The 72,089-nt window shown below is 45.9% G+C and overlaps 3 protein-coding genes across 5 annotated transcripts; 2 read left to right on the top strand and 1 right to left on the bottom strand.

Annotated features, from left to right (window-relative positions):
* Positions 1 to 32,181: 32,181 nt before the first annotated feature.
* On the top strand, positions 32,182 to 34,045 carry LOC109780066 (WAT1-related protein At5g07050). The gene is made up of 4 exons (XM_020338654.4): positions 32,182 to 32,916; positions 33,006 to 33,164; positions 33,263 to 33,414; positions 33,510 to 34,045. The coding sequence occupies exons 1-4, from the start codon at positions 32,269 to 32,271 to the stop codon at positions 33,769 to 33,771; spliced, it is 1,221 nt and encodes a 406-aa protein (XP_020194243.1). The 5' UTR covers positions 32,182 to 32,268; the 3' UTR covers positions 33,772 to 34,045.
* Positions 34,046 to 37,389: 3,344 nt separating this feature from the next.
* Positions 37,390 to 43,596, bottom strand: LOC109780070 (65-kDa microtubule-associated protein 5). Its single transcript, XM_020338659.4, has 11 exons — positions 43,294 to 43,596; positions 42,414 to 42,617; positions 42,036 to 42,290; positions 41,741 to 41,956; positions 40,892 to 41,047; positions 40,623 to 40,782; positions 39,272 to 39,423; positions 39,040 to 39,127; positions 38,517 to 38,590; positions 38,348 to 38,422; positions 37,390 to 37,815 (listed from the first exon to the last, which is right to left on the bottom strand). The coding sequence occupies exons 1-11, from the start codon at positions 43,363 to 43,365 to the stop codon at positions 37,534 to 37,536; spliced, it is 1,734 nt and encodes a 577-aa protein (XP_020194248.1). The 5' UTR covers positions 43,366 to 43,596; the 3' UTR covers positions 37,390 to 37,533.
* Positions 43,597 to 55,179: 11,583 nt separating this feature from the next.
* On the top strand, positions 55,180 to 61,353 carry LOC141022156 (uncharacterized). 3 transcript variants are annotated; one of them, XM_073498231.1, is made up of 6 exons: positions 55,180 to 58,721; positions 58,807 to 59,291; positions 59,373 to 59,437; positions 59,509 to 59,929; positions 60,178 to 60,454; positions 60,545 to 61,353. In XM_073498231.1, the coding sequence occupies exons 1-2, from the start codon at positions 57,819 to 57,821 to the stop codon at positions 59,080 to 59,082; spliced, it is 1,179 nt and encodes a 392-aa protein (XP_073354332.1). In that variant the 5' UTR covers positions 55,180 to 57,818; the 3' UTR covers positions 59,083 to 59,291; positions 59,373 to 59,437; positions 59,509 to 59,929; positions 60,178 to 60,454; positions 60,545 to 61,353. The 3 variants fall into 3 exon arrangements, with proteins under 3 accessions (XP_073354332.1, XP_073354333.1, XP_073354335.1); XM_073498234.1 differs by having other exon boundaries at positions 55,197 to 58,721; XM_073498232.1 differs by lacking the exons at positions 59,373 to 59,437; positions 59,509 to 59,929; positions 60,178 to 60,454; positions 60,545 to 61,353 and having other exon boundaries at positions 58,807 to 59,325.
* The last annotated feature ends 10,736 nt before the right edge of the window (positions 61,354 to 72,089 follow it).

Genomic DNA, 72,089 nt, shown 5'->3' with positions numbered 1-72,089 from the left:
CATTATGCATGTTTCATCATGAATGATTCTTGTCTTTGCAAATTTCTCAATGCTGAACTACCCCTGTTATATATTAGCAGGATGGTTAGACCAGGTGGTCGTGGTCGTGGTGGCAATGCCCCACCACCACCTGAGTACATGGCTGGTATGATCCAACAGTTCGAACTGAACCGCCAATTCATGGAAAATATGATGGCTCAGTTTCCTCGCCCCAATATGGACCAGCAACCAACCCCAGTAACTCTGCAGGATTTCATGCGCCTGAACCCAACTGTGTACCGCAGCTCAACTCAGCCTCTGGATGCTGATGACTGGCTCCGTGACATCACCTATGAGATGGAGTCTGCCGATGTAGCCCCTGCCAGCTATGTCAACTTTGCTTCCTTCTTTCTGAAGGGACCCGCAGCTCAATGGTGGGACAGCCACAGGCGTACTCTGCCAGCTGGAACAATCATCACCTGGCCAGACTTCCAAGCTGCTTTCCGTGCCCGCTTCATTCCTCAAGGAGTCATGGACCGGAAGAAGCGTGAGTTCCGCAACCTCACCCAAGGCAACAAAACTGTTGAAGCTTATCAACGGGAGTTTCTGGACTTGTCTCGCTATGCTGAAGAGGACATTGCAACTGATGCATGCAGACAGGAGAAGTTCCGTGATGGCCTTCAAGCTGACATCAAGCTCGCACTTCTAGTGCATGACTTTGCTGATTTCGCCACCTTGGTTAACAAGGCCATCAATGTCGAAACTGGTATGCAAGAATACCAGAGCTCTCACAGGCGCAACCGTGACACGGGCTCATCTTCGGGCTCGCCCTCACAGAAGCGTAAGATATGGATCCCGAACAGCATGTACCGTCCAAATGCATCTACCCCAAGGCAGACCTATGCTGCACCTCGTCTGCCTCCACCACCATCTAGGCAGTCAAGACTTCCAACTCCACCATCCCAAGCCCCTGTTCCCACTCCCAATAATGGCTTGTGCTTCAGGTGTGGTCAACCAGGACAGCGTGCTAGAGAATGCAACCAGAACCAGAATCAACTGGCCCTTCCAGCAACTGGCCGTGGTAACAACCAGCCCCGCAACAACAATGCTAAGTCTTATGGTCGTGCTCATGCCAACCACGTTGATCTCAACGAAGCTCAAGACCAGCCTGCTACTGTGATGGGTACACTCCTCGTAAATTCAGTATCAGCATCCGTTTTATTTGATACAGGTGCATCGCATTCATTCATGTCAGAAGATTTTGCATACAAGCACGACGTTAAATGTGAGGAGATGAACACCTCAGTATTGGTCAAAACCCCCGTGGGACAGTGTCAAACCTCCTTGGTTGGCATCGATGTCCCCGTGGAAATCGAAGGGCTGGAATTCTATGCCTCTCCCATTATCCTGAAGTCGTCTAACATCGACCTCATTTTGGGTATGGATTGGTTGAAAGCGCATACTGCTTCTATAGTTTGCGCCACTAAGACCGTCCATCTGCTACACCCTTCAGATGAAATAGTTGCTTACCAAGCTCATCTGGTGCAAAATGCCGAGGCCAGGCTCTATGCATTGAATGCATTGAACGCGGCACCACTCGAGGGCATTGAAAACATTCCCGTCGTGCGTGAATTCCTCGACGTGTTTCCTGAAGAACTTCCAGGGATTCCCCCTGCTAGAGCTGTCGAATTCATCATCGACTTGAAACCAGGCACCACTCCTATAGCCAAGCGACCTACAAAATGCCGCCACATGAACTCCTTGATCTTAAGGAGGAAATCGACAAATCTCTTCGCAAAGGATTCATTCGCCCAAGTTGCTCTCCTTGGGGAGCACCTTCTCTCTTTGTCAAGAAGAAGGATGGGACAAACCGATTAGTTCAAGACTACCGTCCTATAAACCAAGCTACCATTCAGAATAAATACCCTCTTCCTCGGATCAATGATCTGTATGATCAACTGGCGGGTTCGTCAGTGTTCTCTAAGCTCGACTTGAGGTTGGGTTACCACCAGATCCGTGTTCGCGAAGAGGATATCCCAAAGACCGCCTTCGTGACTCGCTATGGTTCATACGAGTACACCGTCATGTCTTTCGGTTTAACCAATGCTCCAGCCACCTTCTCTCGTCTGATGAACTATATATTCATGGATTACCTCGACAAGTTCGTCATGGTTTATCTGGATGATATCCTGGTATTTTCCAAGAACGAAGAAGAACATGCTGAACATCTTCGACTTGTGCTGGAAAAGCTACGGGAGCATCAACTATATGCTAAGTTCTCCAAATGTGAATTCTGGCTACCGGAAGTAACCTATCTTGGGCATGTCATCTCTAAGGATGGTATTGCCGTCAACCCTGAACGAGTCCAGGCTATCCTTGATTGGACTCCTCCCAATAACGTTAAGCAAGTCAGAAGTTTTCTCGGTCTCGCCAGCTATTGCCGTCGATTCGTCGAGAACTTCTCCAAGATCGCCAGGCCTCTGACTAACCTGTTGCATAAGGGCGTCAAGTTCCAATGGACAGACAAATGTCAAGAAAGTTTCCAGGCACTCAAAGACAAGTTGACTTCTGCCCCAGTTCTAGCTCCACCTGATACTAAGAAGGACTTCGTCATTTACTGCGACGCTTCCCGTCAAGGATTAGGCTGTGTCCTAATGCAAGACCGCAAAGTGATTGCTTATGCCTCTCGGCAATTGCGCCCTCACGAAGAGAACTACCCAGTTCACGACCTCGAACTTGCTGCTGTCATTCATGCGCTGAAGCAGTGGCGCCATTACCTTCTCGGTAATCGTTGCGAGATCTTCACTGACCACCAAAGTCTGAAGTATCTGTTTACTCAGCCAGACCTGAACCTCCGTCAGCAGAGATGGATGGAGCTTGTTGCAGACTTTGACTTGGGCATTTCCTATACGCCAGGCAAGGCTAATGTAATGGCTGATGCCTTGAGCCGCAAGTCTTACTGCAACCACCTCCAGGTTCACAAAGTTCAGCCCTCGCTTGTTGAAGAATTCAGGAAGCTGAACCTCCATATTGTTCCTCCGGGTGCACTCGCTCCCCCTCCTAAGGAGTTTGGCAGGTGAACCTCCACGTTGTTACCCAGGGTTCCCTCAATACCCTAGTCGCTAAACCAGATCTCGTGGATAGCATCAAAAGGCTACAGAAGTATGACTCTGAAGCCCACAAGATTAAGCGCTACCTCGCAGAAGGAAAGCCCTCATTCTTCACTATTGCTGAAGATGGCACCTTATACTTCAAGGGCCGCCTAGTGGTACCATGTGCAGAGAAAAACCTGGATATGACACAGGAAGTTATGAAAGAAGCTCATGATACCCCCCTGTGTATCCATCCTGGTAGTACAAAGATGTACCAAGACATCCGTCAGAGATTCTGGTGGTCTAATATGAAACAAGACATTGCTTGTTATGTTGCTGAGTGTGACGTTTGCCGTCGTATCAAAGCAGAACATCAAAGACCTGCTGGAACTCTGCAACCTATCTCTATTCCTGAATGGAAATGGGACCATGTTGAGATGGACTTCGTCGCTGGATTTCCCAAATCACAGAAAGGTAATGATGCTATTATTGTCGTCATTGACCGGCTTTCCAAAGTTGCACATTTTCTAGCGGTCAAGGAAACGATCACTGCTAGTCAGCTGGCAACGCTCTATATGTCCAGGATTGTTTCACTCCACGGTATTCCATTGGTTATCAGTTCAGACCGTGGCAGCTTATTCACTTCAAGATTCTGGGCAAGTTTCCAAGAAGCCATGGGAACTCATCTGTCATTCAGTACTGCGTTTCATCCTCACTCGCAAGGGCAAGTTGAACGCGTCAACCAAGTTCTCGAAGACATGCTTCGAGCTTGTGTTATTTCCTTCGGCAAGAAATGGGAGTAATCTCTCCCGTATGCTGAGTTCTCTTATAATAATAGCTATCAAGCTAGTCTGAAGATGGCCCCCTTCGAAGTGTTATATGGACGAAAGTGCCGAACCCCTCTGAACTGGTCAGAAACTGGGGAACGTCCACTCTTCGGTCCGGATATTATCCAACATGCCGAAGAACAAGTCCGCATTATTCGTGAGAATCTCAAGACTGCTCAGTCACGTCAGAAGAGTCAGTATGACCGTCATCATAAAGACATGGTCTATCAACCTGGCGAAAAGGCTTATCTTCGAGTCACACCTATGAAGGGTGCTCACCGCTTTGGGATCAAGGGCAAACTAGCTCCTCGCTATATTGGCCCATTCACTATTCTCGAAAGGCGTGGAAAAGTGGCATACCAACTGGAGCTACCGCCGAACCTTTCTCAGGTTCACGATGTGTTCCATGTGTCACAGCTCCGCCGTTGCTTCAAGGACCCAATCCGAGCTGTGGATCATGAAGTGCTCGAATTGCAGCAGGACCTCTCCTATAAGGAGCATCCGGTCCGCATTCTCGACCAAGCTGAACGCCGCACACGTCAGAAGGCGATCAAGTTTCTCAAGGTCCAGTGGTCGCACCATTCTGAAGATGAGGCCACTTGGGAACGCGAGGATCGTCTGCGCGAAGAATACCCCGCACTGTTTCCTTCTACCTCCTAAATCTCGGGACGAGATTTCTTGTAGTGGAGGAGATTTGTAACGCCCGGATAATCATGCTACAGTAATCTCACGTTAATGATGGCACGTCACCTCTGTCACTGTAATTAATCTCGGGTTAATTCAAAATTTCAAATTTAAATTCAAATTAATGTCAACGATAAAAGTTTTTCAAAATTTAAAACAAAAATGTTCGGGAGATGCCAAATAAGGCATAGTTAATTATGGTGAAGTAAACACATTTTTAGAGAATGCCTAAATATTTTAAATTGAAATGAAACAGAAAAGAAAATAAATAAAAGAAAGAAATTACAAAAAAAAACAAAAGGAGGAAGAAGCCCCCCTGCTGGACCACAGCCCAGCTGGCCATCGGGCCAACCAGGCCGGCCCCCACTCCTCTCCCTTATCCACTCCTCCCCCCCACTCCCCACCGACAGCCCCCCACTCCCCCCGAAATATCCCCCCTCTCCCCCGATCTGGATCGGGAGGAGACCACCATCGCCGACCGCCCCGTTGCCGTCGCCGTTGGACGCCGTCGCCGGAGCACTCCCCCGCCGGACTGCTTCCCCTCCGGCGCCGTCGTCCCCGACCCCCCTCCATGAGCCCCGCTGCCTAGACCCCACCGCCCCGTGGTGAGGCCCCGGCATCCCCTCCTCCTCCCCTGCTCCGGCCACTTCGGCCAGGGCCTCGCTCACCGGCGCCCGCACGCGCGCGCATGTCCCTGACCGCGCTCGCCCACTTCCCCTCGCGCGCGCTCACCGCGGTCAGGCCGCGCGCTGCTCCGTCTGGCCGCGCCCGTCGCCCCGCGCCAACGCGCCTCGCCTGCGCCGCTCGCTCGCCGCGCCACCGCCCCGTTCCCCTCCCCCCCCCCCCCGCATCGCTGCGCCTCGCCTCCCCTGCATCCCGCTGCCTCGCCTGTGTCGCCCAGCCGCGCCGCCAGCCTTTGCCCCGTCGCGCCGTTGCCGTGCCGGCTCCGCCCTTCACTGTCACGGCATGGCCGCACGCCTGCGCCCCTGCTCACTGCCCCACGCGGCCTCGCCGCCACCGCTCCGCCGTACTGCCCCGCCACTAGCCCCACGGGCCACTGCCGCGCCGGCGGCCACTTCCGGCGCCCGTGGCCACTCGGGCTTCACCCGGGTCGGGCGCCCGCACACCCATGTGCCCGCTTAGGCCCCAGGTGCCACTGACCCCTAGGCCCGAACCCCCCTGGCCCAATGACAGCCGGGGCCCACGCACAGAACGAATAAAATAAATAATAAAAACAATAAAATAATAGTAATAATAATAATAAATAAATTAATAAAAATAAATAAATAAAGAAAGAAAATAAAAATACTTTTAATTAATTAATTAACTAAATTAATTAAGTTAATTAATCTTGTTTAAACTAATCTAATTAGTTAATTAATTTAACTAAACAGTAGTTAATTAGCTAACAGTCACTCACAGGTGGGACCCACCTGTCGGGTTGACCAGGTCAACGTTGACTGCTGACGTCAGCATGACATCATGCTGATGTCATAAATCCATTTTTGAATTAAATTAAATAATTAATTAAATTCCAGAAATTAATAAAATATTTAGAAAATCATATCTTTTAATCCATAACTCGGATTAAAATATTTTCAACATGAAAGTTGCTCAGAACGACGAGACGAATCCGGATACGCAGTCCGTTCGTCCACCACACCTCCCTAACCTATCGAACTCGCAACTTTCCCCCTCCGGTCCATCCGTCCGAAAACGCAAAACATCGGGAATACTTTTCCGGATGTTCCCCCCTTCGCCGGTACCACCTACTGTCGCGTTAGGACACACCTCGCACTGCTCATTGTCATGTCACGCATCGTCATGTTTATGTTTGCATTGTATTTACTGTTTCTTCCCCCCTCTTCTCTCCGGTAGACTACGAGACCGACACTGCTGCTGCCCAGTTCGACTATGGAGTTGACGACCCCTCCTACTTGCCAGAGCAACCAGGCAAGCCCCCCCCCCTTGATCACCAGATATCGCCTATTCTTCTCTATACTGCTTGCATTAGAGTAGTATAGCATGTTACTGCTTTCCGTTAATCCTATACTGATGCATAGCCTGCCCTTGCTACTACTGTTGTTACCTTTACCGGCAATCCTACATGCTTAGTATAGGATGCTAGTTTTCCATCAGTGGCCCTACATTCTTGTCCGTCTGCTGTGCTATACTATCGGGCCGTGATCACCTGGGCGGTGATCACGGGTATATACTTATATAATATATACATGACACATGTGATGACTAAAGTCGGGTCGGCTCGTAGGAGTACCCGCAAGTGGATCTTTGTGGCGGAGCGACAGGGTAGGTTGAGCGCCTAGGTGAGAGGTGGGCCTGGCCCTGGACGGCGTCCGCGGTTACTTCGACATAACACGCTTAACGAGTTCTTGGTATTTGATATGAGTCTGGCCATTTGATCTATACGCACTAACCATCTACGCGGGAGTAGTTATGGGTATCCCGGCGTCGTGGTATCAGCCGAAGCCTTCGTGACGTCAGCGACTGAGTGGCGCGCGCCGGATTGGACTGGAACGCCACTAGGCTAGGTCTGCTTCCGGCCGCGTACGCAACGTGCAGGTGTGCATAGGGCGATGGGCCCAGACCCCTGCGCGCATAGGGTTAGACCGGCGTGCTGACCTCTCTGTTGTGCCTAGGTGGGGCTGCGACGCGTTGATCTTACGAGGCCGGGCATGACCCAGAAAAGTGTGTCCGGCCAAATGGGATCGAGCGTGTTGGGTTATGTGGTGCACCCCTGCAGGGAAGTTTATCTATTCGAATAACCGTGTCCCTCGGTAAAAGGACGACCCGGAGTTGTACCTTGACCTTATGACAACTAGAACCGGATACTGAATAAAATACACCCTTCCAAGTGCCAGATACAACCCGGTGATCGCTCTCTAACAGGGCGACGAGGAGGGGATCGCCGGGTAGGATTATGCTATGCGATGCTACTTGGAGGACTTCAATCTACTCTCTTCTACATGCTGCAAGATGGAGATGGCCAGAAGTGTAGTCTTCGATAGGACTAGCTATCCCCCTTTTATTCTGGCATTCTGCAGTTCAGTCCACTGATATGCCCCTTTACACTTATACCCATGCATATGTAGTGTAGCTCCTTGCTTGCGAGTACTTTGGATGAGTAGTCACGGTTGCTTCTCTCCCTCTTTTCCCCCTTTCCTTTCTATCTGGTTGTCGCAACCAGATGTTGGAGTCCAGGAGCCAGACGCCACCGTCGACGACGACACCTACGACACTGGAGGTGCCTACTACTACATGCAGCCCGCTGACGACGATCAGGAGTAGTTAGGAGGATCCCAGGCAGGAGGCCTGCGTCTCGTTCGATCTGTATCCCAGTTTGTGCTAGCCTTCTTAAGGCAAACTTGTTTAACTTATGTCTGTACTCAGATATTGTTGCTTCCGTTGACTCGTCTATGATCGAGCACTTGTATTCGAGCCCTCGAGGCCCCTGGCTTGTATTATGATGCTTGTATGACTTATTTATGTTTTAGAGTTGTGTTGTGATATCTTCCCGTGAGTCCCTGACCTTGATCGTACACATTTGCGTGCATGATTAGTGTACGGTCAAATCGGGGGCGTCACATGTTGGGGAACGTAGCATGCAATTTCAAAAAAAATCCTACGATCACGCAAGATCTATCTAGGAGATGCATAGCAACGAGACGGGGAGAGTGTGTCCACATACCCTCGTAGACCGAAAGCGGAAGCGTTATGTTAATGCGGTTGATTTAATCGAACGTCTTCATGATCCAACTGATCCAAGTACCGAACGTACGGCACCTCCGTGTTCAGCACACGTTCAGCTCGATGACGTCCATCGAGCTCTTGATCCAGTAGAGGGTCGAGGGAGAGTTCCGTCAGCACGACGGCGTGGCGACGGTGTTGGTGATGTGATCCGCACAGGGCTTCACCTAAGCACTACGGCGCTATGACCGGAGGAGTAAACTGTGGAGGGGGGCACCGCACACGGCTAAGAAACAACTGTTGTCCCTTTGGGGTGCCCCCTGCCCACGTATATAAAGGAGGGGGAAGGAGGAGGCTGGCCCAAGGGGGGCGCGCCAAGGGGGAGGAGTCCTACTAGGACTCCATTCATAGTAGGATTCGCCCCCCCCCTTTCCTTCCAACGGAGAGGGGGAAAGGGGAAAGGAGGGAGAAGGAGAAGGAAAGAGGGGGGCCGCGCCCGCTCCCCTTGTACAATTCGAATTGGGCAAGGGGGGCGTGTGCCACCTCCCGTGGCCTGCCTCCTCTCCTCCACTATGGCCCAATAGGCCCATTAACTTTCACGGGGGGTTCCGGTAGCCTCCCGGTACTCCGATAAATCCCCGAACCTTATCGGAACCATTCCGATGTCCGTATATAACCTTCCAATATACCAATATTTACCTATCGACCATTTCGAGACTCCTCATCATGTCCGTGATCTCGTCCGGGACTCTGAACAACCTTCGATCACCAAAACACATAACTCATAATACAAATCGTCATCGAACGTTAAGCATGCGGACCCTACGGGTTCGAGAAATATGTAGACATGACCAAGATACATCTCCAGTCAATAACCAATAGCGGAACCTGGATGCTCATATTGGCTCCTACATATTCTACGAAGATCTTTATCGGTCAAACCGCATAATAACATACGTTATTCCTTTGTCATCGGTATGTTACTTGCCCGAGATTCGATCGTCGGTATCCTCATACCTAGTTCAATCTCGTTACCGGCAAGTCTCTATACTCGTTCCGTAATGCATCATCCCGTAACTAACTCATTGGTTACATTGCTTGCAAGGCTTATAGTGATGCGCTTTACCGAGAGGGCCCAGAGATACCTCTCCGATACACGGAGTGACAAATCCTAATCTTGACCTATTACAACTCAACAAACACCTTCGAAGACACCTGTAGAGCATCTTTATAATCACCCAGTTATGTTGTGACGTTTGATAGCACACAAAGTGTTCCTTCGGTATTCGGGAGTTGCATAATCTCATAGTCAGAGGAATATGTATAAGTCATGAAGAAAGCAATAGCAATTAAACTTAACGATCATTATGCTAAGCTAACGGATGGGTCTTGTCCATCACATCATTCTCTAATTATGTGATCCCGTTCATCAAATGACAACACATGTCTATCGTTAGGAAACTTAACCATCTTTGATTAACGAGCTAGTCAAGTAGAGGCACACTAGGGACACTCCATTTGTCTATATATTCACACATTACTAAGTTTCCGGTTAATAGAATTCTAGCATGAATAATAAACACTTATCATGATATAAGGAAATATAAATAACAACTTTATTATTGCCTCTAGGGCATGTTTCCTTCAGTCTCCCACTTGCACTAGAGTCAATAATCTAGATTGCATTGTAATGATTCTAACACCCATGGAGTCTTGGTGTTGATCATGTTTTGCTTGTGGAAGAGACTTAGTCAACGGGTCTGTAACATTCAGATCCGTATGTATTTTGCAAATCTCTATGTCTCCCTCCTTGACTTGATCGCGGATGGAATTGAAGCGTCTCTTGATGTGTTTGGTTCTCTTGTGAAATCTAGATTCTTTCGCCAAGGCAATTGCTCCAGTATTGTCACAAAATATTTTCACTGGACCTGATGCACTAGGTATTACACCTAGATCAGATATGAACTCCTTCATCTGCTGCTTCCGAAGCAGCTATGTACTCCGCTTCACACATAGATCCCGCCACGACGCTCTGCTTGGAACTGCACCAACTTACAACTCCACCATTCAATATAAATACGTATCCGATTTGCGACTTAGAGTCATTCGAATCAGTGTCAAAGATTGCATCGATGTAACCATTTACGACAAGCTCTTTGTCACCTCCATAAACGAGAAACATATCCTTAGTCCTTTTCAGGTATTTCAGGATGTTCTTGACCGTTGTCCAGTGATCCACTCCTGGATTACTTTGGTACCTCCCTGCTAAACTTATAGCAAGGCACACATCAGGTCTGGTACACAGCATTGCATACATGATAGAACCTATGGCTGAGGCATAGGGAATGACCTTCATTTTCTCTCTATCTTCTGCAGTGGTCGGGCATTGAGTCTGACTCAACTTCACACCTTGTAACACAGGCAAGAACCCTTTCTTTGACTGGTCCATTTTGAACTTCTTCAAAACTTTATCAAGGTATGTGCTTTTGAAAGTCCAATTAAGCTTCTTGATCTATCTCTATAGATCTTGATGCCCAATATATAAGCAGCTTTACCAAGGTCTTTCATTGAAAAATTCTTATTCAAGTATCCTTTTATGCTATCAAGAAATTCTGTATTATTTCCAATCAACAATATGTCATCCACATATAATATTAGAAATGCTACAGAGCTCCCACTCACTTTCTTGTAAATACAGGCTTCTCCAAAAGTCTGTATAAAACCATATGCTTTGATTGCACTATCAAAGCGTATATTCCAACTCCGAGAGGCTTGTACCAGTCCATAAATGGATCGCTGGAGCTTGCACACTTTGTTAGCACCTTTAGGATCAACAAAACCTTCTGGTTGCATCATATACAACTCTTCTTAAAGATATCCATTAAGGAATGCAGTTTTGACATCCATTTGCCAAATTTCATAATCATAAAATGCGGCAATTGCTAACATGATTTGGACAGACTTAGGCATCGCTACGGGTGAGAAGGGCTCATCGTAGTCAACTCCTTGAACTTGTCGAAAACCGTTCGCAACAAGTCGAGCTTTGTAGACAGTAACATTACCGTCAGCGTCAGTCTTCTTCTTGAAGATCCATTTATTCTCTATGGCTTGCCGATCATCGGGCAAGTCAACCAAAGTCCACACTTTGTTCTCATACATGGATCCCATCTCAGATTTCATGGCCTCAAGCCATTTCGCAGAATCTGGGCTCATCATCGCTTCCTCATAGTTAGTAGGTTCGTCATGGTCAAGTAACATGACCTCCAGAATAGGATTACCATACCATTCTGGTGCAGACCATACTCTGGTTGACCTACAAGGTTCGGTAGTAACTTGATCTGAAGTTTCATGATCATCATCATGAACTTCCTCACTAATTGGTGTAGGAATCACTGGAACTGATTTCTGTGATGAACTACATTCCAATTCGGGAGAAGGTACAATTACCTCATCAAGTTCTACTTTCCTCCCACTCACTTCTTTCGAGAGCAACTCCTTATCTAGAAAAATCCATTCTTAGCAACGAATATCTTGCCTTCGGATCTGTGATAGAAGGTGTACCCAACAGTCTCCTTTGGGTGTCCTATGAAGACACATTTCTCCGATTTGGATTCGAGCTTATCAGGTTGAAGCTTTTTCACATAAGCATCGCAACCCCAAACTTTAAGAAACGATAGCTTAGGTTTCTTGCTAAATGACAGTTCATATGGTGTCGTCTCAACAGATTTAGATGGTGCCCTATTTAACGTGAATGCAGCCGTCTCTAAAGCATAACCCAAAACGATAGCGGTAAATCGGTAAGAGACATCATAGATCGCACCATATCTAATAAAGTACGGTTACGACGTTCGGACACACCATTACGATGTGGTGTTCCAGGTGGCGTGAGTTGCGAAACTATTCCTCATTGTTTCAAATGAAGATCAAACTCATAACTCAAATATTCACCTCCACAATCAGATCGTAGAAACTTTATTTTCTTGTTACGATGATTTTCTACTTCACTCTGAAATTCTTTGAACTTTTCAAATGTTTCAGAGTTATGCTTCATTAAGTAGATATACCCATATCTGCTCGAATCATCTGTGAAGGTCAGAAAATAATGATACGCACCGCGAGCCTCCACACTCATTGAACCGCATACATCAGTATGTATTATTTCCAATAAGTCTATTGCTTGCTTCATTGTTCTGGAGAACGGAGTCTTTGTCATCTTGTGTTGGGGAACGTAGTATTTCAAAAAAATTCCTACGATCACGCAAGATCTATCTAGGAGAAGCATAGCAACGAGCGGGGAGAGTGTGTCCACGTACCCTCGTAGACCGAAAGCGGGAGCGTTTAGTAACGGAGTTGATGTAGTCGAACGTCTTCGCGATCCAACCGATCAAGTACCGAACGTACGGCACCTCCGTGATCTGCACACGTTCAGCTCGGTGACGTCCCTCGTACTCTTGATCTAGTTGAGGCCGAGAGAGAGTTCCGTCAGCACGACGGCATGGTGACGGTGATGATGAAGTTACCGGCGCAGGGCTTCGCCTAAGCACTACGACGATATGACCGAGGTGTAAAACTGTGGAGGGGGCACCGTACACGGCTAAGAGATTGTCTCTTGTGCTATGGGGTGCCCCTCTGCCCCTGTATTTAATGGAGGGGAGGAGGAGGAGGAGGCCGGCCCTACGGCGCGCCCCAGGGGGGAGTCCTACTAGGACTCCAAGTCCAATTCGGACCCCCCCTTCCTTTTACCGGAGAGGGAAAGGGGGAGGAGAGGGAGAAGGAGAAGGAAAGGGGGGCGCCACCCCCTTCCCTACTCCAATTCCGCCTCCTCCCTTGTGGGGGGGCGCACCAGCCCCTTGTGGGCTGGTTAGCCTCCCTCTTATGGCCCATATGGCCCATATCTTTCACCGGGGGGTTCCGGTAACCCCTCCGGTACTCCGGTATGTACCTGATACACTTCGGAACCCTTCCGGTGTCCGAATACTACCTTCCAATATATCAATCTTTACCTCTCGACCATTTCGAGACTCCTCGTCATGTTCGTGGTCTCATCCGAGACTCCGAACAAACTTTGGTTCATCAAATCACATAACTCATAATACAAATCGTCATCGAACGTTAAGCGTGCGGACCCTACGGGTTCGAGAACTATGTAGACTTGACCGAGACATATCTCCAGTCAATAACCAATAGCGGAACCTGGATGCTCATATTGGTTCCTACATATTCTATGAAGATCTTTATCGGTCAAACCGCATAACAACATACGTTGTTCCCTTTGTCATCGGTATGTTACTTGCCCGAGATTCGATCGTCGGTATCATCATACCTAGTTCAATCTCATTACCGGCAAGTCTCTTTACTCGTTCCATAATGCATCATCCCGCAACTAACTCACTAGTCACATTGCTTGCAAGGCTTATAGTGATGTGCATTACCGAGAGGGCCCGGAGATACCTCTCCGATACACAGACTGACAAATCCTAATCTCGATCTATGCTAACCCAACAAACACCTTCGGAGACACCTGTAGAGCATCTTTATAATCACCCAGTTACGTTGTGACATTTGATAGCACATAAGGTGTTCCTTCGGTATTCGGGAGTTGCGTAATCTCATAGTCAGAGGAACATGTATAAGTCATGAAGAAAGCAATAGCAATAAAACTCAACAATCATAATGCTAAGCTAACGGATGGGTCTTGTCCATCACATCATTCTCTAATGATGTGATCCCGTTCATCAAATGACAACACATGTCTATTGTCAGGAAACATAACCATCTTTTATTAACGAGCTAGTCAAGTAGAGGCATACTAGGGACATTCTGTTTTGTCTATGTATTCACACATGTACTAAGTTTCCGGTTAATACAATTCTAGCATGAATAATAAACATTTATCATGATATAAGGAAATATAAATAACAACTTTATTATTACCTCTAGGGAATATTTCCTTCAGTCTCCCACTTGCACTAGAGTTAATAATCTAGTTCACATCGTCATGTGATTTAACACCAATAGTTCACATCGCCATGTGACTAATACCAAAGGGTTTTACTAGAGTCAATAATTTAGTTCACATCGCTATGTGATTAACACCCAAAGAGTACTAAGGTGTGATCATGTTTTGTTTGTGAGAGAAGCTTAGTCAATGGGTCTGTTACATTCAGAGCCGTATGTATTTTGCAAATTTTCTATGTCTACAATGCTCTGCATGGAGCTACTCTAGCTAATTGCTCCCACTTTCAATATGTATCTAGATCGAGACTTAGGGCCAGTTCTTTTGGCGGCTTAAAAAATAAGTTGCATCCTCCCCAACTTTTTCCATAAGCTACCTTCCTCATTCATTGGGGCTTCTGGACTAGTTATGGGGTAACTAATATAAGCCTCAACAAATTTTGGGAGCGGCTTATTTTTTAAGCTGGGGAGAGGTAGCTTATTTTTTAAGCCACCCAAAAGAACTGGCCCTTATAGTCATCCAGATCAGTGTCAAAGTTTGCATTGACATAACTTTTTACGACGAACTCTTTGTCACCTCCATAACCGAGAAACATTTCCTTATTCCACTAAGGATAATTTTGACCGTTGTTCAGTGATCCACTCCTGGATCACTATTGTACCCTCTTGCCAAACTCATGGTGAGGTACACAATAGGTCTGGTACACAGCATAGCATACTTTATAGAACCTATGACTAAGGCATAGGGAATGACTTTTCATTCTCTTTCTATTTTCTGCCGTGGTCGGGTTTTGAGTCTTACTCAACTTCACACCTTGCGACACAGTTAAGAACTCCTTCTTTGATTGTTCCATTTTGAACTATTTCAAAATCTTTTCAAGGTATGTACTCATTGAAAAAACTTATCAAGCGTCTTGATCTTACCTCTATAGATCTTGATGCTCAATGTGTAAGCAGCTTTACCGAGGTCTTCTTTTGAAAAACTCCTTTCAAACACTCCTTTATGCTTTCCAGAAAATTCTACATCATTTCCGATCAACAATATGTCACTCACATATACTTATCAGAAAGGCTGTAGTGCTCCCACTCACTTTCTTGTAAATACAGGCTTCACCGCAAGTCTGTATAAATCTATATGCTTTGATCAACTCATCAAAGCGTATATTCCAACTCCGAGATGCTTGCACCAGTCCAGAGATGGATTGCTGGAGCTTGCACATTTTGTTAGCACCTTTAAGATTGACAAAATCTTTCTGGTTGCATCATATACAACTCTTCTTTAAGAAATCCATTAAGTAATGCCGGTTTTTTGACTTCCGTTTGCCAGATTTCATAAAACGTGGCAATTGCTAACTTGATTCGGACAGACTTAAGCATCGATACGAGTGATAAAATCTCATTGTAGTCAACACCTTGAACTTGTCAAAAACCTTTTGCGACAATTCGAGCTTTGTAGATGATGACCCACAAGTATAGGGGATCTATCGTAGTCCTTTCGATAAGTAAGAGTGTCGAACCCAACGAGAAGCAGAAGGAAATGATAAGCGGTTTTCAGTAAGGTATTCTCTGCAAGCACTGAAATTATCGGTAACAGATAGTTTTCTGATAGAGTAATTTGTGACGGGTAACAAGTAATGAAAGTAAATAAGGTGCAGCAAGATGGCCCAATCCTTTTTGTAGCAAAGGACAAGCCTGGACAAACTCTTATATAGAGAAAAGCGCTCCCGAGGACACATGGGAATATCGTCAAGCTAGTTTTCATCACGTTCATATGATTCGCGTTCGTTACTTTGATAATTTGGTATGTGGGTGGACCGGTGCTTGGGTGATGTCCTTTCTTGGACAAGAATCCCACTTATGATTAACCCCTATTGCAAGCATTTGCAACTACAAAAGAAGTATTAAGGTAAACCTAACCATAGCATGAAACACATGGATCCAAATCAGCCCCTTACGAAGCAACGCATAAACTAGGGTTCAAGCTTCTGTCACTCTAGCAACCCATCATCTACTTATTACTTCCCAATGCCTTCCTCTAGGCCCAAATAATGGTGAAGTGTCATGTAGTCGACGTTCACATAACACCACTAGAGGAAAGACAACATACATCTCATCAAAATATCGAACGAATACCAAATTCACATGACTACTTATAGCAAGACTTCTCCCATGTCCTCAGGAACAAACATAACTACTCACAAATCATATTCATGTTCATAATCAGAGGGGTATTAATATGCATAATGGATCTGAACATATGATCTTCCACCAAATAAACCAACTAGCATCAACTACAAGGAGTAATCAACACTACTAGCAACCCACAGGTACCAATCTGAGGCTTTGGGACAAAGATTGGATACAAGAGATGAACTAGGGTTTGAGAGGAGATGGTGCTGGTGAAGATGTTGATGGAGATTGACCCCCTCCCAATGAGAGGATCGTTGGTGATGACGATGGCGATGATTTCCCCGGTAGAACAGCTCCGCCGGAGCCCTAGATTGGTTTCGCCAAGGTTCCGCCTCGTGGCGGCGGAGTTTCTTCCCGAAAGCTTGCTTATGATTTTTTTCTCGGACGAAAGACTTCATATAGCAGAAGATGGGCACCGGAGGCCTGCCAGGGGGCCCACGAGGTAGGGGGCGCGCCCAGGGGGTAGGGCGCGCGCCCCCCACCCTCGTGGCCAGGGTGTGGGCCCCCTCTGATATTTTCTTCGCTCAGTATTTTTTATTAATTCCAAAAATGACTTCCGTGAAGTTTCAGGACTTTTGGAGCTGTGCAGAATAGGTCTCTAATATTTGCTCCTTTTCCAGCCCAGAATTCCAGCTGCCGGCATTCTCCCTCTTCATGTAAACCTTGTAAAATAAGAGAGAATAGGCATAAGTATTGTGACATAACGTGTAATAACAGCCCATAATGCGATAAATATCGATATATAAGCATGATGCAAAATGGACGTATCAGTAGATAGTAACACTACTATCATCGTCCATCTTCCTCTTGAAGATCCATTTATTCTCAATGGCTTGCTGATCATCGAGCAAGTCAACCAAAGTCCATACTTTGTTCTCATACATGGATCCCATCTCAGATTTCATGGCCTCAAGCCATCTGTCAGAATGTGAGCTCATCATCGCTTCCTCATAGTTCATAGGTTCATCAAGGTCTAGTAACATGACTTCCAGAACAGGATTACCGTACCACTCTGGTGCGGATCGTACTCTGTTTGACCTACGAGATTCGGTAGTAACTTGATCTGAAGTTTCATGATCATCATCATTAACTTCCTCACTAATTGGTGTAGGCATCACTGGAACTAATCTCAGTGATGAGCTACTTTCCAATTCGAGAGAAGGTACGATTACCTTATCAAGTTCTACTTTCCTCCCACCCACTTCTTTCGAGAGAAACTCCTTCTCTAGAAAGGATCCATTCTTAGCAACAAAGATCTTGCCTTCGGATCTGTGATAGAAGGTGTACCCAACAGTTCCTCTTGGGTATCCTATGAACACGCACTTCTCCGATTTGGTTTTGAGCTTATCAGGCTAAAACTTTTTCACATAAGCATCGCAACCCCAAACTTTAAGAAACGACAACTTAGGTTTCTTGCTAAACCATAGTTCATACGGTGTCGTCTCAATGGATTTTTAGACGGTGCCCTATTTAACGTGAATGCAGCTATCTCTAATGCATAACCCCAAAACGATAGTGGTAAATCGGTAAGAGACATCATAGATCGCACCATATCTAATAAAGTACGGTTACGATGTTCCGACACACCATTACGCTGTGGTGTTCCAGGTGGCGTGAGTTGTGAAACTATTCCACATTGTTTTAAATGTAGGCCAAACTCGTAACTCAAATATTCGCCTCCGCGATCAGATCATAGAAACTTTATTTTCCTGTTACAATGATTTTCTACTTCACTCTGAAATTCTTTGAACTTTTCAAATGTTTCAGACTTATGCTTCATTAAGTAGATATACCCATATCTGCTCAAATCATCTGTGAAGGTCAGAAAATAACGATACGCACCGCGAGCGTCCACACTCATCGGACCGCATACATCAGTATGTATTATTTCTAATAAGTCAGTTGCTCGCTCCATTGTTCCAGAGAATGGAGTCTTAGTCATCTTGCCCATGAGGCATGGTTCGCAAGCATCAAGTGATTCCAAAAGCCCATTAGCATGGAGTTTCTTCATGCGCTTTACACCAATATGACCTAAACGGCAGTGCCACAAATATGTTGCGCTATCATTATCAACTTTGCATCTTTTGGCATCAATATTATGAATATGTGTATCACTACGATCGAGATTCAATAAACCATTCACCTTGGGTGTATGACCACAGAAGGTTTTATTCATGTAAACAGAATAACAATTATTCTTTGACTTAAATGAATAACCGTATTGCAATAAACATGATCCAATCATATTATGCTTAACGCAAACACCAAATAACATTTATTTTATGTTCAACACTAATCCCGAAGGTAAAGGGAGTGTGCGATGGTGATCTTATCAACCTTGGAATCACTTCCAACTCACATCATCACCTCGCCCTTAACTAGTCTCTGTTTATTTTGCAACTCCCGTTTCGAGTTACTACTCTTAGCAACTGAACCAGTATAAAATACTGAGTGGTTGCTATAAACACTAGTAAAGTACACATCAATAACATGTATATCAAATATACTTTTGTTCACATTGCCATCCTTCTTTTCCGCAAAGTATCTAGGGCAATTCCACTTCTAGTGACCATTTCCTTTGCAGTAGAAGCACTCAGTTTCAGGATTGGGTCTAGCTTTGGGCTTCTTCATGGGAGTGGCAATTGGATTGCCATTCTTCTTGAAGTTCTCTTTCTTTCCCTTGCCCTTTTACTTGAAACTAGTGTTCTTGTCAACCATCAACACTTGATGCTTTTCTTGATTTCTACCTTCGTCAATTTCAGCATCGCGAAGAGCTCGGGGAATCGTTTCCATCATCCCTTGCATATTGTAGTTCATCACGAAGTTCCAGTAACTTTGGTGATAGTGACTAGAGAACTCTGTCAATCACTATCTTATCTGGAAGATTAACTCCCACTTGATTCAAGCGACTGTAGTACTCAGACATTCTGAGCACATGCTCACTGGTTGAGCTATTCTCCTCCATCTTGTATGCAAAAATACTTGTCAGAGATCTCATACCTCTCTACTCGGGCATGAGTCTGAAATACCAATTTCAATTCTTGGAACATCTCATATGCTCCATGGATCAAAACATTTTTGAAGTCCCGGTTCTAAGCCGTAAATCATGGTGCACTAAACTATCAAGTAGTCTTCATACCGAGCTTGTCAAACGTTCATAATGTCTGCATTTGCTCCTGCAATAGTTCTGTCACCTATCGGTGCATCAAGGACATAATTCTTCTGTGCAGCAATGAGGATAATCCTCATATCACAGACCCAGTCCGCATCGTTGCTACTATCATCTTTCAACTTATTTTTCTCTAGGAACATATCAAAAATAAAACAGCGGAGCTATACGCGAGCTATTGATCTACAACATAGATATGCAAAAACTATCAGGACTAAGTTCATGATAAATTAAAGTTCAATTAATCATATTACTTAAGAACTCCCACTTAGATAGACATCCCTCTAATCATCTAAGTGATCACGTGATCCATATCAACTAAACCATGTCCGATCATCACGTGAGATGGAGTACTTTTCAATGGTGAACATCACTATGTTGATCATATCTATTATATGATTCACGCTCGACCTTTCGGTCTCAGTGTTCCGAGGCCATATCTGCATATGCTAGGCTTGTCAAGTTTAACCCAAGTATTCTGCGTGTGCAAAACTGGCTTGCACCCGTTGTATGTGAACGTAGAGCTTATCACACCCGATCATCACGTGGTGTCTCGGCACGACAAACTGTAGCAACGGTGCATACTCAGGGAGAACACTTATACCTTGAAATTTAGTGAGAGATCATCTTATAATGCTACCGCTGTACTAAGCAAAATAAGATGCATAAAGGATAAACATCACATGCAATCAATATAAGTGATATGATATGGCCATCATCATCTTGTGCCTTTGATCTCCATCTCCAAAGCACTGTCATGATCACCATCGTCATCGGCTTGACACCTTGATCTCCATCGAAGCATCGTTGTCGTCTCGCCAACTATTGCTTCTACGACTATCGCTGCCGCTTAGTGATAAAGTAAAGCAATTACATGGCGAATGCATTTCATACAATAAAGCGACAGCCATATGGCTCCTGCCAGTTGCCCATAACTGTTACAAAACATGATCATCTCATAGAACAATTTATATATCATCACGTCTTGACCATATCACATCACAGCAAGCCCTGCAAAAACAAGTTAGACGTCCTCTACTTTGTTGTTGCAAGTTTTACGTGGCTGCTACGGGCTTAGCAAGAACCGTTCTTACCTATGCATCAAAAACCACAACGATATTTCGTCAAGTGTGCTATTTTAACCTTCAACAAGGTCCAGGCGTAGTCACACTCGATTCAACTAAAGTTGGAGAAACAGACACCCACTAGCCACCTGTGTGTAAAGCACGGCGGAAGAACCAGTCTCATGAACACGGTCATGTAATGTCGTTCTGGGCCGCTTCATCCAACAATACCGCCGAATCAAAGTATGACATGCTGGTAAGCAGTATGACTATTATCGCCCACAACTCTTTGTGTTCTACTCGTGCATATAACATCTACGCATAGACCTGGCTCGGATGCCACTGTTGGGGAACGTAGTATTTCAAAAAAAATCCTACGACCACGCAAGATCTATCTAGGAGAAGCATAGCAATGAGCGGGGAGAGTGTGTCCACGTACCCTCGTAGACCGAAAGCAGAAGCATTTAGTAACGCGGTTGATGTAGTCGAACGTCTTCACGATCCAACCGATCAAGTACCGAACGCACGACACCTCCGCTATCTGCACACGTTCAACTCGGTGACGTCCCTCGTACTCTTGATCCAGTTGAGGCCGAGGGAGAGTTTCGTCAGCACGACGGCGTGGTGACGGTGATGATGAAGTTACCGGCGCAGGGCTTCGCCTAAGCACTACGGCGATATGACCGAGGTGTAAAACTGTGGAGGGGGGCACCGCACACGGCTAAGAGATTGTCTGTTGTGCTATGGGGTGCCCCTCTGCCCCTGTATATAAAGGAGGGGAGGAGGAGGAGGCTGGCCCTAGGACGCGCCCCATGGGGGGAGTCCTACTAGGACTCCAAGTCCAATTCGGACCCCCCCCTCTTTTTACTGGAGAGGAAAAGGGGGAAGGAGAGGGAGAATGAGAAGGAAAGGGGGGCGCCACCCCCTTCCCTACTCCAATTCGGCCTCCTCCCTTGTGGGGGGCGCACCAGCACCTTGTGGGCTGGTTAGCCTCCCTCTTATAGCCCATATGGCCCATATCTTTCACCGGGGGGTTCTGGTAACCCCTGCGGTACTCCGGTATGTACCTGATACACTTCGGAACACTTCCATTGTCCGAATACTACCTTCCAATATATCAATCTTTACCTCTCGACCATTTCGAGACTCCTCGTCATGTCCGTGATCTCATCCGGGACTCCGAACAAACTTCGGTTCATCAAATCACATAACTCATAATACAAATCGTCATCGAACGTTAAGCATGCGGACCCTACGGGTTCGAGAACTATGTAGACATGACCGAGACATATCTCCGGTCAATAACCAATAGCGGAACCTGGATGCTCATATTGGTTCCTACATATTCTACGAAGATCTTTATCGGTCAAACCGCATAACAACATATGTTGTTCCCTTTGTCATCGGTATGTTACTTGCCCAAGATTCGATCATCGGTATCATCATACCTAGTTCAATGTCGTTACCGGCAAGTCTCTTTACTTGTTCCGTAATGCATCATCCCGCAACTAACTCATTAGTCACATTGCTTGCAAGGCTTATAGTGATGTGCATTACCGAGAGGGCCCAGAGATACCTCTCCGATACACGGAGTGACAAATCCTAATCTCTATCTATGCCAACCCAACAAACACCTTCGGAGACACCTGTAGAGCATCTTTATAATCATCCAGTTATGTTGTGACGTTTGATAGCACACAAGGTGTTCCTCTGGTATTCGGGAGTTGCATAATCTCATAGTCAGAGGAACATGTATAAGTCATGAAGAAAGCAATAGCAATAAAACTCAACGATCATAATGCTAAGCTAACAGATGGGTCTTGTCCATCACATCATTCTCTAATGATGTGATCCCATCCATCAAATGACAACACATGTCTATGGTCAGGAAACATAACCATCTTTGATTAACGAGCTAGTCAAGTAGAGGCATACTAGGGACATTATGTTTTGTCTATGTATTCACACATGTAGTAAATTTCCGGTTAATAAAATTTTAGCATGAATAATAAACATTTATCATGATATAAGGAAATATAAATAACAAATTTATTATTGCTTCTAGGGCATATTTCCTTCATCTTGCCCATGAGGCATGGTTTGCAAGCATCAAGTGATTCATAATCAAGTGATTTCAAAAGCCCATCAGCATGGAGTTTCTTCATGCGCTTTACACCAATATGACCTAAACGGCAGTGCCACAAATAAGTTGCACTATCATTATTAACTTTGCATCTTTTGGCTTCAATATTATGAATATGTGTATCACTACAATCGAGATTCAACAAAAATAGACCACTCATCAAGGGTGCATGACCATAAAAGATATTACTCATATAAATAGAACAACCATTATTCTCGGATTTAAATGAATAACCGTCTCGCATTAAACAAGATCCAGATATAATGTTCGTGCTCAACGCTGGCACCAAATACAATTATTCAGGTCTAAAACTAATCCCGACAGTAGATGTAGAGGTAGCGTGCCGATGACGATCACATCGACTTTGGAACCATTTCCCACGCGCATCGTCACCTCGTCCTTAGTCAATCTTCGTTTAATCCGTAGCCCCTGTTTCGAGTTGCAAATATGAGCAACAGAACCAGTATCAAATACCCAGGAGCTACTAGGAGAATTAGTAAGGTACACATCAATAACATGTATATCAAATATACCTTTCACTTTGCCATCCTTCTTATCTGCCAAATACTTGGGGCAGTTCCGCTTCCAGTGACCAGTCCCTTTGCAGTAGAAGCACTCAGTCTCAGGCTTAGGTCCAGACTTGGGCTTCTTCCCTTGAGGAGCAACTTTCTTGTTGTTCTTCTTGAAGTTCCTCTTCTTCCCTTTGCCCTTTTTCTTGAAACTAATGGTCTTGTTAACCATCAACACTTGATACTCCTTCTTGATTTCTACCTCCGCGGCCTTTAGCATCGCGAAGAGCTCGGGAATTGTCTTTTCCATCCCTTGCATATTATAGTTCATCATGAAGCCTTTATAGCTTGGTGGCAGTGATTGAAGAACTCTGTCAATAACACTATCATCAGGAAGATTAACTCCCAGCTGAGTCAAGTGGTTATGGTACCCAGACATTCTGAGTATGTGTTCACTGACAGAACTATTATCCTCCATCTTGCAGCTATAGAACTTGTTGGAGACTTCATATCTCTCAACTCGGGCATTTGCTTGAAATATTAACTTCTATTCCTGGAATATCTCATATGCTCCATGACGTTCAAAACGTCTTTGAAGTCCCGATTCTAAGCCGTAAAGCACGGCACACCGAACTATTGAGTAGTCATCAGCTTTTCTCTACCAGACGTTCATAGCGTCCGGAGTTGCTCCTGCAGCGGGTCTTGCACCTAGCGGTGCTTCCAAGACATAATTCTTCTGTGCAGCAACGAGGATAATCCTCAAGTTATGGACCCAGTCCGTGTAGTTGCTACCATAATCTTTCAACTTAGCTTTCTCTAGGAATGCATTAAAATTCAAGGGAACGGTAGCACGGGCCATTGATCTACAACAACATAGATATGCAAAAACTATCAGGTACTAAGTTCATGATAAATTAAAGTTCAATTAATCATATTACTTAAGAACTCCCACTTAGATAGACATCCCTCTAGTCATCTAAATGATTACGCGATCCATATCAACTAAACCATGTCCGATCATCACGTGAGATGGAGTAGTTTTCAATGGTGAACATCACTATGTTGATCATATCTACTATATGATTCACGTTCGACCTTTCGGTCTCGGTGTTCCGAGGCCATATCTGCATATGCTAGGCTCATCAAGTTTAACCCGAGTATTCTGCACGTGCAAAACTGGCTTGCACCCGTTGTATGTGAACGTAGAGCTTATCACACCCGATCATCATGTGGTGTCTCGGCACGACGAACTGTAGCAACGGTGCATACTCAGGGAGAACACTTATACCTTGAAATTTAGTGAGGGATCATCTTATAATTCTACCGCCGTACTAAGCAAAATAAGATGCATAAAGGATAAACATCACATGCAATCAAAATATGTGACATGATATGGCCATCATCATCTTGTGCCTTTGATCTCCATATCCAAAGCACCGTCATGATCTCCATCGTCACCGGATTAACACCTTGATCTCCATCGTAGCATCGTTGTCGTCTCGCCAACTATTGCTTCCACAACTATCGCTACCGCTTAGTGATAAATTAAAGCAATTACATGGCGATTGCATTTCGTACAATAAAGCGACAACCATAAGGCTCCTGCCAGTTGCCGATAAGTTTTACAAAACATGATCATCTCATACAACAATTTATATCTCATCACGTCTTGACCATATCACATCACAACATGCCCTGCAAAAACAAGTTAGACGTCCTCTACTTTGTTGTTGCAAGTTTTACGTGGCTGCTGCGGGCTTCTAGCAAGAACCGTTCTTACCTACGCATCAAAACCACAACGATTTTTCGTCAAGTGTGTTTTTTTAACCTTCAACAAGGACCGGCCGTACTCAAACTCGATTCAACTAAAGTTGGAGAAACAGACACCGGCTAGCCACCTGTGTGCGAAGCACGTCGGTAGAACCAGTCTCATGAATGCGGTCATGTAATGTCGGTCCGGGCCGCTTCATCCAACAATACCGCCGAATCAAAGTAAAACGTTGGTGGTAAGAAGTATGACTATTATTGCCCACAACTCTTTGTGTTCTACTCGTGCAAATCATCTACGCATAGACCTGGCTCGGATGCCACTGTTGGGTAACGTAGCATGCAATTTCAAAAAAAAACCTACGATCACGCAAGATCTATCTAGGAGATGCATAGCAACGAGACGGGGAGACTGTGTCCATGTACCCTCGTAGACCGAAAGCGTAAGCGTTATGTTAACGCGGTTGATGTAGTCGAACGTCTTCACGATCCAACCGATCCAAGTACCGAACGTACGGCACCTCCTTGTTCAGCACATGTTTAGCTCGATGATGTCCCTCGAGCTCTTGATCTAGTAGAGGGTCGAAGGAGAGTTCCGTCGGCACGACGGAGTGGCGACGGTGTTGCTGATGTGATCCGCGCAGGGCTTCGCCTAAGCACTACGACGCTATGACCGGAGGAGTAAACTGTGGAGGGGGCACCGCACACGGTTAAGAAACAACTGTTGTCCCTTTGGGGTGCCCCCTGCCCACGTATATAAAGGTGGGGGGAAGGAGGAGGCCGGCCCAAGGGGGGCACCAAGGGGGGAGGGGTCCTACTAGGACTCCGCTCCTAGTAGGATTCGCCCCCCCCCCTTTCCTTCCAACGGAGAGGGGGAAAGGGGAAACGAGGGAGAAGGAGAAGGAAAGAGGGGGGCCGTGCCCCCTCCCCTGGTCCAGGTCGGATTTGGCAAGGGGGGGCGCCACCTCCCGTGTCCTACCTCCTCTCCTCCACTATGGCCCAATAGGCCCATTAACTTTCCCGGGGGCTTTCGGTAGCCTCCCGGTACTCCGATAAATCCCCGAACCTTATCAGAACCATTCCGATGTCCGTATATAACCTTCCAATATATCAATCTTTACCTCTCGACCATTTCGAGACTCCTCGTCATGTCCGTGATCTCATCCGGGACTCCGAACAACCTTCGGTCACCAAAACACATAACTCATAATACAAATCGTCATCGAACGTTAAGCGTGCGGACCCTACGGATTCGAGAACTATGTAGACATGACCGAGACACATCTCCGATCAATAAGCAATAGCGAAACCTGGATGCCCATATTGGCTCCTACATATTCTATGAAGATCTTTATCGGTCAAACCACATAACAACATACGTTATTCCCTTTGTCATCGGTATGTTACTTGCCCGAGATTCGATCGTCGGTATCCTCATACCTAGTTCAATCTCGTTACCGGCAAGTATCTTTACTCGTTCCGTAATGCATCATCCCGTAACTAACTCATTAGTTACATTGCTTGCAAGGCTTATAGTGATGTGCATTACCGAGAGGGCCCAGAGATACCTCTCCGATACAGAGAGTGACAGATCCTAATCTTGATCTATGCCAACTCAAAAAACACCTTCGGAGACACCTGTAGAGCATCTTTATAATCACCCAGTTACGTTGTGACGTTTGATAGCACACAAAGTGTTCCTCCGGTATTCGGGAGTTGCATAAGCTCATAGTCAGAGGAATATGTATAAGTCATGAAGAAAGCAATAGCAATAAAACTTAATGATCATTATGCTAAGCTAACGGATGGGTCTTGCCCATCACATCATTCTCTAATGATGTGATCACGTTCATCAAATGACAACACATGTCTATGGTTAGGAAACTTAACCATCTTTGATTAACGAGCTAGTCAAGTAGAGGCACACTAGGGACACTCTGTTTGTCTATGTATTCATACATGTACTAAGTTTCCGGTTAATACAATTCTAGCTCTAATAATAAACATTTATCATGATATAAGGAAATATAAATAACAACTTTATTATTGCCTCTAGGGCATATTTCCTTCAACTTCCACTGCCAAACTTCACTCACATCTCTCCTAAGCGGGGAGCTTAATTTGGACCGTCATCTAAAAATGCAAGAACTGGATAATTGTACACGACGACAAGCGAACGCAAAGATCCCTTAACCATCCCGGGCTTGCGCCACCACACTCGATCCAACTGCCCTTGTCTTGATCATCTTGAGCACACATGCACAATATACTTAACGACCATGCCCCCAATTCAGGTTTCTTGATAAAAAAAAGCATAGACTCTCCACCCTTTAATGTGATCTTAGCTGAGGCCTCAAACATGGCCAATACCTAGTCAAGCACCGCTTGATTTTCTCTCACCCTCGAAAGGCCTGAGTTCATTCTAGAGGCTCACAACCACTTTATATGCAAGGCATCGTTAAGAGCTTTGAGATTCTAAATCCTAAGACTCCCACATTCCACCGTTGCGCATACCATCTTCCAAGCGTCCAGGCCTTGCCGCCTCTAGCATGATCCAAGCCCGCCCAAAGGAATCCACTCTGAAGTTTGTTGATGGCTTTCAGCGCCCAAAGGCGGCAGAACCAAGTCGAGCATGTGGTGAATCCCCATGGAAGAAATGCATGCATTGAGCAACATGATCCAAGGTCCCTTGGCAATAAACCCCTACTTCTATCGTGATATTTCTCATGAACTCTTTGAGAATATTGTTTTCACACATTTTGTTTTGATAGCTAGGTCTGAGTACTAGAAAGCTCGGTTTGTAGAACTTGGTGTGAAAAATGTCAAAATTTGGGTTTAAAATATCTAAAATTCATGATATCTCACTATGTTTGTGCTTGAAAGGTTGTGGGCGAACTTTTGAAAGGAAAACCTATTTATTTTGAAAAAAAAATATGGAGAAACAGAAAGAAAAGGGAATCACAATACTATGGATAGTGATTCAATCAAATCGGCTCATGGTTTGCACCATACGGAGGAGTGCCAACAATATGTAAACTTCTTTCCACATATGGTTTGACCTATAGAGATTCCTATGTTATTCAAACTATAGCCAAACTATCTAAATTCATGAGTTTGATTATAAACCAAAGTAGAAGCCGGTGATCAATAACAATTTGCAAGCCCCGTCACTACCTTCGCACATTTCTACGGAAAAGGCACAATACATTTTAAATTCTAGGATTGTAGAAACATCCCTACAAAAAGAAAAAAAATACAAGAGAGTTACAGGGGGATCCATTGTCTTCAACCTCTTGAACGAGTGGATACGACACGCTGCCACCGCTCCCTGCCAGAGCCGACCAAACCTTTTTTGTGACAAACGGGAAGTCATCAACACCTCAACCCTAATGGACCAACGACACCACAGAATTGAAGCCATCGTTGGAATCATATAAGATCGCCGGCCGAGGCATTCGAGCACTGCCCATATCCAGCCCCCTCCACCATCAAGACGAAGAAAGGAGGCAGAGCATCACATCATAGTCATCACTAAAACATCCACCAACCTCCAGATCGACGCCAGAGCAACCAACCGAAGCGCTATCACCACCACTCGAACCAGTGCATAGGCACCAATTGCACCTGCATAAACCGCCAGATCCAAACAGATCCATCGGGACCAAATCTTCACAAGCCCACCGTTGTTGTTAGAAGCACCGCCAGGGAGGGGACTAGGCGGGGCATTATTTCGTCTTCACGGTGCCATCGCCACTGCCTCCTCGCCCTAAACATGACACAAACACAAAACTCTTAGCACAAACGGAGCAGGATCCCTCCTGTGAGCAAGAGGGTGGGGTCCACCATGCTTCCAAGGCTCCAACATCGGAGGCAAGGCGGACCGGCGGGCGGCACCGACGGGAGTGGGAAAAACCTAGTCCAGACGAAGAGGGTATGAGACTTCTTTAGTCTAATGTTTACTTTTCACTAACATTTACAAGCCCCACCACTACGTTTGCACTAATGTTTACTTTTGACGCTAGTAACATTTACAAGCCATATCACTACATTTGCACTAATGTTTACTTTTCACTAACATTTACAAACCCCACACTACATTTGCACCGATATGCTTGTATCCCCTGCAAGCACAACACAAATGATTTGCAATCCATTTGCTCGAGCCTACTACACTATTTTTGGTGTAAATAAATTATTAAAGGATGTCGACGTACCCTTTGAATCGAACCGTGTAAATGGATTCCGCAGATATATATTATTTTCCATATGCGTGTGGCGTGTGTTTGCGCCATATCTCACATATCGAATCCAAGCTGGAATTTTGTCCCATCAAATTAGACACGATCGATATCTGCCCTGAAAATCCTGAAGGCGGTTCCCATATAAAGTATATCTGCATGCACGTCTGATGGGCACATGCAACTACCAGGAAGGCATCGAATGCGTGCTCCGTCAGCACCGATCGAATCTGACGTGCTCAATATCTAGCTGGGTATCTAGGTACGTAGGACACAGAACTTGTTCATTTCCAACATCTGCGCGCCGGGGAAGATCCATTTCATTTCTGTTTCTTACTTTTCTCGCGAGTGGCGAATAATAAACGCAGCTGTTGCGACGAAAGAGCATATTAGTTCGACAACAGATATAGATTTTTTTTCGAACACAATACAGATGCAGACACACCCACGTATGTGCATACACTCACCTCTATAAACGCGCACACACCATATTCCTATGAGCACCTTCGAAAGACTGATCTGGCACACCATCTTGAGATTGACAAAGGCCACAGACGCCTTCATAGTCGTCGGGAACATCTTCTCGAACTGAACGCACATTGACAGAAGGTCTGGAACAAATCCAAAAAAATGCGAGTATCAATGTCAAATTTAAGACTTGGATTTTGGTGGGCTGAGAATGTCACTGTCCTTCTGACTATCCAGCCATAGATTGGTTCGTGATGACATATATAGATTAAGAGTACTCATAGATGAACTACATGCCGTATATATGCATGCATGCCGTCATGCCGTATATATTCGTGGAGGAATCCTAATGGTTTTGTCAATTTCTGCGAAGCCAAGTGATGTGGGGACAATACACGGCTGCGAGAGGAATTTTCAAGCGGGACTGTGAGGCTCAAGGATAAAATTGTGGCCCTGCATACCTGGGCTGGGCATGCATGCGGTTGTAGGCTTGTAGCCGCTGCATATGGATGCAGAGATTTACACTTGCAAGTGTGAGGAGTATTATACTGATCTTTCGGTGCAACTTTTGGCGCCAAGAACCCTGCAAATTGCCTCGGATGAATATAATCGCCGTCGCGCGAACTTTATCCGTTGCAGATACGTGTTGTTAAATAGTGCTGGTCGTGCATGCTTATCAGCCACATATGTAGCTTCCACGCTGGCTGGAACAGCCATCGCATCGCATCGTAGATAACACGTCACACGTCCACTTGTGTATTGTTTCTCAAGTTGATGCATGAGTGCTCGCACCGTGCTACTTTGAGCTCCAGTGCATGCTTTGTGGCCCTTGGGGTCTTCCAAATATGCAGCCTCGTAGTGTTAATCGACAATGCAATTTAAAGAAACACTCGCAATAACAGACATGATGATTTCTACATCCAGCAGTGTTCCTGAGTGTTCCTGTTGCCGCTACATGCTTTCTCTGTTGATTTTCCAAGCTGTCTCAGCCTGTCACCGGCCGTGTCAGCAGCTTCTGCCTTCAATTGGTTTTTTTCTCGTGTCACGCAGACGCTGACAAAAGGCGCGCGAGCGGGGGAACCGCTGTGTCGCCTGCTCATGCAGCCGGGCCAATGCCGCGCAGACACGGGAGCAAACGGCAAAGCCTCGCGGGCGGCGGCGTCACGGCGCACCAGCTGAGCCCACATCACCCGCCACTCGACTCCGCCTCACTAATTCACGAAACCGGCTCTCGACGCGAGCGGTGATTCGGTGCCCGGCCGGGCTCATCCGCCATCTCCGACCGGGTATGAACAGTAAATACAAAATAGTTCAAAACCTTTAAATTCTTTTGGCATCAAAGATGATCGAATGCGAGATGTGTGTGTAATGTTTCAAGCAGTTTGGACATCCGGACATCCGGGGACCTCCTTGCGCACCTGAGCATCTTCGAAGCCAAATAATTTCTTTAAATTTCTTACTATTATTTTTTAATTTATTGTTCATCGAGTGCAGATGAACCCAAGCTCAAACTTGAATTATCGGCTCTCACCCGATTTTATAGATAAAGCACATAAACAATACACGACGAGAAGAATACAAGGTAGTGAGGGAGCTCTCGTACACAGAAAATCCCAGGATAACCGATCAAGACATACACACATGATTATTGCCGGAAACAAAAAAACAGGAGGGACTGAAGACTACGCCACCCCCACTCCCTATGACGCCTAAGCTCCATGACAACACCCTCAGAAGGGATAACGACGCAAAGTGTCATTGCTGTCGGGTCCAAATAGATAGGGTCTTCACCCCGGAATCCTGGCACGAAGAGGAGAACCCAATGATGCCCACGGGCGTCGCCATCGCTAGCGTTGAAGCACGGGGCTTTTACCCAGCAGCTCACCCATGACAGCAAGAGGCCCTTAGGACAACCGCGATGAGCACATACCTCCATATCCGGATCTGGACCCCGTCACTGCCAACGACAGAGAACATTACCGAGACACCCGTGCTATACCCCTCGTCGCCCCACGACCAAGAGGCATAGTCACCGCCGCCGCCATGAAGCCCGCGGGAGAGCGAAACATGGGGACCACCATCCGGGGCCGCCGCCCCGGCATCCAAGCCTCGAGACCCTGCCAACCATGCACATCACGACAACCATGGATAAGTTCACCGGCCCGATCAACGGATCCATCTTCTTCTATTCAAGCACAGTAGCAAAGAACTAGCTACTCACAATACACCAGTGGCACGCGAGCACCCGCACCAGTGTGGGAATAAGAGCATCCATGCAGCGAGCGAAGCCGCCGACCGGCGCCGGCCCCGCCACCTACGTAAGCTCCGGCCCCCACAACCCCGGGGAACGGCTATAAATACGAGCCCGCGCCGCTTGTATTCCCTCAGGCGAAGGAGCAACGGGCACACACCACACCACTCCTCCACTCCACTCAACTCCACTCCCCGGCAGCACTTCACGTACCTAGCCAGCCAGCAATGGCGATGCAGCAGGGAGGCGGCGGCGGCGAGGGGGAGACGCTGATGCAGCGGTGCAAGCCGTACGTGGCGATGATCTCGCTGCAGTTCGGGTACGCCGGGATGAACGTGATCACCAAGGTGTCGCTGAACCACGGCATGAGCCACTACGTGCTGGTGGTGTACCGCCACGCCTTCGCCACCCTCTCCATCGCGCCCTTCGCGCTCTTCCTGGAGCGCGGCAAGGCCCGCCCGCCGCGGATGACCCCCCTCGTCTTCCTCAACATCTTCCTCCTCGCCCTCATGGGCCCCGTCATCGACCAGAACTTCTACTACGCGGGGCTCAAGTACACATCGCCCACCTTCTCCTGCGCCATGAGCAACATGCTCCCCGCCATGACCTTCGTCATGGCGGTCATCTTCCGGATGGAAAAGGTGGACCTCAAGAAGCCCAGGTGCATGGCCAAGGTGGCCGGCACGCTCGTCACGGTGGCCGGCGCCATGCTCATGACGCTCTACAAGGGCCGCGCCGTGGAGATGATCTGGTCCAGGCACGCGCACCTCCCCGGCCCGCACCAGGACGCCGCCGCCGCCGCCAAGGACTGGTTCAAGGGGTCCATATTCCTCATCATCGCCACCCTCGCATGGGCCTCCCTCTTCATCCTCCAGGTCTATATATATAGCTAGCTCGCTTCCCTCCCGTCCATGCAACCATGCATGAACTGAAAATCCTAACAGTTGGTGTTTCGTGCATGCAGGGCCCGACGCTGACGAGGTACAACGCGCCGCTGACCCTGACGACGCTCATCTGCTTCGTGGGCACCCTGCAGGCCATCGTGGTCACCTTGGCCATGGAGCATACCACCGACGTCTGGAAGATCGGCTTCGACATGAACCTCCTCGCCGCCGCCTACGCCGTAAGCCTCACAGGCCATACTAGCACCATCAGATCGAGACAATAATTAAACATGGCATGGTACTGATCATGAATCTCTGTGAATATGTATGTGTGCAGGGTATCGTGACGTCTAGCCTTGCCTACTACGTGCAAGGGCTGGTGATCCAGAGCCGAGGCCCGGTGTTCGCCTCGGCCTTCAGCCCGCTCATGATGATCGTGGTGGCCATCATGGGCTCTTTCATCCTCGCCGAGAACATCTACCTCGGAGGGTACGTGCATCAATCCTCGTCTCCATGATATGAATCACCATGAGAGACAAGATCGAGCAAATAGTCAGTACATTCTTGCTGTTTGATATTTTCAGGATCATCGGGTCCGTGCTGATCGTGGCCGGGCTCTACTCGGTGCTCTGGGGGAAGCACAAGGAGGACGTGGAGAAGAAGGAGATCGAGGCGACGGAGATCCCCGTGGCGATCAAGGGCGTCGAGGGCAACGGCAGGATCATGGACATGGTCGAGCTGGACGAGGTGGAGCTGGAGAAAGCCCAGGCCAACGGCAAGGCGGTCACCATCTCGGTGCCTGCCGGCGCCGGGGAAGCCGGCATGCAGCGCGACGACGAGAACTGATCGATGGAGCAAGAGATAGGTGGATCTTGATGCTGTGGTGGTGTGGTGGTCTAGTGCTCTGAGCAGTGGTGGTAGTAACAGTAAGAGTATAACTGGTCTTCCTGGTGACGAACCTGGTAAAACATATGCTGTGAGGGAGAGCTTTGTAACGTCTCTAGCTAATTAAGCCGATGCTTTCTGTCTGTGGTAGCCTGTCTTATCTATCTGCATCTCTTGTATCAGCTACCCCCTTGGGAAGTTAATTATGACATATGAACCATGATTATGCATGCCATACCTCAGCTAGCTCTTCCAATCCTATATGAGGAAAGTGCTTGATCATGTCAGGCTATCCTGCTTCCTAACTCCTCGCCTAGTGCACAAAAGGAATCATAGTCTTTGGGCTCACATGACTGATTGGACGTGGGATTTGTGGGCAGGCAGGCAGGCAGCACTCCTCAAACTCCGAAAGAGAAATAACCATATCTCTTTCTGCATTTCCCATATCTTTTCAATTCTACATATTTGTCAAATGTGCGTTTTCGCTACGTAATCGTTCGGATGCGGCGGTTGGCGCATAGCCGTATGTATCTTACATTATTCATGAACTTTACCCCCATTGCATCTTGAGAGGTTAGTTAAGATAATGCTCCCACCATACATGTGATGTATGTGCTAGTGATTCCGAGAACCCTCTGTCTTAAGTAATTGGCAACTATGGCCTTAAAGAACCAGGATTGATTAACTGGTGACGGGAGCCAGGAATAAACATTCCCCCGGAAAAGAAAAGCATGGAATCCTACCTAGCGCGCACTCGCAAAGATTCAGTGTCAAGTCTTAAACCAGCATGAATCTCCTTTAGCCGGGAATAAAGATTCGAATCCGAGGTCCCATCCCCGGGCAAGTTGGTGCCCCAAAGCCCCGGGGCCAGGAACAAGAACAGTTATCTGAATCATGTGCCCCCTGCCTGCCTGCCTCCTCCTCCTCCACCACCTTTCTCATGCTCCGTCTTTTCGCGGTGTCGATCCTGGGCACGGCATGGCGGACCCGGTCGATCGATGAGCCCTCGTAGGTCCCCTCCCTCCACCTCCCTGGCTTCCATTGCCTTGGGGGGAATAACAGGTTGCAGATGAGACTGAGATGTGCCAATGCAAGTTAATGGATTCTACATCACTGGCTACTTGGAAACCGAAAAACACGTGTCGCGCTGCAAATTGTCCAAGGTTATGGGTACATATCACTCCTTGTCCTGGCTCTAGTTAATCATGTTTTAGACAGATCATTACCTAAACAACAACAACAACAACAACAACAACAACAACAACAACAATAACAGTACATATAATGGCAAGTTTTTAATCACGCAACATGTCATGATTGATCGACATAGCGTCTTGGGAAGACATTGCAAGACGACAAATAAAATGCGTGCTCAAATTGTTGGAAAACGCATTGGCTATGCCTACACATGCAAGATACGTTTCAAATTGTAATTCTGCTTTATTAGCTCCTTTTTTCAGCTAGGACAGCACCAAAAAACGCACGCTTGTGACTTATCTGACCACTTAGCGTGTAAGATGCTTGCTCCAGTTGGTTTTACGAGTAGACGATTAGCGAGTCTCCGAGCTTATCCCCCTGTAATCAGCCAGGGAAAGTGCTCATACCGAACATCGGTCGACGTCTTGGAATAACCGAAAGCCTTCTATGTGCAGAGAAGCAATGCGTAGCATAAAGCCAACCACACTCATAAATTAGTGTTTCTACACTCAGCCCACACGCAGCAATTCGCTTAATCTCCGAAAACCAATGAAACTCGCTGTATGGCAAGTAGGTAACCTCAGCAGAATGCTAAAAACAGGGGCAGAAATGCTAATAGAATAAAGAGAGTAGGCCGTGATCTTACTAAGATACCTTGTTCCAAACCAGAAAATGATACGGCATGGGCATAAAAATAAGAGTGAATTGTCAGATGGTGATATGCCAAAGGCCAAACCATGTCACCCCCCTCAAATTGCAAATATACGATACCCATAAACCCGAATCGCCTTCTTGGTTTTTGTCTCTTGATATCCTGATATGTTGTAAACAGGCATCATGGGTGCTCTAAACAGCATGTATGTATGGTGTATCATAAGCTCCAGCACAGGTTCAGAGGTGAAAAAAATTGTGGCCCCATCTATAATTGAGATATCCGTATCACCCGGAGCCAATAAAAGAAGAGATTCATAGATGACCAAGCCAACATTCAACCAAGGATAGAAACAAATTGTCACAATTGGTGGAACTTTTGTACTTTAACCAACACCTGATTTTTAACACGCCAAGTAACATCAAGAACCCTCGTGATTTAACTTTGCGAAAAATTACCAGAACAGCTTATGCTCAGTGCTTTAACTAACATGTAAAGCACTTTCTGTTGAGTATTTGTCGATATTAACGCCACCGTCGACTTCTTGGGCACCCGAGGCAGTGAGATCACCGATTTTCTGCTCATCCGACTCGGTATTCACCGTCAATAGTTCTATGTGAAGCGGCAGCAGACTCCCTATTGGTTTTATTTCCATGTTATACCTGAACTATGGTGTGAACTAGTTGTTCATGTTACATATTGTGTGTTACACTTTGGTTTGCTGCTGGTGTGAAATAAACCTGAAATTTGTTACATCCTGTGTGTCGCAGTACGGTTCAAGACCTACACGCCACAAAAAATCCCCCCCCCCCCCCCCCCCCCCGCACCCCCTGGTAACATCACCACTGTCTTTTAGAAAAGTCAGTCAGTAGGTAGTTCAGGCGCGTCGTCTTGCGAGGGAAGGAGTAATTTCTTCCACTTTCTAAGTTGAAAACCACCTGGCTGCTGCTGTGCTCGAGGATAATAACAGAGACCTAGTTGTAATTAACAATGAGCACCATTCTTGGTTCCAAGGTCGCATTTTATTAAGTTTCGCACTGAAGGAACACCCATAAGTTCAACTAAAATGCCAACTAGATGAATGCTACTTTGGGATCAGATCTTGGGGGCATATGTCACTGAATTCTTTAGCTGGAGATTTACTGTGACTTTACCTGCTGGATTAGCAACAAGAGAGTAAAGAGAGTAGACATGAAGCACCAAAGCTGCCTTTAGAATCAATGGAATGACCAGGCAAGGCACACTAACATGTAGTGTGCTTGAGTGAGATCATTATACTAGAACTGAGCACAGGCAACTACTAATGAAGGCTGTGCATGAGGGAAAAGAGCTACACCTCAGAAGGAATCTGAGATTGTTCGGTCATGTGATGGCAAATTTCAAATTCACACTGACATATTTCCATATTTTACCAACAGTTTTGTTGATGACTTTTAGTCATTAAACATTGACACTAGAAGGTAAGAGTTTCTAAACATGAGATCAAAATAACACTAGAAGGTAAGGCTTTTGGATAAGGCAACAAACTGCTGAATCCTAATCCTGACTGGACCAGCAAGAACTGTGCTTTTTTTCACAAAACGTTAACCAGAGATCAAAATAGCTATATATAAGACGGATATTATATAAAACAGAAAGCTTCTTCAGCGCAAATATCTGAGATATGGATCGAATTTATATTCTGCAGAAGCTGAATGCAGCACAAATAGGCAGGAAAAAGAGCACAAGCATTGTGCAGGAGCAGAAACAGGTTTTGCATCAGAGTTAAGATCAACGATTCGAACAATTCAAGCATTAACAATCAGTTAACCTATATGAGACCAAACGTATGAAAGTACAGGCTAGAGGCCAACTTGTCAGGGGTGGTTACATTTTCACATGTAAGAACTGTCTGAGCAATCCTTGGGAAGAGAAACATAATTTGCCGGTATAGAAGCAGCTGTCTTGCCAGTATCCTTCATTTTTCCACAAGACAAGCCTCCCTTGCGTGAAACTGGGGTAGACACACGCCGGCTGTTAGGAGTTCCACCAACAATGTTGACATTAGTACTCTGCCCAAGAGGTTTCCTTGCCGAAAGCGGGCGCATAGGACTAGGCTTTGCTCCATATGGCGCACCTTGTTCTGCTGCAAACTGTTCTTGTAGTTTCTTAAGTTCCTGAAGATAGTTAAAACATTTCAGCAACCTATTAGAGTTGAAATTTGTAGCAGGAAAGCCAACTTACAAGGTAACACACCCATCCTAACTCTCCTATCAACTCCCCAAATAAGTGATGTAGAGAAGAGAACAAAACATCTAACATGTGATATGGTGAATGAGAATTGTAAGAGGCAATTTGAACTATCCTAACGAGGGAATGGCTCGATTATTACTTCCATGTTGATCATTTGTACTCATGATACTGAGCCAGATTTGAATATATATCTCCAGAAATGTTATCAGAGAAGATTTCAAGAAAGCTAAAGAGGGAACCTACAAAGACACCAGACACACACACTGATGAATGTGACAGATTGAGTGGAACAAGAGGCACGGAAAATATGAAACAACCTTGTTGTATCATATGTATTCATGATACTGAGCAAGGTTAGAATATATTTCTCCAGAAATGTTCTCAAGAAGCTAAAAAAAGAGGCCGAACACACTGATGAACAAGGATTGAGTGGAACAAGAGGCATGGAGAACCAACCCGTGATCGACGTTTTTCCTCTTCCTTTTGTTGTCTTTCAGAGGTGTATTTTTCTAAGCTATCCAAAAGCCTCTTCTGTAAATGAATGCGGCAAATGTTACATAATTAAGATGAAATTGGCAAACTGAAACATATTCGTTTGAAAAGAGCATTTGGTAACTGAACTTGCCTTATCATACATAAATGACATGCCCTTCTCCTTTTCCCAAGCTTTAACTTTAGTAGTCAAATTCTCCAGCAGGGCTACATGGTAAAACAATATTGAAGTTGAGAAACAGAGGTATCAACAAAAACTTCTGTTAGAGAAATCAAACCTAAACATCAGTTTCCCGCAAAAACAAACTAAACATCAGTAGGACAAACACCAGAAAACAGAAGGAAATGAGTGTCAGAGATAGTTAAAATGTTATAACTGCCGTGCATTGTAAATTTAACTAACTGGGTGTACCTGACTAACAGGTGCATCAAATGACCCATAAGCATGTTTCCAGAAGATTTCACATTGTTGAATATTTTAAATAAAGCTTCAGTTATGTCCAACTATAGTATTCATCTAGAACAAATTAAGCAGCGGGTAAAATTCAACATACTCACAGCTATTGTCCAAGCAATCCAAAATGATAATCACATGAAGGCTCATCCAAACAATAGAAATTTCCAGTAGAAACACACAGAAAAGTATAGAGGCATACATGGAATTTTGCTGACCAATACCCTTGCCTTCTCCGCGCGCTTGAGATTTATGTGAGCTCCTCGACCAGCATTATAGCGATTTTGATCCTGAAATTGAGACCATATAAATCGCCTAAGGCGGATGCAACAATGCAATACTTTGACTAAAGATAACTAGCTGGTCGATTAACCATTGGAACAAGTATAGACCAAAGAGCATTTAAAGATAAGAAGAAGAAAAATTCAATTTACCCCCTCATATTCACCAAGCCAACCCTCCTCTTCAATTGCTGATGTCCATTTTTCCACCTTTTCTAGAATGTCCTTTCTACTTAGAGCAAGATCTCTTGCTTCTGCAATTCGGTCATCCATATCTGTAAGCAGCTCTGAGAGATCTGCTCTACCTACAAAACAAAATTTATGCATTGTCAAATTCAACAGGTAACAGTACTGTGCCATTAGGGAATAAACGAAGAGCAATATGGTACTCCCTCCGGTCCTTTCTAGTCTGCATATAAGTTTTGTCCGAAGTCAAAGTATCTCTACTTTGACCAAACTTATAGAAAAAAAATATCAACATACACAATGCCAAATCAATATTGTTAGATTCATTATGAAATGTAGTTTCATAGTTTATGTGTTCGGTATTGTAGATGTTGATATTTTCTCATATAAATTTGGTCAAACTTTACAAAGTTTGACTTGACCCAATTCTAATACGCGGAGTAAAAAGGACCGGAGGTAGTAACAGTAAAATGTCTTCTAAAAATAACTGAGTACTTCTAAAAATAACTGAGTACTGTGCCTTTAGGAAACTACCGTTGAGATACTTAGTAAAAACAACTGAGTACTTCTAAAAATAACCTCATGTTTGAGTATTATCAGCCTTTACTTCTGCAATTAAATATTGCCATTTATTTTAGACTATTGACTTTTTGTATGTGAATGATGTTTTCCACATTACCATAGACGATATTGATGATTAAATCCAGTTGTTTCTGGAGATGTTTTTTTATCATGATTAATGCTCCACAACTTTTATGCCTTAATGCTTCGAGTCTAGTAGAAATATGCAATTGTGCTGGGTCAATTGCCAAGGGAAATAAGTTGCTATGATGGATATGTTAAAAGTAAAGGAACTGAGTGCTCCAAGTTTAAAACTTGTGTCTGATGTGCCAACAAATCCAGAACAGTAGCTCAAAAAACTTACTGTAAGAAACAAAGACAGCTTTTAAACAAAATAGTGCATACAATATTAAGAAAACAGCATTTCAACAGAACAGCAATTTTCTCATCCAACTGCCCATTGCTGCATGCTCTTTTAGTTTTCATAAGAGCTTATTCAATTTTTGTGTCAAAATTGATCTGCCTAAATATTCAAGCTGACACTAGAAGACACAAAGTTGAAAGACAGTTTCAGAACCTACAATTGCATTTGACTAAGAAATTCACAGAATTTTAAGGTGAGACAGAAACGGCAACGTTATATAACTAAGGAGCACCAGTTAAATCATGCATCAGGTAGTTCTTAATGGAAACAGAACTGTATAAAATAACTTCAGTTATGTATCTTCAGGATGAAAGGCATGGGAAAGAAGTGAACCAGAATCAATAAGTTCAGTGAGAATCTGCCACTCATGATCGCTATCAATATGCATGTGAACACTTCTGTAGATTTCTTCAAGCTGAGTCATTTTCTTCAAGACAAGCTCTTTCATTTTGCTAGCTTTCAAATGCTTCAGTCTCTTGACCTCAACCTCTACCTAAACAAGGGGGGAAAGGAATTTTACATGAAAATTAGTATAATTTGAAGAAATTAGCTTGATGAAAATCCAAAGAAAATAAGTAAATAAATAGACAATCAATTGTAACCTTCTCAATAAGGTCATGTGCAAGGCATCCTTGGGGCATCACTCTATTGGGTGAGACTGAAATCAAAGAGGTAACATGATCAAAGCATTTCTGTTCATCTAATGGTGTGTCCATTAGACTCCATAACTCAATGAGTGTGCTTCCAAGATCTTGTAGCTGCAATAGATAATGCAAATTTCAACAATGTGGATCTTTGATACAAAGAAATATGGAACAATATTTAGCAGAAGTTGAAAGGAAAGCATGCTAAAGTGCACAAGTCCATAAACCATACACTGGTCAAGAATTAAACAGAATTAGGATGGCAATTACAGTATGAATGTATGATTGATTGAAGAATTTTGAGCGCTGCCCAATAAACAAATAGACAAATGTCAAACCATGTCATGTATAGTGTATGTGAATCATAATGGAATGACATAAAACCAAAGAAATCATACTACAAAAGGTTTAGAAAATAATCATGATATGCTTTGCTAAGCTGAATCACATCATAATGTCAAGTCTCAAATTCAATGACTCGCATACTGGAGGTCAAATAGTAAAACAATATACGCCAAGGTGAAAGCACTGAAGTAAGATACATGCAGACCCCTGCTTTATTAAATGTACAGGTAAATTGAATCATAAAAGTGACAACCAAGACAACATACTCGACAATTCAGAAAAAATAAATCATGGTATGATTTGCTAAGCTGAATAATATTATCAGGTCAACTACTCAAACACAATGCCAGGCCCATACTGGAGGTCACCAGTAAAAATATAAAAACTAAGGTGAATACATCAAAGATACACACAGACCCATACTTTTGTTAAATGACTAACATGAACAGCAAACATCAGTACCTTCCTGAGCCTCTGTTTCTTTTCTTGATTTAGTGCATGAACTGTTCCTGCAAGCCTATCAAGTGTGCTATCACTTATACTCATGGATTTGATTCTTTCCAATTCAACAAAGCTGGGATGAACTTCATATAATGTCTTCTTAAGATCAAGAGACATCATGTTGCACATTTCATTAATACACTTGATCTGAGCATCAATCTTTTGCAGTCTGAGATTCTGAAAACATCAGGACAAACAATTTAAGCGTCAGAGTTGAAAGATGCAGGAAATGATAGGCTTATACCAGGTGCCTAACCTTTTCTGTCTGGAGTTCATTAAGCTGGGTTTTCAGTTCAGCTAGTCTTCCTGTAGATAGGTCAGTCTCATCCACTAAAGGAGCTGCAGGATCCCCATGATTAATAGTTCCTGAAATCTCAGCTTGTAGACGAACTATATGCAGCTGAACAGCCAAAAATTCATTTATGCGCTCATCTCTCCGCCGTCTCAGATCGTCCAGAACTGGCTCTAGTTTCGTAAGTTGTTCCATTAATGTACCCCCAAGCTTCTCCACCTAAAAAACAAAAGCCAAACATAACACATAAGACTGGAGCATGATATCAGCAAAAGGCATGGAATTGGAAGGGATCAGGAAATAATATATATTTTGAAAGGATCAGGAAAAGAATTCACTGACCCTAGAAAAGGATTCACGCTCTCCCAGAGCAGAAAGTATCTTTTCTATCTCAGCTTCGCCCAAGGACATGACTTGAAGCAGGTCTGCCTTTTGCTTTCTAGTTTGTTCCACTTTCTTCCTGTAAACATTGAGGCAGTCCTCCTCCAACTGCAAGATCATCCTATCTCTTTCCAGTTCATCCGGGCCTATCTCTCCCCATAGTTCCTGAATCAACAAATGTAATCTTCAGCAAAAGGCTGACAGTACATACGGATCAAAGAAAAGTGGATACTTAGCAGTTAGCACCAGCAGACAATGAGGCAAACATGAAATAAAAAAAAAAAGGGGGGGGGGGGGGGGGGGGGGAATTTGGGCAATGGCTTACCAGAATCATAATTACGGAGCATTAACTACGACAAGCAGTACAACAACCATCAGTAAGCACCGAGAGATGCAATGTGACCGAATTCGGGGATTATCCAGTAAAATAACCAAGACCAAGAAAACATCAAGAGATGCGCAGGTCACAGCCGAATTCGGGGACTAAGCCGCGAAATAACCAAGATCTTTTAACCAAGAAAGCATCAAGAAACGCAGAATCTACCCCCCCCCCCCCCCCCCCCCCCCCGATTCCAGCACGCAGTTAGGAACCACAAGAGACAACAATAGGAGCCCGATCCCTCCCACAGACGTACATTTTGAACCCCAGCACGCATCCAACCGTTTCAAGCAAGTGCCCCGACTCCCTTCCGCGGCGCCTGCGACCACCGTCGCCACAACTTTCCGGCGAACGACGCATCACGAACGCGACGAGACTTAGACCGGGTCGGCCCTTTCCCCAAGAAACTAGCAACTAAGTCGTGCGCCAAGAAATGGAATCACAGGAGAGGCGGAACCGTACCTGCAGTTCCTGGAGGAAGGAGCCGCAGGAGGCGCGCGTGGGCGGCGGCGGCGGCGACGGCGGAGTCGCCATGGACGAGGACGCCGGGGCGATCGAAGAGGGCGTGGATAGATCTGGGCTCTGGGAGTGGCCTGCGGGCGCTCCCTCGCCTAGGTTTATAGGGAGGGGGGGAGGGGTTTGAAAGGGGAGGAGCGGGAGGAGGAGGAAGGGGAGCGATGGGACGACGAAGGGGGAGGGGATTTGAAAGCGGGTGCGGCGTTCTCGCCGACTTTGCTGGGCCGTGATTGAAATTGAAACTGAAGCCGGTGGGGTTGTTGCTATGCTCTAGGAGGCCTAGTCTACTCTGATTGATTGATCGATCCCGAGCAAGTGGCGTTCAAAATCTCCATGGCTTTTTTTTTTTTACTTTTGTACTCCTCCCGTCCAAAATTAGTTGACTCTCAAATGGATGCATTTAGAAGTATTTTAGTGTTATATATATATCTATTTGAGCGCCACGAAGAAAGTATTACTCATGGTTTAAGGATTATAATCCCATCTGGTAATGCCTATGGCTTCTTCTGCACCGGAACCAAGCCACGCAGCAGTACGACACTGGTACCTATTAGAGTTTGCGCGACTAGTATTATTAGCGCTATGACCAATGTCAGTAATATAAGAATTAGGACAATTCCATTTTTCCCCTAAATTGCGCCCACTCTTGTCTTTATCCCTAAAAAAATCAGGGGATTAACTTTCCTCCTCTTTCAGTCTCGTGCGCTTATGAAAATACCCCTCTATGTGGTTTTTGTCCGGTCAAAGGGGTTTGACCATCTCCGGAACATTCTGTGGACATTTTAACCCTCGTTGCATATGTCACTTACATGTGGGCCAGGGGAAATACTTTTCTTACTCACGACAACCCTATCCACTCTCACTGACTGGTGGGCCCAGTCAAAAATGACTAGGTCAGGTCAAAACTAACACATAGGTTGTAGTGTTTTACCATTAACAGAAATATTAACTTCAACAAAGCAGTATTAATTTCACAAGATTCCGCATTAGCATCGGGAGCAATCGAAGTACTAATAAAATCATTGTTGTTGCTATTGAAAAAGTCACACAATTTGGTATTATCCTGAGCCATCGTGACAAAGCAAGCAATCCAATACACGAGCACACAAAAAGCAAGTGAAGAAGACGAACAGAAGAGAGGCGAAGAAAAGGCGAATCTTTTCGAAAATCGTTTTGAAAGTGGGGGAGAGGAAAACGAGAGGCGAATGGAGAATAATGTAATGCGAGAGATGAGAGTTTATGATGGGTATTTGCTATGTCTTGACTTGGCGTAGATCTCCCTGGCAACGGCGCCAGAAATCCTTCTTGCTACCTCTTGAGCTTGCGTTGGTTTTTCCCTTGAAGAGGAAAGGGTGATGCAGCAAAGGAGCGTAAGTATTTCCCTCAGTTTTGAGAACCAAGGTATCAATCCAGTAGAAGACTACGCAACAAGCCATCGAATACCTGCACAAACAAACACCAACTTGCAACCAACGCGGCAAAGGGGTTGTCAATCCCTTCACGATTATTCGCAAAGTGTGATCTGATAGAGATGGATAAACGGTAAAGTAATATTTTTGGTATTTTTGGTTTATGGAACGGAAAGTAAAGATTGCAAAATAAGGGAACGGTGACAGAAATTGGCAAGTTGACGGAAAACTAATATGTTGTAAAATAGACCCCGGGGCCATAGGTTTCACTAGAGGCTTCTCTCAAGATAGAAATTATTACGGTGGGTGAACAAATTACTGCCGAGCAATTGATAGAAAAGCGCAAAGTTATAATGATATCTAAGGCAATGATCATGAATATAGGCATCATGTCCGTGTCAAGTAGACCGAAACGATTCTGCATCTACTACTATTACTCCACACATCGACCGACTCCTGTCTGCATCTAGAGTATTAAGTTCATAAGAACAGAGTAAAGCATTAAGCAAGATGACATGATGTAGCGGGATTAATTCAAGCAATATGATGAAAACCCCATCTTTTTATCCTCGATGGCAACAATACAATACGTGTCGGTTCCCCTTCTGTCACTAGGATCGAGCACTGCAAGATTGAACGCAAAGCTAAGCACTTCTCCCGTTGCAAGAAAACAAATCTAGTTGCCCAAACCAAATCGATAGTTCGAAGAGACTTGCAAAGATATCAAATCATGCATATAAGAATTCAGAGGAGATTCAAATAATATTCATAGATAAACTGATCATAAATCCACAATTCATCGGATCTCGGCAAACACACCGCAAAAGAATATTACATCGAATAGATTTCCAAGAACATCGAGGAGAACTTTGTATTGAGAATCAAAGAGAGAGAAGAAGCCATCTAGCTACTAGCTATGGACCCGTAGGTCTGAAGTAAACTACTCACGCTTCATCGGAGAGGCAATGGTGTTGATGTAGAAGCCCTCCGTGATCGAATCCCCCTCCGGCAGGATGCTGGAAAAGGCCCCAAGATGGGATCTCACGGGTACAGAAGGTTGCGGCGGTGGAAAAGTGGTTTCGTGGCTCCCCTAGATGTTTTTGGGGTATAAGAGTATATATAGGAGGAAGAATTAGGTCAGGAGAGCTACAAGGGGCCCACAAGGTCGAGGGGCGTGCCCACCCCCTGGGCGCGCCCTCCACCCTTGTGGCCGCCTCGCAGCTCTTCTGACTTGCACTCCAAGTCTCCTAGCTGTCTTCTGGTCCAAGAAAAATCATTGCAAAAGTTTTATTCCATTTGGACTCCGTTTGGTATTCCTTTTCTGCGAAACTCTAAAACAAGGAAAGACACAGAAACTGGCACTGGGCTCTAGGTTAATAGGTTAGTCCCAAAATCATATAAAATAGCATATGAATGCATATAAAACATCCAAAACAGATAATATAATAGCATGGAACAATCAAAAATTATAGATACGTTGGAGACGTATCAAGCATCCCCAAGCTTAATTCATGCTCGTCCTCGAGTAGGTAAATGATAAAAATAGAATTTTTGATGTGGAATGCTACCTATCATATTTATCCATGTAATTCTCTTTATTGTGGCATGAATGTTCAGATCTGTAAGATTCAAAACAAAAGTTTAATATTGACATAAAAACAATAATACTTCAAGCATACTAACAAAATAATTATGTCTTCTCAAAATAACATGGCCAAAGAAAGCTTATCCCTACAAAATCATATAGTCTGGCTATGCTCCATCTTCACCACACAAAATATTTAAATCATGCACAACCCCGATGACAAGCCAAGCAACTGTTTCATACTTTTGATGTTCTCAAACCTTTTCAACTTTCAAGCAATACATGAGCGTGAGCCATGGACATAGCACTATAGGTGGAATACTCTATGAGAAGTATTTCTCAAAGTCACAACTACTTGCTAGCATGACTCTAATATCACCATCTTCACATCTCAAAACAATCATAATGAATCAAACCTCTCATAGTATTCAATGCACTTTATATGAAAGTTTTTATTATATCCCTCTTGGATGCTATCATATTATGACTAATTTTATAACCAAAGTAAATTACCATGTTGTTTAGAGACTCTCGAAATAATATAAGTGAAGTATGAGAGTTCATCAATTTCTATAAAATAAAACCACCACCGTGCTCTAAAAAGATATAAGTGAAGCACTAGAGCAAATTTTGCCTAGCTCAAAAGATATAAGTGAAGCACATAGAGCATTCTAATAAATCACGATTCATCCGTGTCTCTCTCAAAAGGTGTGTACAGCAAGGATGATTATGTCAAACTAAAAATCAAAGACTCAAATCATACAGGACGCTCCAAGCAAAACACATATCATGTGGTGAATAAAAATATAGCCTCAAGTAAAGTTACCGATAGACGAAGACGAAAGAGGGGATGCCTTCCCGGGGCATCACCAAGCTTAGGATTTTTGACATCCTTGAATATTACCTTGGGGTGCCTTGGGCATCCCCAAGCTTAGGCTCTTGCCACTCCTTATTCAATACTCCATCAAATCCTTACCCAAACTTGAAAACTTCACAACACAAAACTTCAACAGAAAATCACGTAAGCTCCGTTAGTATAAGAAAATAAATCACCACTTTTGGTACTGTTGTGAACTCATTCTTTATTTATATTAGTGTAATATCTACTGTATTCCAACTTTTCCATGGTTCATACCCCCCGATACTAGCCATAGATGCATCAAAATAAGCAAACAACACGCGAAAAACAGAATTTGTCAAAAACAGAACAGTCTGTAGCAATCTGAATATTTCGAATACTTCTGTAACTCCAAAAATCCTGAGAAAATAGGAAATCCTAGATAATTTGTTTACTAGTCTTCTTCAAAAAGAATCAGTATTTTATCATGTTCCTTCTATGAGTAAGAATTGTTTTTGTGAGCACAAAAGTTTCTGTTTTTCAGCAAGATCAAATTAACTATCAGCGTAGGTTATCCCATAGGTCTTACTTGGCACAAACACTAATTAAAACACAAAACCACATCTAACCAGAGGCTAGATGATTTATTCAAAGAAAAAAAGACCTAAAAAGCAAGAACAAAAATAAAATTGGGTTGCCTCCCAACAAGCGCTATTGTTTAACGCCCCTAGCTAGGCATAAAAACACGAATAGATCTAAGTATTATCATCTTGGCATGCAATCCATAAGTGGCTCTCATAATAGATTCATAAGGCAATTTAATTTTCTTTCTTGAAAAGTGTTCCATGCCTTTCCTTAACGGAAATTGAAATCTAATGTTTCCTTCTTTCATATCAATAATTGCACCAATCGTTCTATGGAAAGGTCTACCAAGAATAATAGGACATGTAGGATTGCAATCTATATCAAGAACAATGAAATCTACAGGAACATAATTCCTATTTGCAACAATAAGAACATCATTAATTCTTCCCATAGGTTTCTTAATAGTGGAATCCGCATGATGCAAATTTAAGGAACAATCATCAAAATTCACGGAAACCTAACACATCACATAAAGTTTACGGAATCGTGGAAACACTAGCACCCAAATCACACAAAGCATAGCATTCATAATCTTTAATATTAATCTTAATAGTAGGTTCCCACTCATCATAAAGTTTTCTAGGATACTTTCAAATTAAGCTTTTCTTCATAAGATTGCATCATAGCATCAACGATATGTTAAGTAAAAGCTTTGTTTTGATTATAAGCATGAGGAGAATTCAACATGGATTGCAACAAGGAAATACAATCTATCAAAGAGAAATTATCATAATTAAAGTCCTTGAAATCCAAAATAGTGGGTTCATTGCTATCTAAAATTTTGACCTCTTCAATCCCACATTTATCAATTTTTGCATCAAGATCTAAAAACTCCGAATCATTGGGACACCTTCGAACTAAAGTTGAATCATCTCCAGTCCCATATTTATCAAGATTTACATTGGAAAACAAATATTAAATAGGAGTCACATCAATCACTTTAAGATCTTCATCATTATTTTCACGGAAACTAGAAGAACACGCTTTTATAAACCAATCTTTCTTAGCACGCATCTTAGCGGTTCTTTCTTTGCATTCATCAATGGAAATTCTCATGGCTTTGAGAGACTCATTGATATCATGCTTAGGTGGAATAGATCTAAGTTTCAAAGAATCAACATCAAGAGACATTATATCCATATTCCTAGCCAAATCATCAATCTTAAGCAATTTTTCTTCAATCAAAGCATTGAAATTCTTTTGTGAACTAATAAATTATTTAACACTATTCTCAAATTTAGAGGGCATCTTATTATAATTTCCATAAGAACTGTTGTAGGAATTACCATAATTATTAGAGGAATTACTAGAAAACGGCCTAGGATTAAAATTACCTCTATACGCGTTATTACCAAAATTGTTCCTACCAACAAAATTCACATCCATAGATTCATTATTGTTTTCAATCAAAGTAGACAAGGGCATATCATTAGGATCAATAGGAGCACTCTTACTAGCAAACAATTTCATAAGCTCATCCATCTTTGCACTCAAAACATTTATTTCTTCAATTGCATGCACTTTTTTTACTAGTGGACGATCTTTCGGTATGCCATTGAGAATAGTTAACCATAATATTATCTAGGAGTTTAGTAGCTTCTCCTAAAGTAATTTCCATAAAAGTGCCTCCCGCGGCCGAATCTAAAAGATTTCTAGAAGCAAAATTCAATCCGACATAATTTTTTTGTATAATCATCCATAAATTCAAACCATGAGTAGGGCAATTTCTAATCATCAATTTCATCCTCTCCCAAGACTGTGCAACATGTTCATGATCAAGTTGTTTAAAATTCATAATATCGTTCCTAAGGGAGACGATCTTAGCGGGAGGAAAATACTTGGAAATAAAAGCATCTGTACACTTATTCCATGAATCAATACTATTTTTAGGCAAAGATGAAAACCAAGTTTTAGCGCGATCCCTAAGCGAGAACGGAAATAACTTCAACTTAAAAATATCATTATCCACATCTTTTTTTCTTTTGCATATCGCACAAATCAACAAAATTATTAAGATGGGATGCGGCATCTTCATTGGGAAGGCCGGAAAATCGATCTTTCATAAAAAGATTCAACAAAATAGTATTAATTTCACAAGATTCCACATTAGCATCGGGAGCAATCGAGTACTAATAAAATCATTGTTGTTGGTATTGGAAAAGTCACACAATTTGGTATTATCCTGAGCCATCGTGACAAAGCAAGCAATCCACCACACGAGCACACAAAAAGCAAGCGAAGAAGACGAACGGAAGAGAGGCGAAGAAAAGGCGAATATTTTCGAAAATCATTTTAGAAGTGGGGGAGAGGAAAATGAGATGTGAATGGATAATAATGTAATGCGAGAGATGAGAGTTTATGATGGGTACTTGGTATGTCTTGAGGGCGTAGATCTCCCCGGCAACGGCACCAGAAATCCTTCTTGCTACCTCTTGAGCTTGCGTTGGTTTGAAGAGGAAAGGGTGATGCAGCAAAGGAGCGTAAGTATTTCCCTCAGTTTTGAGAACCAAGGTATCAATCCAGTAGGAGACTACGCAACAAGCCATCGAATACATGCACAAACAAACACCAACTTGCTACCAGCGCGACAAAGGGGTTGTCAATCCCTTCACGGTTATTCGCAAAGTGAGATCTGGTAGAGATGGATAAACGGTAAAGTAATTTTGGTATCTTTGGTTTATGGAACGGAAAGTAAAGATTGCAAAATAAGGGAACGGCGACAGAAATTGGCAAGTTGACGGAAAACTAATATGTTGTAAAATAGACCCGGGGGCCATAGGTTTCACTAGAGGCTTCTCTCAAGATAGAAATTATTACGCTGGGTGAACAAATTACTGCCGAGCAATTGATAGAAAAGTGCAAAGTTATGAAATATCTAAGGCAATGATCATGAATATAGGCATCACGTCCGTGTCAAGTAGACCGAAACGATTCCGCATCTACTACTATTACTCCACACATCGACCGACTCCTGCCTGCATCTAGAGTATTAAGTTCATAAGAATAGAGTAACGCATTAAGCAAGATGACATGATGTAGCGGGATGTAACAGCCTGGCTTTTGGCCCTTTCCTTTTTCTTTTGATTTATTTGGTTTTTGCTCTGTTTTTCTTTTTGGAGTGGTTCTATGGCCTTGCCACCTGGGAAGTCATCCTCATTCCCCCTCCCAAGTGGCTCAGCATTCTCAAAACCTTGCCAAGATCATGTCACTTCACTCCTTGACCAAACCCTAAAATCTTTTTCTAGGGAATATTCCTTTTTCTATTAAAGGAATAACCCTATCTGCCCTAGGTTGTGAAGCGACCTATATTTCTGTCCGTCCAAAAATCCCCAAATAATTCTCATAATTCCCTTGGGTCATATATTGCTCAACTATGCCCAAACATTCCTGTCCTAGCCCAAGAATAGTTCCCCAATAATTATTCTCCTATTCTGCCCTGAATGGCACTTTGTGAAGGAAGTGTCATTTATATTTTCCTAGTTCCTCCCAAGCTTTTTGGGCATGCGTATATATCAAAATCATTGCCTCATGCACAAATTCAACTTTATTTGCCTAGCCAATCTTCCTCAGTGATTTTTCAAAGTTTCTGTCAGGCAGAAGGCTTTGTGAAGAAAGTACTATCTAGGAGTATCCAAATGAGTTGAACTTTTGCATACTCCTTCATTTGCTCATATCAACCCCCTCCACCCATTTGCAGCCCCATCCAATCATCTATGTGAGCACAGGACCAAATCTTTGATTCTGGCAATATTTTCAGGTTGTGAAGCAAGTGCATTTTATATTGCTTCAAAAATCCTGATACATTACCAGATCATGCTCCTGCCTATATAACATCTCTCCACGCAATTTGGGACCATTTCATTGAGCCATTTGATCACCAAAATTATTCCAATTTTCTGGACAGAGCGGATGCTTGTGAAGCAAGTACCATTTTGGTGAACCCATTTGGTATGAGCTTTTTACAGCATCTTTATATGTCCATATTATATGTCCATATCATGAGGTTTTGTCAAACTTCATCCCATTCCATCACTCCATGTGAGAGCATCATGTTGATCAAGTTTCTGGACCAAAAATGCAATTGCGAAGCAACCCTAGTCAATTGTGGTCCATTTCTTCTCTAAACCTCCAGGACTGTAGTCCTTCCATAGATAAACACCGCAGACAAACTATTTGTCCCCAATCAAGTTTCTGTTGATCGCTAGTGCACGACCAAGATTACTGCAGAAAACTTCAGAGCTCCATTCCAACCCAACCACAGTGCCTCAAATCGAGCCAATGGCACATAAATGATCCACCCTGGAAGGACCAGCCCCCAGACATAGTTTGCAATCCTCTCGTGACCTCCCTGTGCATTGTCCCGTGGTGACCATGCAACTGGCATGCAGTTTCACGCGCTCTGTGTGTTGTGGCGTGTCTAGAGCACTGTTCGTGCTTCGGCACCGCTCCCCCTCGTCGTCTTAGCGCGCGTGAGCATGTCCCTTGGCTTCACCTCGTCGTCACCGTTCTCCTGGACCCCTCTCCCCCTTCGGCAGCTTCCTCACAGATGCAAGCCAGCGCGTGCCCACGGGCGAACAGTGGCGGTTTGGCTCTGTTCGTCGCCGTCGTCATCCTCCCCGTGCTCCGTTGGCCTCCTCTGCCCCGTGAGACTCTCCCATGTTCCTCCCCCGTCGCCTACCTACAAGCTCGAGCGCGCACACACGCGTCTGTGGCTCCGGCCACGCGTCCGCGGCGACGCCAGCGCGGCAGCTCCTCCCCCTTGGCTATTTAGGCAACCCCGAGCTCCCTCGACCGCACCAGCACTCCTCCCCCACTCCTCCCCACCCCGCCCTAGCCTTTCATTCGAGCTCGAGAGCTCCTCCTCGTCTCAGATGGCCGCCATGGCCGCCTCGGGCCTCCTCTTGAATTCATGCCAATCGAGCCCTCCCCCTCCCTCCTGACCTCACCAGAGGACCACCCGGACCTCAAAGCTCCTTCCCACACCTTCGCCTCGTCTCCGGAAGTAACCGTGGCCTCGACCCCAACTCCACCCGACGCCGCCGTCCGCCGGCGTCGAAGCTGCTACCGCTCCGTCCATCCCCGGCGGCCGTAACCTACCCCTTCGGATGTGGCTCCTCCTCCTGAATCCATCTGTAGGCGGAGCGCCGCGGGAGATGGGCTGTAGCGCCGGCGAGCATCGCCGGAGCTCGCCCCTGCCTCGGCCGAGCGCGAGCGTGCGCGATGGAGACGAAGACGACGACCCTCCCTGCCAGCTAGCCACGGGCCCCGCACGTCAGCCACTCCGCGTTGACCCAGCCGGGTGCTGACGTGGATAAGTGGAGGCGTATTCCCGCGAATACGTCTCCCCTACACGAAAGCGCCTTCCTGCTCTTCTTGGGCCAAAATGCGTTTTCCATTGTGGAAGACATATTTTCAGAAAAAGACACGTTCTGTTTAACTACCAGGGACCTGTTTGTAGAAGTATTTTTACAGACTAGTCCCTGAGCTTTAAACGTCTGTATCTTTTTACCTGTAGCTCCAAATCAAGTGAATCCAAAGCCCACTTCTTCGCTTCTTCGAGCCCATTCCGATGGAATCATTTTCACCATGTTTTGACATTCTGAAAATGACCATTATGCCCTTGCCCTTATTCAGCCCCCTCCGAGAGAGAAAGATTTCCGGCGATTCGTTCCGCGAGCTTCTCGCACTTTCTCCCGGTGATTTCTTCCACCCCAGGCAAGCCACACCCTCCATTTGCATCACTATAATGCAGTGACATGGTTTAAATTATTTGAACTTGTTTAAAATTTGCATTAGCTATGTATGATTTGTTCATGGCATTTCTCGGAGTATTGTTTTGATCTTGCTATTGCCATGATATTGCTTGGAGTTCTAGGACTTATATTTTGATGATTATGTGGATGAAATGTTGCCTCTGGGTTATTAGTGGCTTATGTTATGATTATTTTCATGTTGGTGTGTGAGATTATATTTCAGAGTATTACTTCGGAGGTCATGTTGCCATTGGATTATTAGCGGCTAGTATGTTTTTGTTTTCATGATGATAGTTGATGTTCTGTTGCTTGGAGTATTATTTTCGGAGATGATATTTGCATGTGGATCTTAGCTGGATAGCTTGTTCTTGTTATTGGAGTAGTAGGATTATTGTTTTCGGATTCATCATGATAGTAGTGTTATGCTATCCTCGGAGCATTTTGGTATGATGATATTATGCTTTGGAGTAGTTGTTGGATATTGCTATGACTTGGATTACAGGTTGATATATGATGTCGGAGTATCAATTATCACTATTATATTTTGGGGATAAATTCCGTCATTAACTTGGTCAGGTGCCACTAAAATAGGCTTTTTCAGTGCAACCACACTTGCCTTTGTATGGGGAAGCTCTGATGCGGTCTATTGTCATGCCTCCCGCCGGTGCCTCCAACGAGGGAAGGTTATGCGCGGGGCGCTACCCTGATCAGGTAGGACGACATAAGCCTTGTGTGCCCAGGTTTGGCTTTTGAGCTCATGTCCCCGTTTGGGTGAAGGAAATATGCCCTAGAGGCAATAATAAAGTTATTATTTATTTCCTTATATCATGATAAATGTTTATTATTCATGCTAGAATTGTATTAACCGGAAACATGATACATGTGTGAATACATAGACAAATAGAGTGTCACTAGTATGCCTCTACTTGACTAGCTCGTTGATCAAAGATGGTTATGTTTCCTAGCCATAGACATGAGTTGTCATTTGATTAACGGGATCATATCATTAGGAGAATGATGTGATTGACTTGACCCATTCCGTTAGCTTAGCACTCGATCGTTTAGTATGTTGCTATTGCTTTCTTCATGACTTATACATGTTCCTATGACTATGAGATTATGCAACTCCCGTTTACCGGAGGAACACTTTGTGTGCTACCAAACGTCACAACGTAACTGGGTGATTATAAAGGTGCTCTACAGGTGTCTCCAAACGTACTTGTTGGGTTGGCGTATTTCGAGAATAGGATTTGTCACTCCGATTGTCGGAGAGGTATCTCTGGGCCCACTCGGTAATGCACATCACTATAAGCCTTGCAAGCATTGTAACTAATGAGTTAGTTGCGGGATGATGTATTACGGAACGAGTAAAGAGACTTGCCGGTAACGAGATTGAACTAGGTATTGAGATACCGACAATCGAATCTCGGGCAAGTAACATACCGATGACAAAGGGAACAACGTATGTTGTTATGCGGTTTGACCGATAAAGATCTTCGTAGAATATGTGGGAGCCAATAGAGCATCCAGGTTCCGCTATTGGTTATTGACCGGAGAGGTGTCTCGGTCATGTCTACATAGTTCTCGAACCCATAGGGTCCGCACGCTTAACGTTACGATGACAGTTATATTATGAGTTTATATGTTTTGATGTACCGAAGGAGTTCGGAGTCCCGGATGAGATCAGGGACTTGACGAGGAGTCTCGAAATGGTCGAGACGTAAAGATCGAAATATTGGACGACTATATTCGGACATCGGAAAGGTTCCGAGTGATTCGGGTATTTTTCGGAGTACCGGAGAGTTACGGGAATTCGTATTGGGCCTTAATGGGCCATACGGGAAAGGAGAGAAAGGCCCCAAAGGGTGGCCTCACCCCTCCCCATGGACTAGTCCGAATTGGACTAGGGAGGGGGGGCGCCCCCTTCCTTCTTTCTCCTTCTCCCTTCCCTTTTCCTACTCCAACAAGGAAAGGAGGAGTCCTACTCCCGGTGGGAGTAGGACTCCCCCCTTGGCGCGCCCTCCTCCTAGGCCGGCCGCCTCCCCCCTTGCTCCTTTATATACGGGGGCAGGGGGGCACCCCAAAGACACAACAATTGATCAACGATCTTTTAGCCGTGTGCGGTGCCCCCCTCCACCATATTACACCTCGATAATATCGTAGCGGTGCTTAGGCGAAGCCCTGCGTCGGTAGAACATCATCATCGTCACCACGCCGTCGTGCTGACGAAACTCTCCCTCAACACTCGGCTGGATCGGAGTTCGAGGGACGTCATCGAGCTGAACATGTGCTGAACTCGGAGGTGCCGTGCATTCGGTACTTGATCGGTCGGATCGTGAAGACGTATGACTACATCAACCGCGTTGTGTTAACACTTCCGCTTTCGGTCTATGAGGGTACGTGGACAACACTCTCCCATCTCGTTGCTATGCATCACCATGATCTTGCGTGTGCGTAGGAATTTTTTTGAAATTACTACGTTCCCCAACAGTGGCATCCGAGCCTGGTTTTATGCGTTGATGTTATGCACGAGTAGAGCACAAGTGAGTTGTGGGCGATATAAGTCATACTGCTTACCAGCATGTCATACTTTGGTTCAGCGGTATTGTGAGATGAAGCGGCCCGGACCAACATTACGCGTACGCTTATGCGAGACCGGTTTTGTCGTGGAATTGTCACGGCAGATGTCCTCGAGCTAGGACTTAGTCGTGGAGCCATCGCAACTAGGAAGCTTGAAGGGGTTAAGCGGGACAAGGAACACGAGGGTTTATACTGGTTCGGCCCCTTACGGTGAAGGTAAAAGCCTACGTCCAGTTTGAGGTGGTATTGATCAGGGTTTCGATGACCAGGGAGCTAGACCGCTATGCCTGGCTCTCGATCAGATTGTTCCTGTCCTTAAACCGCTGCCGGGTCGTCCCTTTATATAGGGAGGCTGACGCCCAGCAGCTCTCAGAGTCCCGGCCGGCTCATAAGAGTGTCCGGCTCGGACTCTCAACTATTCTTGCCTTACACTACAAGTTCTACCATAATAATGATTGCAACTACGGGCCTTAAGCCATATCCGGGTCTTAAGCCCATCTTTGGCCCACCGTCTTCAAGCTTGGCGCCGGGCTTCTGGCAATGACCATATGAGTAACCCGGCCCCTCCTGGCGGGTGACTCTAAGGTCTATATCCTCAACATTAGGCCCCAGATTGATTTGAGCCGGCTCATGTCAATCTTCCATTCCTTCGACAGAAAACCTCTGGCTTATAATTGTGTGAAGGCCATAACCCGGCGCGACGTCATCCTCTGGACTCCGGATAATCCGCCGTGACGTCATCCTCCATTAAGTCCATTTTTTTACTGTCATCCCGAAAATCGAGGCGTTTCGTGGGGAGATAACCACGCCGTGGTCTCCTTGATTCTCGCGCCCACTTATGAGCTCGCCTTATAAATAGGCCGGACCGACGGGCCTCCAACCACTTCTCTCTCCTTCGTCTTCTTCCTCGCGCCACTGCTCCCCTGCCCGAGCTCTACTACTACCGCCGCCGCGGGTCTTCTCGTCGTCATCAACTCAGGCCGCTGCATCACCCTGATTTGACCAGAGGAATGCGACAACCTCCGCGACTCACCAGCCACCGTAAGTCCTGCTTGCCCTGTAGAACAGATCTGCCGTAGGGTTCATCCGTGTTCTTCGTGTTCTTCGCTGTCACCTACGAGCCCCGGTAGTTTTTATTTTTACTGCCCTTTTTGATCTTAGCCCTGTGTAGAACTACTGCGGTAGCTGTTTTAGCACCCATTTCTCATGCAAGTAGACCTCCTTTTACTGCATAAGGCCTTGTTCAATGCTCAAGAATTCCCCTGCGTCTGTTTTTTAGGTCTAGAAATTTTCCTTTTGCCCGACCATTTTGATCCAAAACATTTACCACAATGTGTGAAACCTGTTTTCACCACACTTAGTAAAAAACTGCCCTCATTGAATCATGGCGGTTTACATTTCCGGCTTAAAGAAAACATGCGCCGTAGAACCTTCCGACTTAAGGGAAGCCGCGCACCGTAAAACTTTCCAGCTCACTTATAACCAGGCTGTAGACAATTTGAATTACCCTCAAGCACACCAGCGGCTTAGATAACCCGATGTACCTAGACATATATCATTAGTCCCCTCCATAAGCCGCCACTTAACACTGAATTACAACTTTCCTCCGGCTTATACTTAAACCGGACGTTTCCTTCTATCATAGGCTGCCGACTTTCACCATGCCTCCCAAAGCTCCTAAAGCCTCTATCACTTGCAATTGGATGAGGTCCAATGTCACCAACGAAACTCTAGCAGAGTTTGTCAAGTCAGGCCACCTGCCAAAGAAGGATGTCATGTCCTACCGCGCCCCTGACCCGTCAGAAGAGAGACCACAGCCAAAGGACGGGGAGGTGATCATTTTTGCGGATCACATGAGCCGGGGCTTCGCACCGCCCGGCTCAAAGTTTTTCAGAGACGTTCTGAATTTCTTCGATCTGCGACCTCAGGACATAGGACCCAACTCAGTATCCAATATCTGCAACTTCCAAGTGTTCTGCGAGGTTTACCTTGGAGAAGAACCCAGTCTGCTGCTCTTCAGAGAGCTTTTCTATTTAAACCGCCAGAACGAGTGTGCCAACGGGCCGAGTTTGGAGCTAGGCGGCATCTCCATCCAGCGGCGTAGGGACTGCCTTTTCCCTTACGCAGAGCCGCCCAGCCACCCCAAGGACTGGAATCTGACGTGGTTTTACTGCCAAGACACATCACCGGCTGATGAGAGTCTGTTGCCCGGCTTTCGCCCCTCGCGTCTGGAGCCGACTCACCCACTGTCAGACAAGCTGACTCCAGCGGAGCGCCAACCCCTGCTCCCTACCATCAACAAGATCAAGGCTCTCCTGGGCAATGGTCTGAACGGAATCGATCTGGTCCGGGTCTGGATCTCGTGGCGGGTGATCCCATTGAGCCGCCGCCCCGACTTAATGTGTGAGTACACGGGCCGAAAGGATGACCCCCAGAGACACAGCCGCAACGATCTTCCTGAAGATGTTGCCGAGGAGATGACCAAGGCTCTCTTGAACGAGAGCCTGGCAGATTGCGGGAGGACCGGGTTAGCCCCCTTCTGCAAGACCAACCCAGCCCCAGCGGTAAGCCACTGATTTAAACATTTTACCTTTGTCTACAGATAACCTTCATCTGAATCTCTAAGAAATCACCATTGTATTTTTTCAGGCTGATGACAAGTTCTGGCGGGTCAAATATGACCACGAAGTGGCCAAGAAGGCCAGAAAGGCGAAGAAAGCCGCCAAGAAAGCCGCTCCCCGCAAGAAGGGGAGTAGGCCAACTGCTTCGGAGCTGATGCAATTAAGCGACAGCTCCGAGTCAGAGGTAACCCCTGAACCTGTAAGCTCTTTGTTGTGTTTATTGTTTATTTCTTGTCCGCCTTACCAACACTTGTTCATCAACAGGATGACACCAGAGCCAGTAACCCGGTGGTTGAAGAGGTAATGTCACTTTCCTCCGACTCGGAGCCCTTGCCAAGGCTGAAAGTCCGAAGGGTAACCCGAAAAGTAAGCTTTTCACATCCTTTAGCTTATCAAGATCCTCAATTTATTTTGAAGCGACAGGTTCATGAGAGCCGGCGTCACACCCGGACCAACAAGGACACCGACCTCTCCTCCGGGTTACCTGACGCATCGAGGAAGCGCCGAACTGAGGTTATTTCCCACTTGTACCCTTTTCATCCGTTGGCGGGTGTTATCCGTCAGCCACTCAATTCTTCTGACTCAAATTATCAGGAGACCTCCCCCTCTTCGGGCGACTCTATGCAGTCGAGTCTTCTGGCTTTCAAGACCGCGCCCGGGTAATGATAACCATCTCATGCTATACTTGTCTTTACTTACCCTTTTATGCTTAACGTTTCTGTCCTTTCAGTGCCCAAGCCAAACTCACCAAGAGGGCGAAGAAGGCCAAGCCAATCGAAGAGCCGGAGTTGCCTGAGCCGGAGGCAGCAGATCAAGAACCGCCAGCTGCCTCCGCTCCCAAAGCCGCCGCTCCAACCAACAAGGCAGCTGCCGAAGCTTCTGCTAACCCGGAGGCCTCCGGCTCGGCTCAACCAGCAAATGATCCGGACGTGGTAATCACTCGGACGGAATTTGTTGAGCCGGGGAGACCTACCGCACTGGCCAAGTGCTCCGCTAAGGGGGAGTTGCTGCAGCCCCACCGGGTGAACCTGGACCTCTCCGACTACGCCAACCTGAGCATTGGAGAGCTCGTCTCTGGCTACATCAGCCAAGTGCACAAGAGCCGGGACGCAGAGGTTGCCATGGTGAACCAGATCCAGCAGAAATCTGAGGTATCATTCTGCTGTCCTCTTACTTACTGCATAGTTACCTTTACCATGCTAGCCCCCCAAGTCGACGACTTATGGTTGAATATGTTGTAGACTTAGGTTCCAGCTTACCCAATTGAACCGGCCAGTTGTAGATAGAAACGTTCAATATGCATTAGCCCCCAAGTGCCAAGTGTCTTTGCTTGGAAAACGCTTGGGACTTTGAAATTTATATAGTAATTGTTCATGTCATAACCCGGAAATTTATGCAGGCTGCTGGCAAGAAGCTAGAGGCTGACATGGCTGATCTCAAGAACCGGCTGAAGATGCAAGAGATGGAGACCCGGAAGGCAAATGCCAAATTTGTGTCCAGCATCGCCGCTCAAGAGAAGCTGAAGACGGAGTTTGACGCTGAGCGGAAGGCGTGGGCCGAAGAGAAGGTCGCATTGGTGAACTAGGCTGAACAGGCGGAGAAGGCTCTCTCCGAGAAGACTGCCGAGCTCTCCGGCCTAAAGCGCCAGGTGTCCCAGATGGTGGCCGCAATCTTCGGTAAGTCGCCTCACCGGCTTTCATCAAGTTTAGAATTTTTATATCTCATAATTCATCCTTGTCGGCGGCTTATCTGACTCTGTTAAACAGGTCCCAGAAGTGCCAACCTCAACCAGAGCGTGGTAACCAAGCTGAAGGCCGTGTATACCCTGGTGGAGCAACTCTACACCGGGTCACAGCGTGCCTTGGCTGTGGTGGCCCTATCCAACGAGGTGCCGACTCACCTGGCAGAAGTCCTTCGCCGGCTCGCCGTTCTGCCTCAACGGATCCAAGAGCTGCGACGGGCCTCTGCAAGAGCCGGAGCGATCGCTGCGCTGAGCCGGGCCAAGGCGTTCCTGCCAGAGTTAGACCCGGCGGACATCGCCCTTGGCTATCCAAGCCTGAAGGAAGACGGCTCCGCTTTCGATCAGAAGGACTTCACAGCTTGCGTGAAGGCCGTACGCCCGGTGGCCACTCTGATTGGCAACGATACAGATCTGATGAAGTATCAGCCGGGCTACGATGCAGAAAATCAGAGGATCCCTACTCCGCGCTATGAAGCCCCCAACTTGATCCCGCCGGCTCGTCAGCACACCTTCGCCCCGGAGATTGACCCAGCCGGGTTAATTGACGAGGAAGCCCAATTCGAAGCTCTCAGCGGCATCGACTGGAAGTCATCAACTTTCCAGGTCTTGGGATCAGCCGGAGGAGAAGATAGGAACGAGCCGGAAACTTCAACTCAACAAGCGTCGTAACTCGGCTGGCGGCTTATCAAACAATGCCTCACCCTTTTGGACTCAATGAGTCTTGTAATAGAGTAGAACCAATATTTTATCTTTGTCGTGCCACCGTGCACGCTTTGAATGCTGAAGTCTGTTGAAATTGTCTCCTTTATGTTTCTCCGGGTCATAATTAATCATTTGTTTACCTTACTCTCAAAATAGTTGCCTGTAACTATCCTGCAGAAAAAGACAAATCACAAGCCTCGAGGTGGCTTACCGCCCTGAGAATCATAGGTTTTAGATAACCCGGAATATGAATCAAAAAAGGACTGGTCTTCAATAATATCCTGAATACAGCTGTAATAACATACTTAGCGGCCTGCAAGCATACTTCCGGCTTAGATAACCCGGGTAGGAAGGTTGGTACCGCAATTCCGGTTTACCTGTCTTAATAACACCCATTGTGTTCAGCTAATACTGTAAACCAAAGTTAAGCCGGCAAAGTGAGACCCGGCCGTACACACTTGGAAATAAACAGACGGAACTTGCTATAAAGCAGAGGAACTTAGGGGCTTCCGGTTCGAATACGACCAGAGACCCGGCCCAAAGGGGTTATGCTAGGATTCGAATACGATCATATAGCCCCCAGTGGGTGTGGCGATGCCAATCAAGAGGGTATCGACAGCTATGTTCTCTTTGGTTCGAATACGACCCATGTTTGAACAGGAAGCCCCCAAATGACTTTAAGAATTGTTTAACGACGCTGATTCGAATACGATCCACGTCGGTTCTCAAAGGGGTTAAACTAAGATTCAAATATGATCAAAGAAAACTCCCCAATGAGCTCGGCACTTTGCCAATCAAATGGGTATCGACAGCTATTATTCTCTTTGGTTCGAATACGACCTATGTTCGAACAGGAAGCCCCCAAGTGACCTTATCGCCTACGGCTAGATTCGAATACGATCATAAGCCGGATCGTCCTTCAAGTTATCATGTAATCTGGCAATGAAAACAACACGTGCACATTTGGAGGAGAAAAAAGGACAGAGGTCCTGCTTTATTGCTTATCATAATATATACATGGCTTGGAGAAGTATGTACATCATGAGAGCCGGTGGCTCAAGTGTAGTAAGGCCGAAGCTGAGCTATGTTCCACAGCCGACGGGTCTCTTCCTCCGACTTACGTGAATCTTTGCACTCCCGAATGTCAATGAGGTAATATGACCCGTTGTGCAAGTTCTTGCTGACCACAAAGGGCCCTTCCCAAGGCGGGGACAGCTTGTGTGTATCTATTTGATCCTGGATGAGCCGGAGCACGAGATCGCCTTCCTGGAAGACCCGGGATTTAACCCGGCGGCTATGATAACGGCGCAGGTCTTGTTGGTAAATTGCTGAACGGGCTGCTGCCACATCACGCTGTTCGTCCAACAAGTCAAGAGCATCTTGGCACGCCGGTTCATTATCCGTCTCAACATAAGCCGCCACTCGAGGTGAGTCATGACGGATGTCACTGGGGAGGACTGCTTCTGCCCCATAAACCATGAAGAAAGGCGTAAAACCTGTAGACCTGTTAGGAGTAGTGTTGATGCTCCATAACACGGAGGGCAACTCCTCCACCCAACAACCCGGCGTCCGTTGCAAAGGGACCAAAAGCCGGGGCTTGATGCCCTTCAGAATCTCCTGATTAGCTCTCTCAGCTTGACCATTGGATTGAGGATGAGCCACTGAGGAAACATCAAGTCGGATATGCTCTCGTTGACAAAACTCTTCCATGGCGCCTTTGGAGAGATTGGTGCCATTGTCAGTGATAATGCTGTGCGGAAAACCAAAGCGAAAGATCACCTTTTTCATAAACTGAACCGCCGTGGCTGCATCGCACTTGCTAACTGGCTCCGCTTCAACCCACTTGGTAAACTTGTCAACTGCCACGAAAAGGTGGGTCTTCTTATCCTTGGACCTTTTGAAAGGCCCAACCATATCAAGCCCCCAGACCGCAAAGGGCCAAGTAATTGGGATCATCCTCAGCTCTTGAGCCGGTACATGAGCCCGTCACGAGAACCTTTGGCAACCGTCACACTTACTGACCAAGTCCTCTGCATTAGCATGAGCCGTCAACCAATAAAAACCATGACGAAAAGCCTTGGCCACAAGAGACTTTGAGCCGGCGTGATGGCCGCAATCCCCTTCATGGATCTCACGCAAGATCTCTTGACCTTCCTCAGGGGAAACACAAGGCTGAAATGCACCCGTAACACTGCGGTGGTGCAACTCACCGTTGATAACGATCATTGACTTAGCCCGCCGGGTTATTTGCCTGACCAAAGTTTCATCCTCAGGTAACTCGCCCCGGGTCATGTAAGCCAGATAGGGCATTGTCCAGTCTGGTATGATATGGAGAGCCGCCACCAGTCGTGCCTCTGGGTCGGGGACAGCCAAGTTTTCCTCTGTAGGCAGCTTAACAGAAGGATTATACAGGACATCCAGGAAAGTATTAGGCGGCACCGGCTTTCGTTGAGAGCCTAGCCGGCTTAAAGCATCAGCCGCCTCGTTCTTCCTGCGATCAATGTGCTCTACTTGGTAGCCCTGAAAGTGCCCAGCAATGGCATCAACTTCGCGGCGATAAGCCGCCATGAGAGGGTCCTTAGAGTCCCACTTGCCTGATACTTGTTGAGCCACCAAGTCTGAGTCACCGAAACACCTTACCCGGCTCAAGCTCATCTCCTTAGCCATCCGAAAACCGTGGAGCAAGGCCTCGTACTCAGCCGCATTGTTAGTGCAAGGAAACATCAATTGTAGCACATAATGGAACTTGTCACCTTTAGGGGAAGCCAATACAACTCCAGCCCCCGAGCCCTCCAACTGCCTGGACCCATCGAAGTGAATAGTCCAATATGTGTTATCCGGCTTTTGCTCGGGCACTTGTGACTCTGTCCAATCATTGATGAAATCCACCAAGGCCTGAGATTTAACAGCAGTGCGTGGCACATATTTGAGACCATGAGGTCCGAGCTCGATAGCCCACTTAGCCACTCTCCCTGTGGCCTCTCTGTTTTGAATGATATCACCAAGAGGGGCAGAACTGACCACGGTTATGGGATGGCCCTGGAAATAATGCTTAAGCTTCCGGCTTGCCATGAACACACCATAAATAAGCTTCTGCCAATGTGGATACCGCTGTTTGGACTCGATAAGCACTTCGCTGACATAATAAACCGGCCGCTGAACCGGATGCTCCTTACCCTCTTCCTTGCGTTCCACCACCACAGCCACACTGACGGCTCGTGTGTTCGCCGCCACGTACAGTAATAAGGGTTCCTTATCAACCGGAGCAGCAAGGACTGGGGGCTCTGCCAGCTCTTCTTCAAATCCTCAAAAGCGGTATTAGCTGCATCATTCCAGACAAAGTTATCAGCTTTCTTCATCAACTGATATAATGGCATGGCCTTCTCACCCAAACGGCTTATAAACCGGCTTAAAGCTGCGATGCGACCCGCCAAGCGCTGAACATCATTTATACACGCCGGCTTAGCTAGGGAGGTGATGGCTTTGATCTTCTCCGGGTTAGCTTCAATGCCTCTGTCAGAAACCAAGAAACCCAAAAGTTTGCCTGCAGGAACACCAAAAACACACTTGGCCGGGTTAAGCATCATCTTGTAGACCCGGAGATTATCAAAGGTTTCCCTTAAATCATCCATCAGGGTTTCCTCTTTTATGGACTTAACCACAATATCGTCCACATAAGCGTGAACATTGCGCCCAATCTGTTTATGAAGACAGTTCTGTACACAACGCTGGTAAGTCGCCTGTGCACACTTGAGTCCAAAGGGCATAGACACATAGCAGAAGGCTCCAAAGGGAGTGATGAACGCCGTCTTCTCCTGGTCCTTAATTGCCATTTTAATCTGATGATATCCGGAATAAGCATCCAAGAAGCTTAATCGCGCACAACCTGCCGTAGCATCAATAATTTGGTCAATACGGGGGAGGGCAAAAGGATCAGCCGGACACGCCTTGTTTAAGTCCGTATAATCCACACACACCCGCCAAGTGCCGTTCTTCTTGAGCACGAGCACCGGGTTAGCTAACCACTCTGGGTGAAAGACTTCAACAATAAACCCGGCCGCCAAGAGCCGGGCCACCTCTTCACCAATAGCTTTCCGCCTCTCCTCATTGAACCGCCGAAGGAACTGCCTGACCGGCTTAAATTTCGGATCAACATTGAGAGTGTGCTCAGCGAGTTCTCTAGGTACACCTGGCATGTCAGAAGGTTTCCATGCGAAGATGTCCCTATTCTCACGGATGAACTCGATGAGCGCGCTTTCCTATTTTGGATCCAGGTTGGCACTGATGCTAAACTGCTGAGATGAATCTCCTGGAATGAAATCAACAAGTTTAGTCTCATCAGCCGACTTAAATTTCATTGCCGGCTCATGCTCCGTAGTCGGCTTTTTCAGAGAGGTCATATCTGTTGGGTCAACGTTGTCTTTGTAAAACTTCAACTCCTCTGTTGCACAAACAGATTCTGCATAAGCTGCATCGCCTTCCTCGCATTCCAAGGCCACCTTCCAGCTGCCGTGAACCGTAATGGTCCCATTATGACCCGGCATCTTGAGCTGTAAGTAAACATAACACGGCCGTGCCATGAACTTGGCGTAAGCCGGCCGCCCAAATATAGCATGGTACGGACTTCTTATCTTGACCACCTCAAAGGTCAATTTTTCCACCCTGTAGTTGTTCTCATCTCCAAAGGCCACTTCCAACTCGATCTTGCCGACTGGATAAGCCGACTTACCAGGTACCACACCATGGAAGATAGTGTTTGACTGGCTGAGGTTCTTATCAACCAACCCCATACGGCGAAAAGTCTCATAATAGAGGATGTTGATGCTGCTGCCTCCATCCATGAGCACCTTAGTGAACTTATATCCTCCCACTTGAGGAGCCACCACTAAGGCCAAGTGGCCCGGGTTATCCAGCCGGGGAGGGTGATCCTCCCTACTCCACACTATAGGCTGTTCAGACCATCGCAAGTAGCGTGGAACCGCCGGCTCAACAGCATTCACATCCCTCTTATGAAGCTTCTGATCTCGCTTACACAGACTGGTGGTAAACACATGATACTGTCCACCGCTAAGCTGCTTTGGATTGGTCTGATAACCCCCCTGCTGCTGTTGATGACCCTGGCCAGACTGCTGATTAAAGCCCCCTTGACCGTTCTGAGGATTAGAATTTGAGCCGCCGCCCGGGCCATGAAAACCGCCGGCGCCTGAGCCGCCGCCCGGGCCGTGAAAACCGTCGGCGCCTGAGCCGCCGCCCGGGCCATTGTAATTCTTAAAGGCCTTCATGATTGCACAATCCTTCCATAGATGAGTCGCTGGCTTCTCTCTAGAGCCATGCCTTGGACAAGGCTCATTCAACAGCTGCTCCAGCGTCGGACCTGACCCGCCGCCTCGGGGAGGGGGCCTTCCCTTACGTCGCTGGTTATTCCCTTGTGAGCTAGCGTTGGCCACAAACTCTAGGCTGCCGTCGGCCTTGCGCTTGCCTCCTCCTTGGTTCCCCGGGTTATGCTGAGGACCCTTGCTATTGTCGTTCTTCTTTCCCTTCCCTCTCCTTTCATCATCTGAAGCGGGGTCCTTGGTACCATCGGAATCGGCGTACTTGACAAGAGCCGCCATCAGTGTACCCATATCATTGCAGTCGCGCTTAAGCCGCCCGAGTTTCATCTTTAGGGGCACAAAACGACAATTCTGCTCCAACATTAAGACTGCAGAGCCGGCGTCCATCTTATCCGAGGAATGTATTATCTCCTTAACCCGGCGAACCCAATGTGTCGTAGACTCACCCTCCTGCTGCTTGCAGTTAGTCAAATCCACAATTGACATAGATTGCCTACAGGTATCCTTGAAGTTTTGGATGAACCGGGCTTTCAGCTCAGCCCAAGACCCAATGGAATTCGGTGGTAGCCCTTTCAACCAAGTGCGGGCAGTCCCATCTAATATCATGGTGAAGTACTTAGCCATGGCCGCCTCACTGACCTCCAGCAGCTCCATAGCCATCTCATAACTCTCGATCCAGGCTGCGGGTTGTAAGTCTGCTGTGTAATTAGGCACCTTCCTAGGGCCTTTGAAGTCCTTGGGTAGACGCTCATTGCGGATAGCTGGCACTAAACAAGGGACACCCCCAGTCCTGGTAGGGATACCCACGTCGACGGAAGTCGTCGGATAAGCCGGGGGGGTCTGGTAAGCCGTCAATTGAGGCACCTGCTCCGCCTCTTTCCGCGCTCTGTCCTGGTCTGCCGCGTGAAAGGCTCCGTTATGAGCCGGGCCATGGCCAGGGGGCGGGTCATGGCGTCGGACGTTGCTTGAGCCGGTCGCTGAGACCATGTGTCTGCTGTAACTCGGGCTCCGGCCTGGCCGAGGGGTCGAGTGGATCCTGTCCCGGCTGTAGGAGTACGCCTCTTGCTGTGCCAGTGCTGTCTGAAGGAGTTCCCTGACCCGGTGGGTTTCAATAGCCGTCGGAGAGTTGCCGTCGACTGGGAGAGCCGCCAGCCGTGCTGCCGCGGCGACCATGTTCTCCAGCGGGTTATTATAATGACCCGGGGGTATTGGCACGTACTGAGGCGGGGCAGGGGGCACCTGGGGAGGTCCCATCACTATTGGCTGAATAGGGGTTCCAGACCCGGGCACTATGACCCCTGGCGGGTTACTAGACCCTGCACCTGGCGTGTTGAAGAGGTTGCGTGGATCGTAAACCGGAGGGAGTCGAGATTGGGTATTTTGATGCCTCCTTCTCATGACCTCATTGGACGCGTTCTGATCCATCGTGAGTCGGAAGGACCGCGCCTGGATCAACTGAGTTTGGGCATCGAGAGCCGCCCTCTCCGCAGCCATCCTGATCCCTTCCGCTGCAAGATCCTCCTTAGCTTTCACTAGATCCAATTTTAACTGTGCCACCTCCGCATCATGCTGAGCTTGATCCGCCGGGTCAACCGTGGCGGTTAACAGGGCCGTCATCTTGTCCGTGAGATCCATCAGCACCTGAGCCGGAGAAGGCACCGGGCTTCCCGCTCCAGCAGCGGGGTTCTGAACAGGCTGCGCACCGGCCATAAAGATTCCAACCCGGCTTGGCGGCTCAAATAGGTCCGGAATACTATCACCATCGGAACAACCCATGAGCCTGCCATCTTGAAGTTGATACAACGAGTTTGACTCATCGGTGGCCGACTCACCGTCAGAGCCGGCGGCCGTCTCATCACCAGATCCAGATTGATCAGAGAGTCCTCCATGGATACACCCCACAAAAGCGTGCCTTAAGGCAGGCCGGGCCCGGGCGGGTCGTGCACGCTGAGCCGTCTCGATGAGATCGGCGCAGAGATCCGGCTCAAGGCCCGGCTCACCAATATTGCCAATGAAAACATGAATTCCGCCGAAGGGGACCTGGTACCCGTACTCAATTGAGCCGGCGTCGGGGCCCCAGTTTGCATCGTCGATGTAGAGCTTGGCGCGACGACTCTTGGTCATCCGGCCCACAGTGTATCCCTTGAGCCCTTCGAAGCTGCCCTTCAAGAACTCAAATCCACCGTGCGCTGGCCCCACGGTGGGCGCCAACTGTCGTGGAATTGTCACGGCAGATGTCCTCGAGCTAGGACTTAGTCGTGGAGCCATCGCAACTAGGAAGCTTGAAGGGGTTAAGCGGGACAAGGAACACGAGGGTTTATACTAGTTCGGCCCCTTACGGTAAAGGTAAAAGCCTACGTCCAGTTTGAGGTGGTATTGATTAGGGTTTCGATAACCAGGGAGCTAGACCGCTATGCCTGGCTCTCGATCAGATTGTTCCTGTCCTTAAACCGCTGCCGGGTCGTCCCTTTATATAGGGAGGCTGACGCCCAGCAGCTCTCAGAGTCCCGGCCGGCTCATAAGAGTGTCCGGCTCGGACTCTCAACTATTCTTGCCTTAAACTACAAGTTCTACCATAATAATGATTGCAACTACGGGCCTTAAGCCATATTCGGGTCTTAAGCCCATCTTTGGCCCACCGTCTTCAAGCTTGGCGCCGGGCTTCTGGCAATGACCATATGAGTAACCCGGCCCCTCCTGGCGGGTGACTCTAAGGTCTATATCCTCGTTGCTTAAAGGTGACTGGCGGGTGTTTGTCTCTCTCACTTTAGTTGAACCGAGTGTGGCTACGCCCGGTCCTTGCGAAGGTTAAAACAACACCAACTTGACAAACTATCGTTGTGGTTTTGATGCGTAGGTAAGAACGGTTCTTGCTAAGCCCGTAGCAGCCACATAAAACTTGCAACAACAAAGTATAGGACGTCTAACTTGTTTTTGCAGGGCATGTTGTGATGTGATATGGTCAAGACATGATGCTATATTTTATTGTATGAGATGATCATGTTTTGTAACCGAGTTATCGGCAACTGGCAGGAGCCATATGGTTGTCGCTTTATTGTATGCAATGCAATCGCCATGTAATTGTTTTACTTTATCACTAAGCGGTAGCGATAGTCGTAAAAGCAATAGTTGGCGAGACGACAATGATGTTACGATGGAGATCAAGGTGTCGCGCCGGTGACGATGGTGATCATGACGGTGCTTCGGAGATGGAGATCACAAGCACAAGATGATGATGGCCATATCATATCACTTATATTGATTGCATGTGATGTTTATCTTTTATGCATCTTATCTTGCTTTGATTGACGGTAGCATTATAAGATGATCTCTCACTAAAATTTCAAGATAAAAGTGTTCTCCCTGAGTATGCACCGTTGCGAAAGTTCTTCGTGCTGAGACACCACGTGATGATCGGGTGTGATAGGCTCTACGTTCAAATACAACGGGTGCAAGCCAGTTTTGCAGACGCAGAATACTCAGGTTAAACTTGACGAGCCTAGCATATACAGATATGGCCTCGGAACACTGAGACCGAAAGGTCGAGCGTGAATCATATAGTAGATATGATCAACATAGTGATGTTCACCGTTGAAACTACTCCATCTCACGTGATGATCGGACATGGTTTAGTTGATATGGATCACGTGATCACTTAGAGGATTAGAGGGATGTCTATCTAAGTGGGAGTTCTTAAGTAATATGATTAATTGAACTTAAATTTATCATGAACTTAGTCCTGATAGTATTTTGCAAATTATGTTGTAGATCAATAGCTCGCGTTGTTGCTTCCCTGTGTTTATTTTTGATATGTTCCTAGAGAAAAATTATGTTGAAAGATGTTAGTAGCAAAGATGCGGATTGGATCCGTGATCTGAGGATTATCCTCATTGCTGCACAAAAAAATTATGTCCTTGATGCACCGATAGGTGACAGACCTATTGCAGGAGCAGATGCAGACGTTATGAATGTTTGGCTAGCTCAATATGATGACTACTTGATAGTTTAGTGCACCATGCTTAACGGCTTAGAATCGGGACTTCAAAGACGTTTTGAACGTCATGGACCATATGAGATGTTCCAGGAGTTGAAGTTAATATTTCAAGCAAATACCCGAGTTGAGAGATATGAAGTCTCCAACAAGTTCTATAGCTAAAAGATGGAGGAGAATAGCTCAAGCAGTGAGCATGTGCTCAGATTGTCTGGGTACTACAATCGCTTGAATCAAGTGGGAGTTAATCTTCCAGATAAAATAGTGATTGACAGAATTCTCTAGTCACCATCACCAAGTTAGTAGAACTTCGTGATGAACTATAGTATGCAAGGGATGACGAAAGTAATTCCCGAGCTCTTCGCGATGCTGAAATCGACGAAGGTAGAAATCAAGAAAGAGCATCAAGTGTTGATGGTTAACAAGACCACTAGTTTCAAGAAAAGGGCAAAGGGATAGAAGGGGAACTTCAAGAAGAACGGCAAGCAAGTTGTTGCTCAAGTGAAGAAGCCCAAGTCTGGATCTAAGCCTGAGACTAAGTGCTTCTACTGCAAAGGGACTGGTCACTGGAAGCGGAACTACCCCAACTATTTGGTGGATAAGAAGGATGGCAAAGTGAACAAAGGTATATTGGATATACATGTTAATTGATGTGTACTTTACTAGTGTTTATAGCAACCCCTCGGTATTTGATACTGGTTCAGTTGCTAAGAGTAGTAACTCGAAACGAGAGTTGCAGAATAAACAGAGACTAGTAAAAGGCGAGGTGACGATGTGTGTTGGAAGTAGTTCCAAGATTGATATGATCATCATCGCACACTCCCTATACTTTCGGGATTAGTGTTGAAACTAAATAAGTGTTATTTGGTGTTTGCGTAGAGCACGAATATGATTTGATCATGTTTATTGCAATACGGTTATTCATTTAAATTAGAGAATAATTGTTGTTCTATTTACATGAATAAAATCTTCTATGGTCATACACCCAATAAAATGGTTTGTTGGATCTCGATCATAGTGATACACATATTCATAATAATGAAGCCAAAAGATGCAAAGTTAATAATGATAGTGCAACTTATTTGTGGCACTGCCGTTTAGGTCATATTGGTGTAAAGCGCATGAAGAAACTCCATACTGATGGGTTTTTGGAATCACTTGATTATGAATCACTTGATGCTTGCGAACCGTGCCTCATGGGCAAGATGACTAAAACGCCGTTCTCCGGAACTATGGAGAGAGCAACAGATTTGTTGGAAATCATACATACAGATGTATGTGGTCCGATGAATATTGAGGCTCGTAGCAGGTATCATTATTTTCTGACCTTCACAGATGATTTGAGCAGATATGGGTATATCTACTTAATGAAACATAAGTCTAAAACATTTGAAAAGTTCATATAATTTCAGAGTGAAGCGGAAAATCATCGTAACAAGAAAATAAAGTTTCTACGATCTGATCGTGGAGAATAGTATTTGAGTTACGAGTTTGGCCTTCAGTTAAAAACAATGTGAAATAGTTTCACTACTCACGCCACCTGG

The sequence above is a fragment of the Aegilops tauschii genome, chromosome 1 (genome assembly GCF_002575655.3).
Source record: "Aegilops tauschii subsp. strangulata cultivar AL8/78 chromosome 1, Aet v6.0, whole genome shotgun sequence".
Lineage (NCBI taxonomy): Eukaryota > Viridiplantae > Streptophyta > Magnoliopsida > Poales > Poaceae > Aegilops > Aegilops tauschii.
Note: the sequence above shows the minus strand (reverse complement) of the source record. Positions and strands in the feature narration are given on the sequence as shown.

Excerpts from the sequence above, each read along its gene's own strand:
- LOC109780066 (XM_020338654.4), top strand. The coding sequence starts at position 32,269 with ATGGCGATGCAGCAGGGAGGCGGCGGCGGCGAGGGGGAGACGCTGATG. Across the intron at positions 32,917-33,005 it reads CCTCCCTCTTCATCCTCCAG|GGCCCGACGCTGACGAGGTA; the intron begins GTCTATATATAT and ends TCGTGCATGCAG. Across the intron at positions 33,165-33,262 it reads TCCTCGCCGCCGCCTACGCC|GGTATCGTGACGTCTAGCCT; the intron begins GTAAGCCTCACA and ends GTATGTGTGCAG.
- LOC109780070 (XM_020338659.4), bottom strand. The coding sequence starts at position 43,365 with ATGGCGACTCCGCCGTCGCCGCCGCCGCCGCCCACGCGCGCCTCCTGC. Across the intron at positions 39,424-40,622 it reads CACTGAACTTATTGATTCTG|GTAGAGCAGATCTCTCAGAG; the intron begins GTTCACTTCTTT and ends TTTGTTTTGTAG. Across the intron at positions 39,128-39,271 it reads GGCTTGGTGAATATGAGGGG|GATCAAAATCGCTATAATGC; the intron begins GTAAATTGAATT and ends TCTCAATTTCAG.
- LOC141022156 (XM_073498231.1), top strand. The coding sequence starts at position 57,819 with ATGCCTCCCAAAGCTCCTAAAGCCTCTATCACTTGCAATTGGATGAGG. Across the intron at positions 58,722-58,806 it reads AGACCAACCCAGCCCCAGCG|GCTGATGACAAGTTCTGGCG; the intron begins GTAAGCCACTGA and ends GTATTTTTTCAG.